This window comes from Peromyscus maniculatus, chromosome 1 (assembly GCF_049852395.1).
Source record: "Peromyscus maniculatus bairdii isolate BWxNUB_F1_BW_parent chromosome 1, HU_Pman_BW_mat_3.1, whole genome shotgun sequence".
Lineage (NCBI taxonomy): Eukaryota > Metazoa > Chordata > Mammalia > Rodentia > Cricetidae > Peromyscus > Peromyscus maniculatus.
In genome coordinates this window covers 152113859-152181010 of record NC_134852.1, presented here as the reverse complement: position 1 = coordinate 152181010, position 67152 = coordinate 152113859, and the positions used below count along the sequence as shown (strand labels likewise).

General features: G+C 49.4%; 1 protein-coding gene across 1 annotated transcript; it reads right to left on the bottom strand.

The window, feature by feature from the left end:
• Nucleotides 1-35310: 35310 nt before the first annotated feature.
• On the bottom strand, nucleotides 35311-66693 carry Muc5ac (mucin 5AC, oligomeric mucus/gel-forming). Its single transcript, XM_076555264.1, has 49 exons — nucleotides 66621-66693; nucleotides 65861-65935; nucleotides 64987-65046; nucleotides 64398-64659; nucleotides 63983-64097; nucleotides 63513-63603; nucleotides 62540-62649; nucleotides 62207-62420; nucleotides 61984-62109; nucleotides 61676-61793; nucleotides 61346-61484; nucleotides 60086-60196; nucleotides 59544-59613; nucleotides 59323-59460; nucleotides 59078-59242; nucleotides 57468-57562; nucleotides 56793-56919; nucleotides 56265-56520; nucleotides 56063-56115; nucleotides 55532-55632; nucleotides 55064-55215; nucleotides 54698-54836; nucleotides 54492-54605; nucleotides 54204-54383; nucleotides 52557-52796; nucleotides 52066-52222; nucleotides 51546-51674; nucleotides 51097-51268; nucleotides 50370-50413; nucleotides 50089-50274; nucleotides 43422-49361; nucleotides 42999-43198; nucleotides 42499-42673; nucleotides 41927-42177; nucleotides 41644-41827; nucleotides 41179-41377; nucleotides 40487-40665; nucleotides 40027-40117; nucleotides 39799-39899; nucleotides 39627-39658; nucleotides 38977-39139; nucleotides 38510-38614; nucleotides 38248-38285; nucleotides 37588-37713; nucleotides 37410-37508; nucleotides 36805-36924; nucleotides 36551-36608; nucleotides 36334-36442; nucleotides 35311-35964 (listed from the first exon to the last, which is right to left on the bottom strand). Exons 1-49 carry the CDS (start codon nucleotides 66691-66693, stop codon nucleotides 35727-35729), a joined length of 12420 nt encoding a protein of 4139 aa, XP_076411379.1. The 3' UTR covers nucleotides 35311-35726.
• Between the last annotated feature and the right edge of the window lie 459 nt (nucleotides 66694-67152).

Sequence of the window (67152 nt, the reverse complement as noted above, 5' to 3'; positions counted from 1 at the left end):
GGGTCAAAGGGGCAGAAACCTTGGCTTGTGTTTATCCAGGAAGCTGACCCCAGATGCTCAACACTGAGTCCCAAAAGAATGGTCAAGGATTGAAGGTGGGCCCACTCCTCAAGGGTCATCCCTCAGCCTGGAAAATAGGGGCCAATCAAGGGATTCTGATTGTGCTCCATATGGCCATGGATCTGGTAGGGTCCCTGTTCTATGTAGCTTATGGGGGTCCAGAGAGGAGGGGACTCCTCACAGACTCTGAGAAAGGATGCATCTCTGGGCTCCTGTCTGCTACAGAGCTCAAGCCCATGGTGAGAATGAGGCCCAGTGCTGGTTTTAGCCAACGTAGGCCACAGACTTCCCTGTTGGACTCTGCCTCTTCCTGGGGCCAGCTTATTAACCCTAGGCCTTGACAAAGGAGATGGCCAAGGGTCCCAAAGGCCTTGGACCTACCTGGGGCCTCAGCTCATGGAACTGGTGAACCCCATACCAGGGGCACAGTGGGGCGTGGGAATAACTGGGAGTTTCCTGACCCTACTGCCCATCCTGAATGGGAATTCCAGAGGCTCAGCTCTCTCAGTTGTGTTGGTTGGGTCTCCTGAGGGTTGTGGGGAGCCATTTCCTTGACCATGAACAAACCCACCAATGCCATTTCTAGGCTGCTGCAGAGAGCAGGATGTTCATGTCTTAGCACTGCTTTCCTGTTAGATGCACACAGAATTTGTTCACATCCCTTCTTTTATAGCCTTGTAGCCACCAGCAACACACACCAGATCTCAGCAGCCTGAGAAAGTTCTGGGGGGCGGGGGATGAGCCAGGTTGGGGAAGCACAGTGTTCGAGTGACCTCAGTATCCTGGAAGTCCCTCCCTGACTGCCCCTGCACTTACCTTTCTGAGGGTAAATTCCTAGAGATGAAATGTTGGGAAAGGGAAAGGTCCATATGACAAGCCTTTGAACTATCTCACCACCAAGAGGTCAGCTGCCATTGAACAACAGAACACGGGTAGTGCTAGTAGGGATGTGGGGAGGCAGGAACCCCGATTAGTCAGTGGACAGCCAAGTGGGGCCATCCTGACACTTAAGTTAGTACTATATGGCCTAGCAGCTCTACTCTTAGGTACATTCCCTAGAAAGAGAGATAACAGTGACTAATACTGCCACCTCTGATCTAGTGACCTTATCCATGGCTGCTAGAACAGAGGTACCCCAGGCATCTGACAATGGCTGAGTGAGTGATGGTGCATTCCTACAGTGGAATAGTATACAGATTTTTAAAAAGAGGGCCTTCTGATACCCTCCACAACCTGAGTGGACCTTGAGGATCCTGGTCTCTAAAGAGACTCCTGCAGGATCCCGCTTCTGGAAGGACCCCAGAGTTGTCCGAGGCAGAGACAGAAAGTAAGATGGGATGCCAGAGGCTGAAGAGTGTGTCTTTAGTGGGGACAGGGTGTCCACAGGGAAGATGGAAAGTTCTAGAGGTGGATGTGGGTGGCTGTGCATGCTGCTGAGCTACAGCCTTGGATGTAGTCAGTGTGGATAAAACCGTGTGGACTTTATCTCAATAATGATGTCAAGAGTCTGCTCACATTTGCTCCTGGCATGGCAGATGCCTTCAGGTTCCTGGGTAGGCTCAGGCTGGCTTCCAGGCTGACCCCTGTTTTTCACCTTTGCAGTTTTTTTAGTGCCCACTGTGTGTGTGTATATAGCATGTGCAGCCTATGACTGCTCCTTAGAGACCTGGTGCTGGGTCTGGTATTGCACATCAGACCTTTGCTCTGTATGCTGCCCACCAGGGTCTTCCGATCTGCCATGTCCTCTTTCACGTCCCGTTCCACTTTCCACTGCTAAACGGTGCTGCTCAAGGACCCCCAGAGATGGTCTGGAGAGTAGGCTATGTCCCCTTCCTAGATGGTCCCTGTCAACAGCATGGCTTGAGTAGGCCTCAACTGCAACCTGCCCTCCTTGGCCTGCCTACCTGCTCACAGGCTGGGCAACAGCTGGTGTTCAATTGCACTTAATTCACTGATAAGCTGGTCTCAACAGGAGAATCCTGCAGACTCCCACCTCTGGAGCACCCACTGCCTGGGCAGCTGGCTGCCTTACCAGTTTCTCTCCCCTGCACAGGACCTGGCACCCTGTGTTCACTGAGCTGGGCCCAACGGGCCTCATCCACCCCCAGCTCAGGTGATGTTGCCAACTCTTGTCTATCCTTACTCAGAAAAAAAAAATCGCACTGTAGCCTTTGTGCCCACAGGCCGCACACAGTAGGCACTCCATAGATGCACATACTGCGCTGGGGAAGCTGTAGCTCCCACCCAAGTCCTTTCCTTGTTCTGGCACTGAGCACATCTCTGGGGACGGAGGGTGACAGCTTGTTGGGGTCGCAGCTGTTGAGACATCCCGGATGTGGTGGCCACCCGGCCTGTTTGCACAGCCTTTGGAGTTTACCTCTTCACAGTTGAAGGAGTTGGAAGCTGTGAACAGGGAGGAGAGGGACAGAAGGGACATGGTTGTTCCTGCTTGGCAGGGCTGGGGGGAGCAAGTGGCTGGCCAGCCGCCTCCTGGAGTGCAGAGTGTGTGTGTGGGTGCCTCGGCTATGCCAGGAACCAGCCCTGTGGTTTTGACCACAGAGCCTGGGGCGGGACCCTGTCCTTCATCCTGGCCTCTGAGCCCAGGGCCAGCCAGGACAAAGGGAACTGCACTGAGCCACACAGAGCTCAGGGGTGAACATGGTCCCTATGGACAAAGGTTCCCCAGGGCCACAGAGAGTCTATGTTGACCCGTCCTAGGAACATTGCTTCTTGGTTTGGGCTCATGTCCCCAATACATTCAGAGGTTCCTAGCAAGACCAGTCTTCAAGAGGAAAGAGATGGAAAGTACATGGCTTTCATGGATTCCACACTCCAGCCTGTCACCACACATGCTGCATAGTGACACTAGAGAAGCTATTGGGGTTGGACAGGTCACCCTAACTCTAACAACCTGGTCGTCTGAGTTGTCATCACATGAAATAGGCTCAGTATGCACCTCCAACCCTGTACCCAGGCTTCAAGAGTATTCCTGGCTAACTCTGCCTCCTCCAAGGACCTTAAGCTCCCTGGCTTCCACCGTGGACCTCATGCAGATGCTTCCTGGTCTATTTGTCTTTCCCTCTGTACCCTTTTCCTAACTGGTGCTGACCTAGGCAGAGGTATAAAAAGATCCATGCGGTCACTTCAAATCCTAAAACAAGCCTGGGCTCTTAGAGACAGCAACACAGTTATCCAGGAGCCAAGAGAAGGTCACCCTGTTGTATGAGGACTGGTGGGTGATGGGCAGCCTCCTGAAGATTAGAGAATGGTGACACCAGAGATTATGAATAAGGGCAAAATCCCTAGGGCAGGGATTAGCTGGTTCAGGAAGTCTTTAAAAATATGTCTAGGACTGGAGCACAGAGAGAAGAAGCAAGACAAATGGGCAGGTCAGGTAAGGGAGCATTTCAGGGTTCTTCTCTACTTGGAGGAATTGAGGATGTTAACAGGAACACTTAAGCAGACTACATGATACTTGAGTGTGGTAAAATGGATCTAACTTAAATTCCCCATGGTCCCCACATCTAAGCATACAGCCCAGGAGCTTGAAGCATGTTTACAGTGCCATGAAGGCATCCTTACCATCATCTACCTCCAGAACTTCCCATCTTTCCAAACTAGAACACTGTCTGATTGAACATGAACTTTTCATCTCACTTCCTCCAGCTGTGACAACTCTTCTGTAATAGTTGGAACATAATTGACCCCCATAATTTCATGGGGAGTGGCACTATTAGGAGGTGTAGCTTTCTTGGAGTGAGTATGGCCTTGTTGGAGGAAGTGTGTCACTATTGGGGGGGGGTTTGGGGTTTCCTATGCTCAGGATACCACCTAGTGTGTTAGTTGACTCCTGTTGCCTACAAGATGTTGCACTCTCAGCCCCAGCACCATGACTGTCTGCAAGCTGCCATGCTCCCTGTCAGGATGGTAATGGACTGAACTTCTGAAACTATAAGAGTTGCCATGGCCATGGTGTCTCTTCACAGCAATAGAAAACCCTAACCAAGACAGAAGTTGGTACCAGGAGTAGGGTATTGCTGTGACAGGCCTCACTGTTTTTTGTTTAGAGTAAAATGGATTTGGGGACTGTGGATTAGAAAAGCAGTTGAATGTTTTAAGTGCTGCTTCATGGGCCGTAGGAGGATGGCAGACAGTGGTGCTGAGTGTGATATGATGAACTGTGGGGGTGCTCACTCAAGAGGTTGCCAAGGAGAAGAGATTTTGTATGTGAGTTTTAGTAGTAGAGATCATTCTTGTGATATTTTGGTGAAGAAAGTGGCTGCCTTTTGCCCTTGTCTGAAGAGTCTGCCTGAGGCTAAAGTGATGAATTTTGGATTAATTCCATTGACAGAGGAACTCTCAAAACGGCCTAGTATAGATTCTGTTGTAAGGTTACTAGTGGTAACTCTAATGAAGATGTATAATGAAAAGGAGTGATCTGGGCAGGATAAATTACAAAATGAAAATTTTGAGGAAAAAAAAGAGCACCAGGAAATAGAATAGAGCTAAATCCTGTGTTCAAAGAGAAAAACACATTAAGAAATGGAATAAAGGTAGTGGTGACCTCGGGGCAATATCCCACCAGCTAAGTTTCCAATTTGTGAAAAGGAACTAAAGAAAAGCTTGGAGTCGGATGTGGTGGGGCACACTTTTAATCCCAGCACTGAGAAGACAGAGGCTGGCAGATCTCTGAGCCTGAGGCCTGGTCTACAGAGCAAGTTTTAGGATAGCCAAGCTTAGGCAGTGAAGGACAGAAAGTTGGTGAAGATGTAATTGAACTAGGGGGCCATATTCCAGCTCCAGTAAATAGCAGAACTTGGCAGCTCCAGCTAAGTAGTTCTAGCTTTAGAGTTAAAGACAGAAGAAATGGGTTATGGAATTTGCCTCTGTGACTAAAGAGGCTGCTGAATCCAGGCATGTGCCAGGAGTGTTCCTAAACAGAGGCTTAATAGAGAGGCCATTTCATGAAGCTGTATTGAAGCCTGGATTGCCTTAGCGAACCCAAGATGTTAGAGATGCCAGAGTTGTGGGATCCTACCAAGGAGAGCTGCTAACAGGGAGTGGAACCAGCCTAAGAGAAAGAAGTGTGCTGCAGTCAACAAAGCTGAAAGGAATTGGAGATCTGAAGAGCATTTTGATATCAGACATGGAGATGCAGAGTTTGGAGTTTGCCCAACTAGTTTTCAGTCTTGCTTTGGTCCAGTATCTCCTGACTAGGCTCCCTGCCCTATGTTTTGGAATAGTGATATATATCCTGTGCCATTATATGTTGGAAGTATGTGATCTGCTTTTTAATTTTTATTTTTACAGGGAATTACAGTTAAGAAATTGCATGAATCTCAAACAAGACTTTGAAATTTGGACTTTTAAACATTGTTGAGACTGTGATAGACTACAGGGAGTTTTGAAGTTGGACTAAATGCATTTTGCATTATAATATTGTTATAAGCTTATGGAGGCCAGGGAGTGGATTGTGGTAGTTTGAATGAAATTGGCCCCCATAATCTCATAGGGAGCGGCACTATTAGGAGGTGTGGCTTTGTTGGAATGCATATGGCCTTGTTGGAAGAAGTGTGTCACTCTAGAGGTGGGCTTTGAGGATTACTATTATCAGGATACCACCCAGGATGTTAGTTGACTTCTTATTGCCTGAAAGATGCAGCACTCTCAGCTCCAGCACCACATCTACCTACCTGCATGCCTCCATGTTCCCCATCATGGTGATAATGGACTGAACCTCTGAACTGTAAGCCAGCACCCCAATTAAGTGTTTCCTTTATAAGAGTTGCCATGGTCATGGTGTCTTTTCACAGCAATAGAAAACCCCAACTAAGACATCATCCTTCATCTCCTGATGCTCTGGAGGCCTCATAAGAAGATACTTGAGCATGTGTCCTCTTGTGACTGGTTCAATTATCTTACTATGTTGTCCTGAACATTCAGCCATGCCATGGTATGTGATAGAATCTATTCCCTCTTTAATAGTCCATTGTGTGGTTGGTCCACACCTGCCTGTCCATTCATCTGTGATGGACATGCTTGACTTGCTCTAGCCTTTGACTGTTTTGAGTAACAACACTACCACGGATACTGACGTCCAAGTATCTGAATCAGTACTTTCTAATGGTTTGGATAAAGACTAGGAGGGAAGCTGCCAGGCTGTAGGATGATTTTGCATAGTCTCTCTGATGAACTTTCTGAGGACCCTACTGACTTTTTCTCTGCAGTTGTACCATCTTAGAATCCCACCAGGCATGTGTGAGGCTCCCACTTATCTGTAACTTTTCTAACCCTGTACTCCTAATCCCCACCCCCCTCCGTAACAGCCACTTTGTTGGTGTGAGGTCATGTCTCAGTGTGGCTCAGTTTATATTTCCTTGTCTGTGGCTGACAGTGAGAGCCTTTCATGTACTCACTGGACCATCATACACTTTCTTTGAAAATATCTATTTGCATCCTTTGTCCATTACTAACCTGAGATTCTTGGTTTTGTTTCTCCCCACTGTCTATTGTTGTTGGTTTTGTTACTCAATATTTTATATATTCTAGAAATTGATCCTTTATGTAGCATGCAGTTGACCATTTTCCTATTCTGTGTTTGTCTTTTCACACTCGAAGAAAGAGGATTTATTTTTATTTTATGTGTACGAATGTTTGCCTGGACATACATCTGCGCATGTGAGCATGCAGTGTACTTGTAAGCTGAAAAAGGTCACCAGATCCCCTGGGTCTGGAGTTACATATAGTTGTGAACTGCCATGTGTGTGCTGGGAATCAAATCTGAGTCCTCTGCAAGAGCAGGTAGTGCTCTTCCCCACTGACGTTAGGCTAGGGCTCTGCTTCAGGTGATAGAATGCTTGCCCAGCATGCAAAAGGCCCTGGGTTCCATCCCCAGCACTGCATCAAGTAGATATGGCAGTGCAACACTTGGGAATTGGAGACAGGAGGATCAGAAGTTCAAGGCCAGCCTCAGTGCCTTAGAGAGTTTGAGGTCAGCTTGGCTACATGAGGCAGTATCACTGAAAAAAGCAACAGGTTTTAATTTTGATGAAATTTTACTTTTCTGTTTTCTTTCATTACCTGAGCTTTGGCTCCTGAAATCTTTGCACCTGTGTGACATGTGACATTGGCTATATAAAATCGGTACAAATCAAATAATTACTGATGATAAACCATAAGGAAAGTTATTTAAAAACAATTCCTGGATGTAAATGTAATTTTATCAGGTATTAAAGATAAAAAGCAAATTTATATACTAATGAGATGGATTGCTTAGGCTTTTACTAAATATTTAATTTTATTTTAATTGTGTATTTGTGTATTTAATTTGTGTATTTAATTATGTATGTGTGTTGTGTTCAAAGGCCCAAATAGGGTGTCCAGTCCTCTGAAGCTGGAGTTACAATGTAGTTATGAGTCTCCTGGTTTAGGTAGTAGAAAATGAACTCTGGTCCTCTAGAAGAACAACAAGTATTCCTAACTACTGAGCTGTCCTGCTAGCCCCAATATGCTTGTTTATTTTTGCATAAAGAATTGCATCTTGGGGGTTGGGGATTTAGCTCAGTGGTAGAGCACTTGCCTAGCAAGTGCAAGGCCCTGGGTTCAGTCCTCAGCTCTGAAAAAAAAAAAAAAAGAATTGCATCTTGGCTGAATATTTCATACTACAAGACATAGAACATATTTGATGCTTTTTAGAGCTTTGATTTTAAAATAGTCAAAACTTAGAACATTGCTTTACATAAAATATGACATACAATCTGGGTATGGTGGTGAATTTTTTTTAATGGCAGAGATAAGTAGATCTCTATGAGTTCGAGGCCAGCCTGATCTATATAGAAAGTTCCAGGTCAGCCATGACTAGGTAGAGAGACCCTGTTTCAAAAAAAAACTCTGGGGGTAAATCATTATCAAACTCAATTGTTTGAAGGTTCTTCTGTTTTCTCCTAAGCACTTCATAATATTGGCTCATTAGCTCTAATATTTATGCCCTTGGTCAACTTGGAGATCGTTGTGCTGCTGATAAGAGGTAAGGGTCCAACTTCACTCTATGGCTTCTGTCTATTTCTATCTACCCAGTTTTTCCAGCACCAACTGTCAAAAAGACCCAGTGTTCTTGACACACATGTCAACCATCAATAGGCAACAAGAGCCTGTGGTGATATATTGTGTACCCTAATAAAGTTTGCCTGAAGATCAGAGGACAGAACAAACCACTAGATTAAACATAGAAGCCAGGCAGTGATGGCACACATCTTTAATCCTAGCACTTGGGAGGCAGAGATCCGTCTGGATCTCTGTGAGTTCAAAGCCACCCTGGACTACATGAGATTGACTCAGTCTAGGAGAGAAAAAGAGGCAGGCAGTGGTGCCATACACCTTTAATCCCAATACTTGGGAGTCACACGCCTTTAATCACAGCACTAGGAAAGTTGAGACAGGAAATGATATGGGTGGGCAGAGAAAGGTATATAAGGCATGAGGAGACAGGAACTAAATAAAGCCTTTCAGCTAGAAGGCTTTTCGGGCTGAGGAGTCCTAGAGGTAAGAGGTGTCTTGTTCCTTTGTCTTTGTGATCTTCAGGCAAATTTATTAGGGTACATAATATATCACCACAAGAGCCTGCCTCTGGGTGCTCAGTTCCAGCCCTTGGCTATATGTCTGTCCCCCATGATGGCACAATGCTGTTTTGGTTGTGAATATTATTCATTTTCTATTACATATGTATATATTATACATACTATTTTGACATATCTAGAACTATCTTGGGGTCTCCTGATATAAAATATTAATTTAGGGTAGCTTTTCAACTTGTCAAAGAAGATACTGTTGTGTGTTGTGCACGTATGTGTACATGTGTTTGCAAGTATGTGGGTGCACATGGGTATGGAGACCAGAAGTTGGTGCCAAGTATCTTCCTTAATGGCTCTCCATTTACATCTTGAGCCATGGTCTCTCACTGAACCCAGAACTTCCCACAGCTAGTCTAGTTGGCCAGCTTGCACCAGACATCACTCCTGCCCAACACTTATGTGGGGACAGGGATTCAAATGTGCTCCTTACACTTGCAGAACAAGTATTTTAACCCTTGAACCATTTCTCCAGTCCCCACCACTGGAACACTGATAGGGATGGTGTGGAATTACAGGTCCTTCTGAGTAGTGTTACAACAACATTGTCTTGAAATCTGCAAATGTGAGTGTTTTCCACTTTGGTTACTTTAGCTGTGTTCTTAGTATTGCCTCTTTGATTAAATGTATTCCTGAATATTTTATTCTTCTTGATGCTGTGCAAATGAAATTGTTTTCTTTTTAAACTTTCTTAAATTTTTTGTTGTATGTGTATGGGTGTCTGCATGCATGCGGTGGCACGGAGGCCAGAAGCAGGTGTGTTATTCCCCGGATCCTGAGTTAGACAATTGTGAGTCATCGCGTCTGTGCTGGAAATTGGTCCTTTGCAAGAACAACCTGTGGTTCTTAAACCACAAAGCAATCTCTCCAACGTCAAAACTTGTTTTCTCAACTTCCTTCTCTACTGTTCTTTGATAGCACCCAGCGTCTCTTTGTCAGCTTGAATAGTTCTGTGGTGGAACTTCAGGGGTTCTGCCTGTAAATTGATGTTTCTGTCAACTGAGTAATTTCACTTCTTCTTTTCCAATTTGGTGGCTTTTAATTCCTTTTCTTGCCTTTCTCTGTCCAGGAATTCAAACACAACACTACACAAAAGCAAATGTTGGGAGAGGTTTTCGTTGTCCTGAGTGTGAGGCCAAGTGCAGAGATCTCACAGATGAGCTCTATTGTGTCTGAACTCTTCCCTCCAGCTCCTGCTCTGTTGAGTGTGTTATTACATTTTGTAAGTTTTTGTCTGTATCGGTTGAGGTGACCATAGTTACTATTCTTCATCCTATGAATGTGGCACATCTCTCTGATGGATTTTTCATATCCAGAACTATCTTTGCATCCTGTGAATGAAGCCCTTGATCGTGTTGTATAATCCTTTTCTTTTAAATTTTTTTAGCTTATTCTTTGATACTCTCATATGTGTATACAATGTAATTTGATCATATCGGCATCTCATCTCCCACTCCAACTCCTCGGGGGGGATCCCCCACCTCCTCTTTCCAACTTTGTCAAACTCCTGTTCTCATGTCTTCTCTGTCATGATGGAGTGCATCTTCAAATCAGGAGCCAAAATAAACCCTTTGTTTCTGAAGTGGTTTCTTGTCAGGTGTTTGACCCCAGTAATTACTGCCCAAATGTCCATTGGTGTGAAGCTACCACTGTGCGGTTGTTTTAAGGACTGCCAGATTCACTTGGCTAGTATTTTGGCAGGGACACTTTTCACATCAAAATTCATGATGGGATCCTCGGGGCCTCAGCAGTTATGAGTGAGCACAACTCTTGCAGAGGACTGTAATTCAGTTCCCAGCACCCACATAGGTGGACTCACAGCTACCCATAAGTCCTGGTTTGGGGGACTTAACACCACTTTCTGGCCTCTGGGAAGAACTTCACCTCTCTCTCTCTCTCTCTCTCTCTCTCTCTCTCTCTCTCTCTCTCTCTCTCTCTCTCTCTCTCTCTCTCACACACACACACACACACACACAATAACTAAATAAACAAATAATCTTTTTTAAAGTACTCATCGGTGTGGTGGGCTGGAGAGATGGCTCAGGGGTTAAGAGTACTTGGTGCTCTTGTAGAGGAACCGGGTTCTGTTCTCAGCACCCACATGACAGCTCACAACTTCAGATTCAAAGGATTGGATGCTTCTTCTGATCTCTGTAGGCACTTCAAGCACATGGTGCACACATATACATTGAGGCGTATGCTCATAGATGTACAAAAATTTTGAAATCTTTTTAAAAATTCATAATTAGATTTCCTGTACTGTGGTACCTTCCTCTGGCTTAGATGTCAGGGTAGTCCTGTCTTCATAGAGTAATCCAAGAAGTGTTCCTTCCTTTTCAGTAACTTAGAAGAGTTTGAGGAGAATTGCTATTAATTCTTCCTTAGCAATTTGATAGATGTGCTGGCTAGGGTTATGGCAATTTGATACACACTAAAGTCACTTCAGAGAAGGGAACCTCGACTGAGAAAATACCTCCACCAGATTGGCCTGTGGCAAAAGGCTATGGAGCATTTTCTTAATTAATGGTTGATGTGGAGATGACCAGCCCACTGTGGATGTGTCACCTCTAGCCAGGTGGTCCTGAATGATACAAGAAAGAAGGCTGAGCAAGCCAGTAAGCAGTGCTCTTCCATGGTCTCTACTTCAGTTTCTGCCTCAAGGTTCCTGCTTAGAGTTCCTGCCCTGACTGCCTTCAGTGATAGACTGTGATGCAGAAACGTAAGTAAAATCAGGCCTCTCCTCCCCCAAGTTGCTTTTGGTTATTTGTGGTTTGTAGTTGGTTTTATTTTTTTTTTTACTCTTTGCTCTTTGGGGGTCCACTGCCCACTCCCAAATAAATACAGAGAGACTTGTTCTAACTTATGAATGCCGACTTTAGCTTGGCTTGTTTCTAGCCAGCTTTTCTTAACTTAAATTATTCCATCAACCTTTTGCCTCTGGACTTTTTTTGTTTTGTTTTGTTTTTTGTTTTTTGTTTTTTGTTTTTCGAGACAGGGTTTTCTCTGTGTAGCTTTGCGCCTTTCCTGGGACTCACTTGGTAGCCCAGGCTGGCCTCGAACTCACAGAGATCCGAGTGCCTCTGCCTCCCGAGTGCTGGGATTAAAGGCGTGTGCCACCACCACCTGGCCGCCTCTGGACTTTTACCTTTCTCTATTCTATACCTTTCTTTACTTCTTACTCCATACCTGGCTGTGTGGCTGGGTGGCTTTTTTTCCTCTTTTTCTCCTTCTATTTATTCTTTCTGCCTGGCAGCCCCGCCTATCCTTTCTCCTGCTTTGCTATTGGCCATTCAGCTCTTTATTAGACCAATCAGGTGTTTTAGGCAGGCAAAGTAACACAGCTTCACAGAGTTAAACAAATGCAACATAAAAGAATGCAACACATTTTTGAATCATTAAATAAATATTCCATGGCATAAACAAATGTAGCACATCTTAAAATAATATTCCACAACACTGTTTTATCACAGGAAGAGAAGGTAAACAAGGAATGGTTAATTTACCAGTAAAGCCATCAGGTCCCAGTGAGCTTGCTTTCTTCAGAAGGTTTGGATTCCTCACAAGATCTGTACCAGGTATGTCCATTCACCTACCACCTCTTTCATAGGCCAGCTGTATATGTCTAGAAATTTGTCCATTTATTCTAGATTATCAGATGTGTTGGCATACATTGTTCATAGTGTTCTCTTTATCATTTTTATTTCTGTAAAGTTGATAGCAAAATCTTTTTTTCTAATTTTTGTAGCTTTACTGCTCTCCCATCTCCATAGCCAATCTAACCCAAGATTTGCTGTTCTTCTCAAAGCGTCAGCCACCTTTGCTTCTTGTGGGTTTTCATAGTGATTGTCCTCTGCTGGTCACTGCTCAACTTCCAGTGACACTTCTTTTTGCTAGTTTTCAGCTGCCTTTCCTCTTCTTTCCTTGGCTCCTTAAAATCCAGGGTTGGGTTATGAGGTGAGACTACTCTTTCTGATGCAGGCACTCTGTTGAGGAATAATAGTGAATATTTCTCAGGGGCCCCTAAAGATGCCTTTGCCCACAGACAACAGGAAACAGTCTAGAGAATATGATGCCCACATTCCCAAGAGGTGGGGTGGGTAGTTTTTGGTTATTTGGTAGGTTATGGACGTTCGTTATCATTTAGGGGAATATAGGAATATAGGATGAAAAAACAACTCTCTTTTTCTTTTTTTCTTTTCTTTTTTCTTTTCTTTTTTTTTTGTTTTTGTTTTTTGTTTTTCAAGACAGGGCTTCTCTGTGTAGCTTTGCACCTTTCCTGGAACACACTCTGTAGCCCAGACTGGCCTCAAACTCATAGAGATCTGCCTGCCTCTGCCTCCCGAGTGCTGGGATTAAAGGTGTGCACCACCACCACCTAACTTGAAAAGAACACTTAATCTCAGATATTTTGCATTGGCATGGATTTTGGTATGTCGATACAAATTTAAAATTATTTTTGTTATACTGTATATGTGTTTCTACTCTTGTGTGAGATATTGTGCTTATGCAGCTCATTTAAAATGCAATGTACAACTAAGAAATGAGGTTAGTACTTAATCTATAATGATCAAACTTGTAGTCACTTTAAGTATGTTTTCAAGGTTAAACAGGTATATTTTAGACAGATGATTTTCAATCACTTTATAGACCTACAGATTATGACATTTAAGATGTTTAATAACCTAAGGTTTTTCATGACAATGAGACACATCTGCTCCTGGCAGTACCAATTTACTTCATAAAAGAATAACAAGCATTGAAGAAACTCCATATGGAGTTTGCTTTCAATGTGACAAGGTTAGCCATCTGGGCAAGAAACTACCCTTGCTTCAACTGCTGACAGTATGCTGTACAGACTGGACAAGTGGGACACAAGAAAAAGACTGTTGAACTTTACCAAGACAAGGCAGGAGAGTCCTTCAAGATTACTGCTTCACAGAAGAGTCTACCAGATATTCTGTAGGACACAAAGAAAAATGACTGACAAACTTTGCCAATAAGAGGTAGGACATCCTTCAAATTTCCTGCTTCAAAGAAAAGTCTGCCAGATATTTTCGGCCTGTAGGCTAAAGATAGATGCTCCAATGTTGCAGAGGAACTTTGGGTGACTGTCCAGGCAGTCAGATGTCTCTGTTGTTAGGTAATATTACATCCTTCTGGGGTCTTTGATGAAGTTAAAGACTAAATAACTGGAGTTTCAGTTTTCCTTAGTTGTGATAGAAAGTAAATTAGGTATGAAACTTTGGAGTCACAAAGATGAGATGGATGGTGGAGTGTTTTCTCTGAATTTGCTAAACACAAATGAACTGAATATTGTAAATGTAATTCTTACCTAATTACTGTTTTTATTCTATATAGTTTCATTATGTTAAAGTTAAAACTTTTCATTTTATTTAGATAAAAAGGGGGAAATGTTGTGGAACATTATTTTAAGATGTGTTACATTTGTTTATGCTATGGAATATTTACTTAGTGATGCAAAGTTGTGTTGCATTCTTTTATGATGCATTTGTTTAACTCTGTAAAGCTGTGTTACTTTGCCTGTCTAAAACACCTGAATGGTCTAATAAAGAGTTAAATGGCCAATGGCTAGTTAGGAGAGGGAAACAGGTGGGACTAGTGTGCAGACAGAATAAGTAGGAAGAGAAATCTAGAGAAGAAGAATAACAAAGATAGAGGATCAAGAAAAGGAGGATAGGAAGATGCCAGAGGCAGCCACACAGCCACACAGCCAGCCCTTGGAATAAGAAGGAAAGAAAGATAAATGAAACAAAGAAAGGTAAAAAGCCCATAGGCAAAAAAAAAACCATAAATAAAGAGAAACGGGATAATTTAAGTTAGACAAGCTGACTAGAAACAAGCCAAGCTAAGGCCAGGCATTCATAAGTAAGAGTAAGTCTTTGTGTATTTATTTGGGATCTGGGTGGTGGGTCCCCAAAAAGTAAAAAAAACAAAAAACAAAAAACTACAGCACTCAGGGCTCTGTTTCCTTTTTATTCTTTTTAAAGGATGACTTACAGGAATTTGCTGGAGACCTGCTTCGGCAGGGTAGTTCAGGTCCTAAAGAGGATGTATGGAGTTGGCAGAATGGAGGGGGTAAGGGAATGTGGGGGTGAACATAGACATGATCTGAGGGCAAATCAGGATGGCTGCCAGCAGCTTTTAATTGAAAAGAGGCTAAACTTTTTATACTCTATAGTTTCACATAGGGTTAAGTGGGAGACAAGGGGCATGTGAGCTAGGGCATGGCTTGAGATCAGTGGTTGAGGAAGCTAGCATTGACCTTGACAATAGGTACCAGTCATATAATAATGGAAGGGCCATAAGTTCCTCTGGCTAGAGATAAGGATGTCTCCCTTTTTAGTGAGCAGGAACTTTCCTCACCCCCTGAGGGAATGGAGACCCTCATCCAAATGCCTGACCTTGGGAAAAGGACTTCTGGGGAGCAGACACTATACTACAATTTCTTGGTCTTACTATATGGGCCTGTTCCCTTCACAAGGCTCCCAAAAGGGAAGGTCTTGATGTCTTACTCTTTTCCCACTATACAGTACCATTCTGATTTCTCTACATTTATTAACTGAACTCTTGCCCTTAATGGCCTCAGGTTCTGGGTCTGAATTGTAGGTGTTTTATCCTTGGGATCAGGTATGTCTAGTAAATCTCTAACTTTCTTGTTCTTGGTGCAATTAGGAGGGCATAATGGAATTCCTGGTCCCATGGTGGCGAGGATTGTTTCCAAAGAATTATTTTGTTTAGAGAGGCTACCATTGTACACATTTTTATCCTTTACCAAAGCCCACACAGAATTTCCCAAAGGGAAAGGCATTAATATTGAGAAACATTAAAATGAAAGTAAAAAAAGGTGCTGGATATGTGTGGTCTGCAATGTTGAACCATGCTGGAACTTTGTCAAGCAGTAGTCGCCATGTGGTCCACACCAGGAACTGGCTCTCCTTTTCCACCCTGTGGGTCCCAGGGATTGAACTCGGGTCCTCAGGCTGGGTGGCAAGCACATTTACACACTGCTGACTTGCTGAGTCTCCTCCTTGCTCTTGCTTCTGTCTAATGTCAAGTTTAGGTGCGCTGTGGGTTTGTTTGTTTGTTTGTTTGTTTGTTTGTTTGTTTGTTTGTTTAGCTCAGTATTGTCTGATTTCCTTTGGGATTGATCTTTGGCCTACCAGATATGTAAGAGTGTTGTTTTTAATTTCCACATTCTTGTGAATTCGGGTTTTTCTCCTGTTATTGGTTTCTAGTTTTATTCCTTTATTGTTGGAACACATACTTAGTGTGATTTCTATCTATTTTGAAGATTTATTTTATATTATTTAAAAAATGATGTATATGTAAACATGAATGCAGGCAAATGTGGAGGCCAAAAGAGGGCATCAGATCCCCGAGAAGTGAAGTTACAGGCAGTTGTACTGGGAACCAAACTCAGGTCCTCCGCAAGAGCAGTGTGGCTCTTTGTCAGTAAGCAATATCTCCAGGCCCTGATTTCTATTTCTTAATGTTTATTAACTTTTTTGTATCCTAACATCCAAAGTAATATCCAAATTGGGGCATCTCCAGTGTGATATGCAATCTTATCAACATGATGGGATTTAGATTGCCACAAAAACAAATCCCTGGGCATGTCGGCAATGGAGTTTTTAGATGAGATTAACTGAGACAGGAAGACCCATCTGGGGCAGCGCTGGGGTCCTGGGCTGAATAAGAAGAAAATAACAAGCTCAGCACCAGCATTCATCTCTCTGCTTTCTGACTGTGGGACCATGTGACCAGCTGCCTCCTGTTGCCATGACACTCCAACTGTAAGCCAAAATATACCCTTCCTTTCTCCCTTCCTCCCTTCCTCCCTTCCTCCCTTCCTCCCTTCCTCCCTTCCTCCCTTCCTCCCTTCCTCCCTTCTTTTCTTCCTTCAAGTTGTTTCTTGTTAGGTATTTGACCCAGCAATGAGAAAGGTAATGGATACATTCAGGGTAGTCTGTGGAGAATGCTCCAGGGTAAAATGTGGCACCTGCAGTGTCCTGTGTGTGCATGTTGGGTCCAGGATCACAGTCTTGTTTGAGTCTTTCTGGATCTTCTCTGTCCTTGATCTACCTATTGTTTTAAAATGTGATATTGACATCTTCTGACATCATTCCCATCTCTCCCTAAATTCTGCCAGTTTGCTTCATGTATTTTTAGATTCTGTTGTTTGGTGCACGTATGTTCATAGCTGTTCTATCTTCTGTTGAGTCATTGATTTTATCAACACATAATGCCTTTATTTGTCTCATATGAACTTTTGTTAGCTTTAGTTATCAACTTGGCACAGCCTAGTCATCTGAGAAGGATTGCCCAAATCAGATTAACCTGTGGTCTGCATGTCTGTTGGGGATAGTCTTGATTGTTAATTGATGTAGGAGGGCCCAGGACACTGTGAGTGGCACCATTTCCTGAGAAAGCTGTTTGAGTTCCTCCCCTGATTTCTCTCAATGATGGACTGTGACCTGAAAGTTTAAGCTAAATAAACTCTGCCTTCCCCCAAGTTGCATTTGGTCAGAGTGTTCTATCACAGCCTAAGGGAAACTAGAACATTTTGTGTAAATTGTCTTGTATGACTGTGTGACCCCCTCAGTGCCCCCTTGGTTATGATTTGCAAAAACTCTCTCTTCCTTCACACCACTTGAAGCATGCTTGTATCTTTAGTACTACTATAAAGGAAGGTCCTACAGATGCCCTTCAAGTCTGGTGAGATCAGCAGTTTGTCATCAATTCTGCCTATCTCTGCCTGCCTAGGGGGAGTTTAAGTGCATTCACATTTAAGGTAATTATTAATGAGGATATCTTTCTGGCCTCCCAAGCTTCTGATGATCATCCTTTACTGATTTTCCTGAGAATCCCTTGAACATGATAAATAATTCCTCCCTTGCTGCCCTTGAAGAGATCCCAGGTTCCTTTCCAAGCACCCACATGATGGCTTAGCAACTGTGTGCAACTCCAGCTCCAGGGGCTCTGATACCATCCTCTGGCCTCTGTGGGCACTCTCATATGGCACACACACACACACACACACACACACAGAGAGAGAGAGAGAGAGAGAGAGAGAGAGAGAGAGAGAGAGAGAGAGAGAGAGAGAGAGAGAGAAATTGGGATCACCTCTGCCATATTTGCTGTCTTCTGGTCTCTCTGGTCTTTGGTGTTTAGTTGGACTTCTGAAGTGGCACTCTATGATACCCTTCTTATCTCCTTTTGCATGTTTTCTATAGATGAGTGCTTGCTTCCTTAATCATGTATAACACCCTAAAGAAGTAATCATCTCAAATCAATGCCAAATAAACTTGAGTTGCATGAAACTCCATCCATTGTCTCCTAAGTTACTGGTGTCATAATTTTATCTTTATAACCTTGTGTACTCAATAATTTATAATTATTTTATGCATTTGTCTTCTAAAGTCTGCTGAAAATACAAATGGAGTGATGGAGTTACAAACCAAAATTATAACAATACTGGCTTTTGTATTTGTCCACATATTTAGTTTCATAGGAGATATTCATTTCTTGGCCCAGCTTTGAACTGGTGTCTAATGGACTTTTATTTCAACCTGGGGACCTCTGTAGCATTTCTTGCAGGGTGGATCTAGTGGCAGCAGATCCTTCAGCATTTGCTGATCTGAGAATGTCCTGACTTCTCCCTATTTTCTGAAGTGCAGTTTTGCTAGAGTCTTGTCTACTAGCCCAGCATCTGAACCTAACCAAAGCTCCTGACAGCTTACACTTTGTTTCAATTTCCTTGTTTCTTTATAAGCCTTATGATTCTTGTGTAATATTTTTGTTAATTTTTTGAGGATCTCATACATGCATACAATGTATTTTGATAATATTCACTCCCCACCCTTCCCTCAAACTCCTCTCAGATCCATGCCCTATCACTCCATTCCCAACTTCATGATCCCTCTCTCTTTTTTTAACCTATGGAATCCAGCTTGTACTTCCCAAATACTCTTGGATGTGAGGCCATCAATGGAGCATATTTGACCTACCAGGAGCCACATCTTGTAATCAGTTTTCACTAAACTTTGTGGGTTTTCTGTTGAAAGCCAGGATTTCACTGTCAGAATGTCGTGACTCTAGAAATCTGAAATCCGGTTCTGCCTTCCAGTGTTTGCTGTTCTTTTTCTTCTCCTTCTTTAACATTGTTGGAGATTATCATGGTTTGTGAGGTTTTTTTTAATTAATTAATCAATTAATTAATTTTCCCAAGCTGATCAGTTTCCCCTCCCTCCCTCCTTCCCTCCCTCCTCTCCTCCTAGTCCCTCCCCACAACCTCCTCTTCTACTTCCCATCCACTCCCTCTCCCTTCCCTTCAGAAAAGTGCAGACCTTCCATGTATATCAGTCAGCTATGGGATATCAAGTTGCAGTGAGACTAGATACTTCCTCTCCCAGTAAGGCTGGATGAGGCAACTCAGTAGGAGGAAAGGGTCCCCAGAGCAGGAAACAGAGTCAGAGATAGCCCCCACTTCCTCTGCCAGGAGTCCCACAAGAAACCCAAACCACACAGCTGCTACACATGTGCAGAGGGCCCAGGTCAGTCCCGTGCAAATTCTCTGTTTGGTAGTTCAGTCTCCATGAGTCCCCATGAGCCCAGGTCAGTTGACTGTTTTCCCATGGTGCCCTTGACCCCTCTGGCTCCCATAATCCTTCCTTCCCTTCTTCCACAAAATTCCCTGAGGTCCACCTAATGTTTGGTTGTGGGTCTCTGTTTTTATCAGTTGCTGGGTAAAGCCTCTGTGATAACAATTAGGCTAGGCACCGATCTATGAGTATAGCAGAATATCATTATGAATCATTTCATTGGCTTTTTTTCCCAATCATGTTTGGGTCTATCCTAGGTTTCTGAACTGTCCAGACTCTGGGTCCTGACCCTCCAGGCATTGTCAGGGGTGGGCTCCCTCTCATAGTATGGGTCTCAAGCTGGGCGAGTCATTGGTTAGCCATTCCCATAATTTCTGCTCCACCTTTGTCCCAGCATATCTTGTAGGCAGGGCAAATTGCAGGTCAGAGGTTATGCACCTGGGTTGGGAGGTCCCAATCCCTCCACTGGAAGTCTTCCCTGGTTACAGGAGATGACCAGTTCAAGCTCTATATCTCCCATTGCTAGGAGTCTTAGCTGGGGTCACCTTCATCAATTCCTGGGAGTTTTCATTGCACTAGGTTTCAAGCTCATCCTAGAGATGCCCTTGATTCCAATTGTCTTTCCCAGTACTTTCTTCCTCCATCTTCCCCCAACCTGATCCATCCCGTTCCCACGCCCACCCACTGAGACTTCTCCCCCATCCACCTGTGATGTCTATTCTATTTCCCCTTCACAATGAGATTCATGCATCCCCCTTGAGCCTTCCTAGTTACTTAGCTCCTTTGAGTCTGTGGATTGTACCATCGTTATCCTTTACTTCACAGCTAATATCTACCCGTAAGTGAGTACATACCATGTTTGTCTTTCTTGGTCTGGGTTACCTCACTCAGGGTGATCTTTTTTTTTGGGGGGGGGGGTTTAAGACGGGATTTCTCTACCTGTCCTGGATCTCTCTCTGTAGACCAGACTGGCCTCAAACTCACAGAGATCCACCTCGCTCTGTCTCCTAAGTGCTAGGATTAAAGGCGTGCACCAACACCCAGCAGGATGATCTTTTCTAGCTTCATCCATTTGCTAGAAAATTTCATGATGTCGTTGTTTTTAGCAGATGAGTAATACTCCATTGTGTAAATGTAACACATTTTCTTAATTCTTTGGTTGATAGACATCTAGGTTGTTCCCAGTTTCTGGCTATTACAAATAAAACTGTTATGAACATAGTTAAGCAAGTATCCTTTTGGTATGGTAGAACATCCTTTGGATGTATGCCCAGGAGTGGTACAGCTGGGTCTTGAGGTAAGTCGATTCCCAATTTTCTGAGAAACCACCATACTGAATTCCAAAGTGGCTGTACAAGTTTGTACTCCCACCAGCAATGGAGGAGTGTTCCCCTTGCTCCACATTCTTGTCAACATGAGCTGTCACTTGTGTTTTTGACAGGTGTAAGATGGAATCTCAGAGTTGTTTTGATTTGCATTTCCCTGATGGCTAAGGATGCTGAGCATTTCTTTAGATGTTTCTTGGCCATTTGATATTCCTCTGTTGTCTCTATTTAGATCTATATCCCCTTTTTAGTTGGATTAATTTTTGTTTGTTGATGTCTAGTTTCTTGAGTTCTTTAGATATTTTGGAAATCAGCCCTCTGTCAGATGGTGAAGATCTTCTCCTATTCTGTAGGCTACCATTTCATCCTTTTAACAGTGTCCTTTGCCTTACAGAATCTTTTCAGTTTCATGAGGTCCCATTTATTAATTGTTCATCTTACTGCCTGCCCAACTGATGTTTTGTTCAGGAAGTTGTCTCCTGTGCCAATGCATTCAAGGCTATTCTCCACTTTCTGTATCAGGTTCAGTGTATCTGGATTTATGTTGAGGTCTTTGATCCACATGAACTTGAATTTTGTGCAGGGTGATAGATATGGATCTATTTGCATTCTTCTACATGCTGACATTCACTTAGACCAACATCATTTGTTGAAGATGCTTTCTTTTTTCCATTGTATATTTCTGGTTTCTTTACCAAAAATTAGGTGTCCATAGGTGTGTGTATTTATGTCTGGGTCTTTGATTTGGTTCCATTAATCAACCTGTCTATTTTAATACCAATACCATGTAGTTTTTGTTACAACTCTAGTACAGCTTGAAATCAGGTGTGATGATACCTCCAGAAGTTCTTTTATTGTACAGATGTTTTAGCTATACTGGGTTTTTTGTTTTTTCATATGAGGTTGAATATTGTTCTATCAAGTTCTGTAAAGAATGGTGTTGGAATTTTGATGGGAATTGCAATGAATCTGTAGATTGCTTTTGGAAGATGCCTATTTTTACTATGTTAATCCTACCAATCCATGAGCATGGGAGATCTTTTCATTTACTGATATCTTTTTCAATTTCTTTCTTCAAAGACTTGAAGTTCTTGCCATACAGGTGTTTCACTTGCTTGGTTAGAGTTACCCCAAGATATTTTATATTATTTGTGGTTAGTATGAAGGGTGTTGTTTCCATAATTTCTTTCTCAGCCCATTTATTGTTTGTGTATAGGAGGGCTGCTGTTGTTTTTGTTTTGTTTTGTTTTGTTTTGTTTATTTTGTATCCAGCTACTTCACTGAAGGTGTTTAAGAGTTCCCTGGTAGAATTTTGGGGGTCACTTATGTATACTATCATATCATCTGCAAATAGTGATTCTTTGACTTCTTCCTTTCCAATTTGTATCCCCCTAGATCGCCTTTAGATGTCTTACTGCTCTAGTTAAAACTTAAAGTGTTTTATTGAATAGATAATGGAGAGAGTAGACAGCCTTGTCTTGTTCCTGATTTTAGTGGAATTGCTTTAAGTTTTTCTTTATTTAATTCGATGTGGGCTGTTGGCTTGCGGTATATTGCCTTTCTTGTGTTTAGGTATGTTCCTTGTATCTCTGATCTCTCCAAGACTTTATCATAAAGGAGTATTGGACTTTGTCAAAGGCTTTTTCTGAGTCTAACGAGATGATCATGTGGGTTTTTTTTCCTTTCAGTTTGTTTATATGGTGGATTACATTGACAGATTTTTTTTTTTTTTTTTTTGGTTTTTCAAGACAGGGTTTCTCTGTATAGCTTTGCGCCTTTCCTGGAACTCGCTCTGTAGCCCAGGCTGGCCTCGAACTCACAGAGATCCGCCTGGCTCTGCCTCCCGAGTGCTGGGATTAAAGGCGTGCGCCGCCGCCACCACCACCCGGCCGACAGATTTTTATATATGGAACCATCCCTAAATCTCTGGGATGAAGCCTACTTAATCATGGTGGGTGATCTTTTTGATGTGTTCTTGGATTTGGTTTGTGAGTATTTTATAGAGGTTTTTGCATCAATGTTCATGAGGGAAATGGGTCTGTAATTCTCTTTCTTTGTTCAGTCTTTGTGTGGTTTGGGTATCAGGGTGACTGTGGCCTCATAAAATGAACTTGGCAATGTTCCTTCTGTTTCTATTTTGTGAAATAATTTGAGAAGTATAGATATTAGCTCTTTTTCGAAAGTTTGGTAGAATTCTGAACTAAACCGTCTGGCCCTGAGTTTTTTTGTTGTTGTTGGGAAACTTTTAATGGCTACTTCCATTTCCTTAGGGTTTCTTTTGTTGCAACAAAATACCATGACAAAAAGCAAGTTGGAAGGGAAAGGGTTTATTTGGCTTACACTTCAACATTGCTGTTCATCACTGAAGGAAATCAGGTAGGAACTGAAACAGGGCAGGATCCTGGAGGCAGGAGCTGATACAGAGGCCATGGAGGGGAGTTGCTTACTGGCTTACTTCTCATGGCTTGCTCAGCCCACCTTCTTATAGAACCCATGACCAGCAGCCCAAGAATGGCACCACCCACCATGGGCTGGGTGCTCCCCCATTGATTACTAAAAGAGAAAATGCCTTACAACTGGATCTCATGGAGGCATTTCCTTAGCTGAGGGCTCCTTCCTCTGATGACTCTATCTTGTGTCAAGTTGACACACAAGACCAACCAGTACAAGGTCTTTTTAAGTTGTTTATCTGGTCTTGATTTAACTTTGGTAAATTGTAGTTATTGAGAAAATTGTCCATTTCTTTTAGATTTTCCAATTTTGTGGAGTACAGATTTTTTAAATATGACCTAATGATTCTTTGGATTTCCTTAGTATCTGTTGTTATATCCCCCTTTTCATTTCTGATTTTGTTAATTTGAATATCCTCTCTCTGCCATCTAGTTAGTTTGAATAAGGGTTTGTCTATCTTGTTGATTTTCTCAAAGAACCAACTCTTTGTTTCATTGATTCTTTGTATTGTTCTCTTTGTTTCTACTTTATTGATTTCAACCCTCAGTTTGATTATTTTCTGCCTTTTATTCCTCTTAGGCGAGATTGCTTCTTTTGGTTCTAGAGCTTTCAGGTGTGCTGTTAAGTCACTAGTATGAGATCGCTCTAGTTCTTATGAAGGCACTTAGTGCTATGAACTTTCCTCTTAGCACTGCTTTCATAGTGTACCATAACTCTGAGTATGTTGTGCATTCATTTTCATTGAATTCTAGGGAGTCTCTAATTTCTTTATTTGTCCCTTGACTCAGTATTGATTTAGTAGTAAGTTTTTCAGTTTTCATGAGTTTATAGGCTTTCTGTTTTTTCTGTTGTTGAAATCTAACTTTAATCCATGGTGGTCTGATAAGGAACAGGGAGTGATTTCAATTTTCTTGTATCTGTTGAGACTTGTTTTGTGCTCAAGTATATGGTCAATTTTGGAGACTGTTGTGTGAGGTACTGAGAAGAAGGTATATTCTTTTGTGTTTAGGTAAAATGTTCTGTAGATATCTGTTGGATCCATTTGAGTCATAACGTCTATTAGCTCCATTATTTCTGTTTAGTTTTTGTCTGGATGACATGTCCATTAACGAGAGTGGGATATTAAAGTCTCCTATAATTAATGTGTGAGGTTTGATGTATGATTTAAGCTTTAGTAATGTTTCTTTTACAAATGTGGGTGCCCTTGCACTTGGGATATAGACATTAAGAATTGCAATGTCCTCTTGGTGGATTTTTTTTCCTTTGAGTATGAAATGTCCTTCTCCATCTCTTTTGATTAATTTTGGTTTGAAGTCTATTTTGTTATATTTTAGAATAGCTATACCAGCTTGCTTCTTAGGTTCATCTGCTTGGAAAAAAAATTTCCAACCCTTTACTCTGAGCTAATGCCTATCATTGGTGGTGAGGTGTGTTTCTTGTATGCAGCACAATGATGGATCGTGTTTTCATATCCATTCTATTAGCCTGTGTCTTTTTATTGGGAAATTTAGTCCATTGATGTTGAGAGCTATTAATGACCAATGATTGTTAAATTCCTGTTATTTTGTTGTTTGTGGTGGTGATGGTAGGATGTGTGTGTGTGTGTGTGTGTGTGTGTGTGTGTGTATGAGTGCAAACATGTGTGTATGTGTGTGTTTCCCTTTGGGTTTTGCTGGTATGAGGTTATTGCTTGTGTTTTTGTGGGTGTAATTAACCTCCTTGGGCTGGAGTTTTCCTTCTAGTACCTTCTGTATGACTGGGTTTGTGGTTAGGTACTGTTTAAATTTGACTTTGTCATGAAATATCTCGTTTTCTCCATCTATGGTGATTGAAAGTTTTGCTGGGTACAGTAGTCTGGGCTGGCATCCGTGGTCTCTTAGGGTCTGCAAGACATCTGTTAGGCCCTTTTGACTTGTAGAGTCTCCATTGACAAGTCAGGTGTAATTCTAAATTCTAATAGGTCTGCCTTTATATGTTACTTGGCCCTTTTCCTTTGCAGCTTTTATTATTTATTCTTTCTTCATTCTGTATGTTTAGTGTTTTATTATGTGGTGGGGGAACTTCTTTTCTGGTCTAGTCTATTTGGTGTTCTGTAAGTTTTTTCTACATTTGTAGGTATGTCCTTCTTTAAGTTAGGAAAATTTCCTTCTATGAATTTGTTGAATATATTTTTGGGGCTTTGAGCTGGGTTTCTTTTCCTTCTTCTATTCCTATTATTGTTAGGCTTGGTCTTTTCAAAGTGTTCCAGATTTCCTGGATGTTTCATGTTAGGAAATTTTTAGATTTAACATTTTCTTTGACCCAGTGAATCTATTTCTTCTGTTGTATCTTCAATGCTTGAGATTCTCTCTTCCATCTCTTGTATTCTGTTGGTGATGCTTGTGTGTAGTTCCTGTTCACTTACTCAGATTTTCCATTTCCAGAATTCCCTCAATTTGTGTTTTCTTTATTGCCTCTATTTCCATTTTCAGGTCTTGAACAGTTTCCTTCACCTGTTTGTTTTTTCTTGGCTTTTTTTTCCGCATTCTTTAAGGGATTTAGTGATTCTCTCCAACTTTTTGTTTGTCTTTACCTCAATTTCTTTAAGAGATTTTTTTTTTCATTTCCTCTTTAAGGGCCTCTTTGTAAAGTTGGTTTTAAGGTCATTTTCTTGTGCTTCAGCTGCATTAAATTGTTCAGGTCTTGCTGTAGTAGGATAGCTGGGCTCTGGTGGTGCCTTATTGCCCTGGCTGTTGCTGATTGTGTTCTTACACTGGTGCTTAAGCATCTGGTTTGGGGATGATTACAGGTCTAGGTATTGATTCCTAAGTTTGTCTTTGTTAGATGAGTGTTTTGTTCCTTGGTTTCTGTTTTCTCTCTGGTCTTCCAGCCTATGTGTCCAGAGGTTCTAGTCCAGTAGGGTGTTTCTGGGGGTGGGGGGTTGTGGCCTGCAAGACTTCTAGAGTTTGATTTTGCCTCTATGGTCCCAAACCTCTGAGGTTTTTGGTACCTGCTTGGTCTCTGGGGTTCCTAGTGCAGTACAGCTTCCTGTACAGCAGAAGTTCTGCCAAGGTTGTGGGCTGGAATATGGAGCTCGGGGAGGGGTATAGTTGGAGACTGTTGGGCAGCTTTAGGGAGTGTTAGCTGGCTGTGGGCAGTGTTTTACCTTGGGTCCCTAGTATTGGCCTGGCCTCAGGTAAAGCAGAAGTCTTCTGCTGATGTTATGAGGCCAGAATATGGAGCCCAGAGAAGGGTGTGCTGTCTGGGGCTGTTGGGCAGGCTTTAAGGAGTGTTAGCAGGTGGTGGGTGGTGTCTTATCTGGAGTCCCTGTGAACCAGCTGGCCTCCAGTAAAGGAGCCGGAGGTGTGGGACTAGATATGGAGTCCAAAAGAGGCCATGCTCAGCTCCTGTTTTTGTTTGTTTGTTTGTTTGTTTGTTTGAGATGTTTTCAAATTAGTTTTGCAAAATCTAGTCTTTGTCTTGTGTGGTCACTGAAGGCTCTATGCATTTATGATACAAGTGCATGGATGTGTATGTGCACACATGTCCATGTTTATTTGTGTGAGTGCAGGTAAGAAGACAACCTCAAGCATTAGTCCTCACCTTCCATCTTATTTGATGCAGGTCTCTTTTGTTGGTTGCCACTGCATACCCTAGGTTAGCCGGCCCGTGAGCTTCCAGAGAGTGTCCTGTATCCATCCCATCTCACCGCAGGACACTGAAGCTGCAGATGTGTGCTACCATGCCCTGCTTTACATAGGTTCTAGAAATTCCATATCAGTCCCACACTTCCTCAGCAAGTTCTACACCCCCTGAGCCATCTGCCCAGCCTCCAGCTCTGGTTTCTTTAACTCATGTCTCCACTAGTATTTTGACAAGTATTTCCTTGAATTCCAGGGGCTTCTCCTAGATCTGCACCTTGGCTCTGTGTTGAGGCCTCCTACAACAGAGTCAAGTCCAAGGTGGGACGGACCCTGGTGGTGAATTTCTAGTACATAGATGCTTGTAGATGCTCTCCTCTCTCAAAGACACCTCCTCCAGCTCACCTGGGTCGAAGGTGGTTTCCAGGAGGTTTCCACCTGTGTTCTCTGCCCCAGGAATCTGTGTGTCTGTGATCTCTAGAAGCATTTATAAGCTGTGCAAGCTGCTCTTCCTGCTCTAGTTCCAAGTCAAGCAGAACAGAAGCAGCAACTATGCCACCCCAGTAGATGCTGGCAGGTCAGAACACAAGCACACAGTACCCTTTGAGTACCATCTGCTTGCTCTTCCTGGGTATGGGGAGTTGGAGGAGGCAGGGTCCTGGCGTTCAATGCCAGAGCTGCCAATGGACAAGCAAGGACCTGTGACAATGTTTTGGAGATAATTTCTTCTTGGTTCTTTGCTTCATTTCTGGAAAATGGACAATCTCCTAGAGCCCTGACCAAGTCAGTTTAGGCAGTGTCTTGTTTTTGCTCTGACCCTGGCATTTGTGTAGAATAAAAAGTGCAAAGTTTTCCTGTATGCCGTTTTTGCTGACTAGTTAATTCCTTTTTAAATATTATGAAAATAAAAGTTTTTGAATCTGGGTAAATAAATGAATAGGGCCCAAATGTCTGGTGTCACCCATCTCCTGATGCTACAGGCCTGGGCTCCTGAGAAATTTAGTCAGAGAGAAGCTTGTTGTCTTAGTTAAGGTCTTTATTGCGGTGAATGAAAACATTTAATTGGAGTTGTTCACTCACAGTTTCAGAGGTTCAGTCTATTATCATTATGGTGGGGAGCATGGCAGCATGCAGAAGATGGTAGCTGAGAGTCCTACATCTTGCAGGCAACAGGAAACTGACTGAGACACTGGGCTGTATCCTGAGCATAGGAAACCTGAGAGGCCACCCCCACAGTGACACACTTCCTCCAACAAGGCCACACCCACTCCAACAAAGCCACACCTCCTAATAGTGTCACTCTCTATGAGCTTATGGGGGCCAACTACATTCAAACTACCACTTTTGTTTTTATAGCAGACAGCAGTCAACCAGGAGATGCATCACCCATCACAGTGCTGAGGACCAGAGACTGAGTGCTCATCCCTGAACAGGACATCTATACCACCACCCACTACTAAGGCTCAGGGAAGGGTGCAGGAGAGGAGAGGGGGAAATGTTAGAGTCAAAGGAATGGAGGGAGGGCCATGAAAGGGACGGCTGTGAAATGCTGCCTTTTGGACACAGTATGGCTACCACACGCATGAACTCACAGTGGCTATGGTTATCTGCACAAGATCAAGCCAGCCAAAATTCTGGCATAGAAGGGGGAGGTGCTGTCTTGGCCTTACCCTTTACTGAAGGGCTATGGGCCTGAGCACCTAAGTGAGGGAGAATCATTCTTCTTTAAGGGTGTGTCTACTGGTTAGCTTCCCAAGATCCAGTGGATGCCCCACACCCATGCAGGTATGAACACTATTACCTGGACTTAGAGGGTAATAAAAAAAAAAAGACATGAAGTTGTGGGGAGGCTGTGATAAGGGGATTGGGGGGGATCGGGAATAGATATGATTATATTTCATTGTTTTTGTGTATGAAATTCTTAAAAAAAATAAATGGGACAAAAGAGAAAATTTTTTCCTATAGAAGAAAGCCAATAAGAAAAGGGAAGGGATCAGAAAATCCTGGTGGGTACTACTCAGGCCAGAAAGGACATTGATGGTACCCACATATCCCCACAAGGCACTTACAAATCCCAGGGGAGCAACTTTTCAGTAAGGAAACCCTGAGTCAAGTGCCATAAGCCAAATATCCCAGTGTCAGTCCAGCTGTGGGGGGAGGGCACCCCTGAACATGACGGGGAGGGAAGACCAGGCTGAACTCATGTCCCCTGACATGGAGAGCCAGATCTTGGGGTGCTATGCAAAAACATGCACCCCTGAAAAGATCAAGGTCAAGAAACACAGAAGCAGAGCTGGAGAGGTGGCTCAGTGGTTAGAATCACGTACTGCTCCTGCTGAAGACCTGAGTTCAGTTTCACCCAGGTAGAGCAGTCACAGCCTACAGTCCCAGTTGTGGGGAATCGATGCCTCCGGCCTTGAACAAAAAGAAAGGAGACACAAAGCAGCTCTGAGGACAGATCCCAGATGGAAGGAACTACACACACACTTCTGTGACTCTGGTCATGAGTCAATAGCTGTGACAAATGAAGCCACAATGGCTGGGGGGGGTGGTCAAAGCTTTGTAGTGGCTCTCAGTGGGGTGGGGGGAGATAGCCTGGCCCTAGCATGAATGAGCAGGTTGGGGTGTAGGGTACAGAGGACAAGATGAGAGGCTCAGTATGGGAGTGAACAGCTATGATGGCAACCGGAGCCACAGGGTAGAAGTCAAACAGGTGAATGGTGACACTGTGGCCAACTGAACTCCTCTGGTATGATCCCCACCCTGGTTCCAGGAAGACACACCCATATCTACCCGGTGAAGGGGCACACGTCTTAAACTCTGGTGGTTCAAAAAGAAGGAATATGTACATACAGAGTGCGTATGTAAGCACAAGGTGACGCACACAGCAAAGCACACATTGGTGAATCCAGGGAGGGAGCACGTGGGAGCTCTTGGTTCTATTTTTTCGCAGCATACCTGGAAATTCAAAACCCTATCAAGATAAAAAAAAAAAGTCCCTCAGGATGCCTTGTGTTGCCTGTGCTTTGGAGAACAGGTGGATAGAAGGGTAGAGAGGGGCAGCCACAAGCCTCACCTGGACATGGATGCCCAGGTGAGGTCTAGACAAGGGCCAGGGAGAAAGTAAGGTCTCCGAAGAGGAGGAGGATTATGTCTCCAGGCTGAAATCCAGGAGTGGGTGGCACAGGAGGCTGAGACAGCTAGTGGATGGGGCAGGTGTTCAGGTGTCCCAGCCATGGCCTAGTGCCCCTTCCCATTTCCAACATGCCTACCCAGGGCCAAGGCCTTGCGATGGCTCTCCAAAGTTGGGCAGTCCAGCCCTGGCACCGATGGGCAGGTTGGGACAAGTGAGGGGTTGGTGTAGAGGAAAAGGTGAGAAGCAGCCCCCTGCCACCGGGTTTGCTCAGGATTAGGCAGATTGAGGGAGAAGCAAACAAGAGCAGGGCCTCGGTGTCCTGTTCCTGAACAGAGATGCCAAGTGGACAAACAGGCCCTTCCCTCCCCTCCAGGAACCCTGTTGTTGACTTGCTACCCTCGAGGTTTGCTGAGAGGCCGGTGACCCCCTCCCTCCATGGCCCTGTGCTGAGAGAGATGTCTGATACAAAAGCCAGCTAGACTCCCACACCCAGGCTGCACTGGCCTCTCCCCAACAAGCTCATACAACCTAGTCTCAGGGCCCCCGTGGTGACTGGGCTATGGAAGCCCCAACCCAGCCAAAGGACACACCCCATGCAGATCTGGGCACTGGGAAAGGGAAGGCATAGACTGCCTGCACAACTGGTCTCTTGTCAGAGACGTGAGCCCAGAAAAGTCCTCCACTATCACGTTCAGGTGTTTCCTGTCCCAGGGTCCTCTCATGTGAACCCCCACAGGAGGGACATGGACAGTGTTTGGAAAGGAGCAAGGAAGGGGCCCATTAGCCATGTGTCCATGCTCCTGGGACACAGGATCAGACTGCCTGAGGCCAGCATGTTCTGAGTTGTTCCCAGCATCATCATGAGAAAGCCCAAAGGATACAGTAGATACCTAAAGGGATGACTTAGTCACGGGGTCTCTTGCCCATTCAGCTCAGACTCCTATGTCTGGAGAGGGGCTGCCAGCTGAGGTCCAGAGATGGTCAGCTTAGAGCTACTGTCACGCCCCTCCTTAAGAAGAGGAGTAAATATGTTACTGCCTAAGGAATGAACGAAGTCCCTTCCTGAAGAGCCAAGACTGTCCAGGTGAGCCTAAGCATCCACATCCATATATCAGCCTGGGACCTACAGGTATGACTGGACACACCCCCACCTGCAAACAAGTGAGCTATGACACTGAGCTCTCTAAAAGCAGAATTTGCAAACCAGCCCAATCGTCACTGCACAGATAGTTTGGAGGTGTGGATACAATCTCAGAACAGCTGTTTAGTATCCCAGGTCTCAAAGAGCTGCCAAGGGTTTCCTAAGCTAACACAGGCTGTGGTCCTGGCAGGTACCTTAGCAGGGTACCAGGAACAAGGGCCCAGGGCACATTCTAAGTACATGATTTCTATACTGGGGGCCTTCTTCCCACTTCCCCCAGGGCTCACAGCAGGAAAGGGAGTCTCAGGGGTGCTTATCTTTTGTAGAACCTTGAGGCTCAGGAGTTACCTGCTAAAGACGGGCACAGCGTCAATCAGACTGTGGGAGCTTGTCTGGCAGTAGGCCACTAGGAACTGATCTACTCACAGAGGAAACCCCAGACCTTGCTTCATGCTGAGCCAGACTGTGTGGGGAGGAAGCTGCCCCTATCCTGATGGAACTGGTTGGGGTGCAGGAAGAAATCCGATTCCAGAAATGACAGAAACATCTGACCCCCTGGGCTGTGTTTCAGTATGTGAGATAAGGTGTCTGTCTTCCCTGGGACAAGACAGAGGTGTGGGCTTCTCGGGGGCTTACCCAGCTCTGAAGCACAGCCGAGGTGCTGTCTGGGCCCTGTGAGGGCTCCTCTGGGTGGAGGGACTGGAAAGGAGCCGGGGTGTGAGTGCAGTGAGGCTGTCCTAGCAGGTGCCCTTAGACACCTCTGTGCCCCTCAGTGTCCCGTGCTCAGACTAGGACCTCTGGAGTTTGCACCTCTAAGGCTGGAACCTTTTGTACTCTTACATGGGGCCATGGGCTGAGACACTACACAAGGATACTGCCAGGTAGACTGAGCTGGGCACAGGCCTGGGGACCTGTTGCTGGTAAAGTGGGCTTGGGCACTGCTTGCTGGCTGCTGGCCTGGAGTGTCACAGAACCCCAAGCTGTTTGCCTTGAAGGAAGATAGGTTTACACTTGGCTGTGTCAACTGTGATCTGTCTTGAGGACAATTGCGTGCCTATACTCTACCTGACATTCCCGCCCAGGCCCAGAAATCCGGCACTCAGCAATGGGGCCTCAGGGGCAGACCAGAGTATGGCCTATAGGGTGGGCTTAGGGATCTGAACAGCCTCAGAAGTGGAGATGGGGTAACTATGGCCGCCACTATGGTGGCTGAGCATGTCTGCACATGCCTGCTCTAGGGTCCACTTCTGGTCATCTTACCTTGTGACTTGAGGACAGAAGCACTTTTTGCTTGCCTGTAGAAGCACCGAGGGGGTCTCTCCCTACTTCTGGACATAAGCACAGCGTCAAGTACCAACCCATCATTATCTTAACCTTTGGAAGACCGCAGGTCAACTGGAGTTAGGCAATGGGACCTGAGGAGGCCTCTGACCTCTGACCTCGGTGGACCACCCTCCCCTCCCAGCTTTGTATAGCTCCCTCTTGCCCATAGACCTCTAGACAGGGCTTCCCTTTCCACCCCACCTTCCCAGGACAGGAACTGCACCTTGGCTCTGGCCTCAGACTAAGCAGGCTTCCCATTGTGGGTGAAAGCAAGGTGCTGGCTGGGTGAGGGGTCAGCCAGGAGCCTGCCCTGCCCTCTGCCTATCCAGTTCTCAACTTGAAAGCTCTCAAAACATGGAGGGTGGAATTCAATGTGGTGCCTCCTACACAGCCCCTAAAGTTAGTCCTTCTCAAGACCTCATGCCCTCCAGAGCAGCTGGGGCCAGCCCAGGTCAATGGGGCCCCTCATTCAGATATTTTAGCAGTAAAAGGTTTTCTTGCCCCATTCCACGTAAAGTCTGGGGTGTGGAGTCAAGGGGTTACCCTTGTAGTCAGGGTGAAGACTACCACCAAGGGGTGTGTGGGCCCCTGTCCCGCTCTTCAGCTCTTTCCAGAAACAATGCATTGCACAATTCGGCTGAGGCTGCGGTGAGCAGGGGTGTGCGGGTAAGGAAGGTAACCACTCCCACCCAGGGCCATGCGATCTGGTTGCTTCCTGCCAGCACACCTGCCATGGTTCTAGGCAGAAGTGACGCCGAGGGAGGACCGCAGCCTACGGGTACTCCAAGAGTTAGGGGATTAGTCACCACCGTACTACCCCACTCTGAGAGGAAGAGGCGGCTCTCTGGGATACCTGATCCTCTCCAGGGGCAATGACGCTGATTAGGGACTGGCAGCCACTAAGAGGTCAGTGGGGTGAGCCAGAGCAGACCTGCAGAGCCAGCCTCAGGGTTCACAGGATATGCTTCCTGCCTGCACCAAAGGTCACAGGGTCTTAGCCAGGGAGGGCCCCTCTCAGCACTGGTCATGGATAGGAATCAAGCCTTGGGGCAGCTCACACCTCTGGAAGTAAATAGCCCAAGCAAGCAGGGCAGCTGTAGGACTCACCTAGGGGAAGTCTGGAACCCCTAATATTGTGCAAGCGGGCACTTGTCTGCCTGAAACCCAATGCCAGGAAATATTGAGGGGACTGCCATTAGGACAAAACCCTTTGTGACCTGGGGACCTGATGGACACTGGATGTATCTCTTGTGACCCTGATTCCCTAAGCTTGAAGACTATATTCAGGCAGAATGGACCTGGAGGTTGCCTTAGGGACCAGCCCAAGCCTTGACCAGCAGGGCAGACAGACCGTTCTCTGGCTGAATCCAAAGCTTGCTGTCCAGTGGGAATGCTCGAAAAGAACTGAAGGGCTGTCCTTACACTCTCTCTCTCAGACCCTGCAGCCCTGAGACCCTGGGAAATTCCTGTCCCCTCTTGGACTTCAGTTCTGCTTTGGGCTGTCCTCAAGGGACAGTCCACCCAAGAACAAAAGCCCAAAGGTGCAGAACTAGGTGTGCACCACCTTCTGGTGGCTTTGAGGAACACAACTGAACTCCCAAAAGCTGGTTTCCCATCAGGTCGTGAAGGGTTGCAGGTCACTGGGCCCCAGACCAGACCCAGCTGAGCCTGGCTCTTATATCTGAGGCAGCATAAAATAGAAGCAATGGACATTGAATTCCTGGAGACTGGGCTTGGATACGTGAGTCCGGATTCCCATGTATACTATGCTGGCCACCAGCATGCTGCCTTGCTGGGTGAGACAAAGACCTGGACATGAAAACTGTGTTCCTCCCCTCATACCACACCAGAGATAGTTAGATAGTCTGACCACACCCCACTCCATTCACTCTACACCTGCCCAGCGACCACAGGTCTGAGGACCCTAGCCTGAGCCCCAGGATGCCTCCAGGCATCAAAAGAGGTCTAGCTGTTTATCTCCTGTCCTGTCAAGATAGAGCTCCAGCCTCCTAGCAAATGTCTGGGTCCCAAAGCCTGACATCTCACCCACCTAGTGTCTGCTCTGGGGACACTCGCCCCGCTGCCTTCCACGGGCCTGCTCTTGATGAGGTCCGGAGCTCCTGAGCACTGGAGCGTGGTATGCGCATGATCCTGGACCTGCCCATGGGCTATTCAGCCCCACTTCAGGCCTCTCTCTCTCGACAGTGGGCTACCCAGACTTGCTTGGCTCAGCCTGGTCACCACCAGGTCCCTTTCAATCATTCATAAATTCATGCACTTACTCATTCATTCAACCACTTGGCCATCCATGCCTTCATCCGCTCACACACTAATCCATTGATTAACACACATTAATCCATTGATTCATTCATTGGCTCACTCCCTCATTCATCTGTCCATCCATTTGCTCACTTATACATTAATTCGTTCACTCATTTATTCAATCATTCATCCACTTACTCCCTAGTTCACTTACCTAGCCACTCAATCGCTTGTACACTCATTCACTCCCTCCATCATTCAAGCACTTCATTATTCATGTACTCACTCACTAATTCTATCAGTCACTCACTTATCCACTCATTCACTAATCTCCTCAGTCACTAGTTCATTCACTCACTCATTCATCCATTCACACATTCACTCACTAATTTACTTACTCCATCACTCACTTCCTTATTTACTCACTCATTCACTTACTCACTCACTAATTCACTCTCTCATTCACTAATTCACTCACTCATTCATTCTCTTCCTCATCATCCTCTCCCAGGATGCTCTGACTGTGAGCATCACCCAGGCCCTAGTTAGCCTCTGTGTACTAATTGTCACCTTTAGGATATATCCTCCCAGCAAATAGAGGCAGAGAACTCCCTAGTGGCCCTCACCAGGCTGCCAAGCCCCTAGTGAACAGCCTGAAGTATAAGGCCCCCTGAAGTCCAGGCCTGTCTTTGTTCAGTTCCTATATCTATGGACATGTTTTAAAAATAGCACACACACACACAGAGAGAATCCACAAATGCTCTGAGTGTATTTATAAAACAAATTGGCCATTTTCTGAAAGGGGGCACAGGTGCAGGGCTGAGGTGGGAGTGAAGCCAAGCAGATAGATGATACTGCATTCAGGTGATTCATTCATGGGATCCTTTGATGATACTGAAGTTCTTTCCAAAGGAGTCCAGTGGTCCTCATGCTCCTAATCGGTGGATAGGACCTCTCCCACCTCCAAGGACAGCTGAGGTTGATGTCCCTCTTGAAGAGAAAGTGCTGGGTAGGTAGAAGGTCTGGAATTCAAGCCACTTGAACAAGCAGCATGTGTCCTGCTGGCCTCAGGAGGACTTTGGGGCGGAGTGTTGGGACAGCAGTGCTGCTCAGTTTACTGGGAAGGCCCATGCACCTCCTCGCTGGCCCTGAATGCCGACTACTGGCCATGTTCCTTACTTCCCTTGGACTTGGACTCTGATTCTGGGGACTCTGGGTGGCTTGTGTCACCTAGAGCATGGCACCGCTGGCCCAGGCAGCCACACTTCTCAACCTGGGTGTAGCTGAAGGTGCGGCTGGAGCCGTCATCACAGCGCAGCGTCACACTCCTCTGCGAGGTTTGCAGCTCCTGGCAGCACTCACACTTGTGTTCCACTGTGTTGGCCTCCAGGGAGTACCTGTGGGTAGATCTGCTCAGCACCCGGCCCTGCCGGGAGCTGCCTGCACCTGCCACGGGCTCCGTGTCCAGTGAGCACAGTGCCAAGCTCCCGAGGTCTTTGTCACCCTGTGTACAAAACCCTACCCCTCTCACTTGCCAATGGCCCTGGGGCAAACGTTTCAGCCACAGCTGCCCTTGGCCACCAGGCGTCCTAAGTCTGCATCCAGAAGCTCAGCAGGTCATTGCCGCCTCTTTCTCACCCTCCTGGTTCTGGCCCTCTCTGCCCTGCTTCTGGAGCTGAGTGCACCCCACCCCCCACCCCACCCCCACCGCCCGTTGCATCTCTGAACACCATCCCCTGAGGCTCCCCGGGGCTCGGGGTGCATACATGGAGGTGCTGTCCCCGCAGTTGCCCTGGCAGTAGGTGAGGCTCACTGGTCCCTCAGAGCTGCAGTTTTGCTGACGGATGATCTGCTGTCTTTGGTGTACAGTGCATTCTGGGAGGACAGGAAGTGAGGCAGAGGGTCAGTGTCTGCTCAGTCATTTCCTGGGTGCTCCAGGCTGGGATCAACCCTTTCCTTGTCAGAGCCCCCGCCCCCACTTACTCTGCTGGGGTAGGAGACAGTCATAGCAGCAACCATCTTCTCTCAGCTGAGCGTGGCCCTGTGCCAACAACGGACCATTGTGAATGCCAGGGGCAACGAGGCGTCCGGAAATGGAGGAACGGCTCATGGGGCCAAATGTGAAGAGTAGTGGGGATGGCCCTCCTCGGAGGGGACAAGCCTGATGGCCATGCTGGCCTCCCCCTCATCTCCAGGTGAGCTGCCTCCTCGGCTGGAGTGGGGAAGCCCAAACTTACCGGTGGACAGTCGATCTTGGGGCACTCCTTCTTCATCGTCACAACCGTGAATACATCTTGAAGCTGCTCACACTTATGAGTCACACAGGGGTCCTCAGGTTCCGGCCAGGACTCACCAGGCTGAAAGGAGGCCCCGTCTGCATAGTGAGTGCTCATCCTCTGACTCCCCCCAGCCTATCGTCTTCTAGGGAGACACTGGCATAGGCCAGGCCTATGTTTGCCAGAGATAGCGTCCCAAGTGCCCCCAAGATTCAGGACTCTGCCTATTCAGCCTGGAGACCCCAAGACCCTGCCTGATCATCCCTGAGCCTCCAGGATTTAGGCCACTCAGGGTCCAGTGCCCCGGCCTTTCCAACCCGTCCAAGAGACATACCGGCCAGTAGTGTGTGGGGGGGGACCTAGGGGGGGGGCAGGGGAGGCAGGGGGCAGTTCAAATGCTGTCTGTTTTGTGCTCTCTGTACCTGGGCCTGGGACTTTTCGTAGTTCCTTGGAGCGTGTGGTGGCTTTGTCCCAGCCTGTGTGGAGCCTTTGCAGAGCCTGTGGTCTGCTGTTCCTACCATCTATTCCCCTTTCTGAGGTCACCTAGCACAGTCCCAGGTACTCACGAGGTAGAAGTAGGTGGAGCTGTTGCTGTTTTTAACGAGGCAGCCCTTCTGTATACACTGGCCACAGCACTGCCCTGGCTTGACCTGGTACTCAAAGCCCTGAAGGAAGAATGGTATGCCACCTGAATTCAGGCCATTGGCACAGGGTGGAGAGAGCAGGACTGGGGCCAGGACTCACCTGAGGGCACTGGATGTTGCTGCAGAGCTTATTCTCACAGCGGACCACAAAGACATCTGAATGGAAATTGCTGGGGGCCTCACACAAGCATGCTTCACACAGGCTGGAGGAGATCACAGCACCAGGCTGGGGAGAGTCAGGGCTGGGCATTAGTGGACTCAAGCTGGGAAGAGACCTGCCCTATACTCTGACTGGCCGGTTGCCCCAGCTGCCCACCAAGCTGACCCATTCTCTCGGAGATGATCCTTAACGTTACCTCATGGTGAAGAGATCCTAACTCGGGTGCTGTCCCAGGGCGGAGCTTGTAACTGTGTCTCTATGTCAGGGGACCCAAGATACTACATACTTGGAGAATTGGTGTGGGGGAAGTGAGGTGCTGCCATACCCAGGGTGATTTCAGGGGACCAAGAGCTGCTAGAGTCCCGATGGGCCCGGACACCAGGTACTGGCAGCTTCAAGGATCCTGGGGCCAACCTTAACTGCACTGCTCTGAGCTACATCCACAGAGGTTTGTGTCGTTGGTCTGTGCAGGAGCTCTGTGCCAGGGTCTACAGCGGCTTAAGAACTCCTCAGCTTCTCAGATCACGGGGCTCAAGGAGCACCCCAAATGGGAAGCTCAACCGCTGTAGGCTGCCAGGCCTGAGCACCAGTGGTTCCTACCTGGTAGAGAGTCCCGTTGACTTCACAGCCCTTCCGACCTGTCCAAGAGACATCCTGGCTGTAGCCTGGGCCTTGCAAGGGCACAGCCTGACGCCTACATCAACTGCTGCTAGTTACTGCAACACCTCGGGCTACCTTCCCACCAAGGGCTCCACGCCAAGCAACACCAACCCATCTCCAACCACCAGTGGCTTCATCGGGCTGGTCCCCTGGGAAATTCCAGGCCCCGGTGTGACTTGGTGCAAGGGTCGGGGACACTCACTGCTGCAGGTTTGGCTTGGGCAGCAAACTCCCTCCTCGTATGTGACCACCAGGCTGGAATTCTCCGGGCAGTGCAGAGGAGGAGGGCAGTGGCTGAAGTTGCAGGCTGTGATAGAGAAAGCTGCTGTCAGGGGCTGGGCTTGCCCTGTACCTGCTTCTTTTCTGTCCCAAGGGCCTACCCCACCACAGGATGTCATGACAGTCCCCAGGACCCCAGGAGCAGGCTCTGGTCAGGCTGGACAGAGGAGTCTCCACCACACACACCTAAAGAGCACCTGCTAGGACATTGCCAGGTCAGGACCCAGCAGGCTCCCTGTACTCAAGCAATGTACAAAGCCTGGGGAGGGATGGTGTCTACTCCCTTCCTCCTGGGACCATGTCCGCAGAGCTGGCTGCTGACCCAGTGTGCCTATGGCTCCTCAGGAGATAGTCCTACCTACGGGTGTGGAGACAGTAGCAAAGGCTCACCACAGCTGAACTGGGGACAACACTGGCCAGCCTCCAGGCCTTCAAGCACCGGCACAAAGCCAGGCTCTGGACAGGTGGTCTGGGGACAGGGCTTCCTTTGGCAGGTCAGTGTGGCTTCCCTGCAGGTGCAGTCCTCGCAGCCGATGCTGATGGTGTGGCCCGGCTATGGGAGAAGGACACGGGCCTGGCCTGTGAGTGAGCTGCTCAGCCCAAGGGCAGCTACACCCAAGCCTCGTATTCAGGTCTCACATGCGCTGAGGGGCTGTGCAGCAAGTCTGGGGGAGAGGGCTTTAGGAGTGCAAGGCCTGAGGCCCTGAAGTCCAGGCACAGAGGCCAGGAGCAGAGGGGAGAGAAGGGCTTTGTCTGGTGGGCAGCCCTTCCCCTCCACCTCATCACACATCTCTTCAGGAAAGAAGGAGTCCCAGGGAAGGACAGGACTGACCAGTCCTCATGAGACACCCAGCAGCTCCAAAGCACAGGCATGGCAGAGAAGGCCTTTCTGGATCCTGTTGGGACCCTGGCACTCTCCCTGCCTTCATCTGGCCTTTGGCACACGAAGAAAGCCCCACCACAGCCTTGCATGGCCTTTGTTTCCAGAACCTCCCGCCGCAGGCTCTGGCCCCCCAAGAACCACCACCATTTGTACCTACCTCCACAGGTTCTCCATGAGGCCCCAGACACCCTGTAGAGAGAGGTCCTGTCATTTTGGGTGGCCAGAGGGATGGGGCAGGAACAGGACCCATGTTGGGTACCATAGTGGGATCTGGGGTCAAGCCACATCCTGGCCCTCCAAACCCCCCATTACATGCCGTGGGGACATACATTGGCAGGAAGGCACGCAGATTGAATCATTAGTACTGAAAGGTGTCATGTTGTCTGGGCAGAAGCAGCCCTCTGTGAAGGGGCCAGCTTCTTGAAGGGTCCTGCAAGAAACAGAGAATTGGTGGGCCCTTCACCCCCAAGTAAGAAAGAACCCAGCCTAAGAAAGCCAAGTGACAGAAGTAGATTCCCAGGGCTTATCAGCCCTGTGAACAGAGGGCTAGCACTTACAAGCTGGTGCTGATGTCATCATTCCTATAGCAGTATTGAGGGTTGGTTGGGCCACATGGCTGGTATACTTTGTTATCAGGGCAGGTGAATGCTGCGTGGAGAGAAAGCCACCCCTGAGAAGCCATTTCAAGGCCCCATTTCTGGGATCCTCCAAGCTCCAGCCACTGCTGAGTGTTGACACCCACTCAGAAGCCTTCAATAGCCATTACAACCTGCCCCACGCCCCCAGGTCCTTCGCTCTATAGCTTGTCCAAGACAGCCAGCACCCCAGGCCCTAAGTCCACAGATACTTCCATTTGGATAATCCCCCTTTCCTGAAAACAAACCCAAAGCCCGGGGCTTTTCCCTTCAGGGAAGAATGGCCATAAGGCTTCGTGTCCTCCTCCTCTCCCAGGCTTCTGCCTAGAGCCTCTAAATTCTCACAACAGAGGACAGGAAGGCGGCCTGGCTGGGCACTCACGACAGGTATTGTTGGTCTGGCTTCTCCAGGGGATGCACCGGCCTTGGGCTGCACAGAGTGATGCGTAGAGCTCGAGGGCTGAGCACACCACCTCCAAGGTCAACCCATGGCAGGAGTCGAATAAGCAGCCTTCGTAGAATGCCAGCGGAGGGATGATGTCATGGCAGGACTGGAAGAGACTGTGGGTGGGCGAAGACAGACACAGGTGGTGTGTAGCATCCATTATACTTGGGTTACCACTCACAGTGGGGGCTTCCAGATCTGTGGCATCTCCTTGGAGGTGAGGTTCTGGACAATGACTTAGCACCTGTGAGTCTGTCTTCCAAACCAAGGGACATCCCACTTCTGTGTGCGTGCCAGGAAAGGTATCAGCCAGAGCGCCGCTTCCTGCAAATGTCTCTCCCCTCAGCCTCCCTTATTCTGGAACGCTGCGCGATGCCCAGGTGCAGGCAGTGACTGAGCTTGTATCAGTGAGAGGAACTGATAGAGCACTCCAGAGATGAGCCAACCTAGCCACCGCCAGGTGTGCAGCAGCAGCATGCCAGCAGCGATGACTATCTGACAAGATCCCTAGAGACAGTGCCCAGACCCTAGAACAAGGCTGACCTCACTTTTCTTAGGAGCCATTTGAGGACTGGGTAGCTTTTGGCAGATGGAACCAGCAAGGTTACCCCCACTTTCTGGAATCTTACTTGCTTAGGAGGAGCTCACAGATTGGTGATGGTGGGCATGGAGCCTGCGAAGGACTGGGTACCACTGAAGTTGATGTTGGAGGAGGTCCTTGGCAGGAAGGCTGGTTGGGGACCTTCCAGTGGGGGGCCATCTTAGAACAAGAGGTTAGTGCCCCTCCCGGCAGGCGGCACTCATCCTTTTGGTCATTGGTACACGTGCCTGCGGGTGAGACAAGGGTCAGCCAGCCCGCGGGGCAGCAGAGCTGTGCCTGGTGTGCTCTTGCTGAGGGTCAAGGTGCTTGGCACCCTGTCTCATATCCTCTCCTGTGTGCCTGACTCTCCCATAAGCCAATTTGGTTCCCAGTGTACAGGGAAGTCACCGTGGAACAAAGTAGATGTGAACCACATGTGTGCACATTCAGAAACCCCTCCAGGCCCATGGAGAAGCTGCTCCTAATACCCAAACAATACCCAGAGTGAGCTTACCACATTGGCCCTCTGTGTTGTTGGCGAACATGTTGAAGGGCACCTCAACTGAGAAGATGAGGCCTGAGAACATGACCTGGACACCAATCTCCTGGATGGTCACATACATCTTGATACCCACGCGGGAGACGATAATGCCATTCTGCTGGAAGCCAGGATTGACTACCTTGTTGTTGAAGATGATCTGGATACAGATAGTAGAAGGAAGTTTAGAGTTAGGGTCCTCAACCTAGACCAAGCCTGCTACAACCCCCTCCAAACACACACAGGAGGGCATGTCCACCTGGTTAGTCATGATCCCATCAACCGGCCTGCGGGTCAGCACCACGCGGTCCTGGTGGTACTCCACGATGATGGACTGCGGGCAAGAAACACTGTCTCCGGGGTCACAGAAGTAGTTGTCGATGAGCACACGGAAGTGTCCAAACACAGGCACGATCTGCTGCACCAGCACATATGTGCAGTTATCCAGAAAAGTGTAGTAAGTGCCATCAAACGTGATGTAGTGGGGATCACCCCAGCCGCTGCAAACACCTGGTGGGGGGAGGTAGCTTACCTTATAAACTGGCTCTCATCCAGCGGGTCCAACCCCTCCCCCACTGCCTCCAAATCGGGAACTCTTGAGACTGCTGTACCCTTGTGACACATATGCATAGTCCCTTTAGACTTGACTGACAGGTCCTTCATAAGCTGCTGGGATTCTGAGACGCAGAGAACCCTCCTCTTCTCCCACTGGGCTCTATGGCTCTGGGACTCAGTTATCTCCACTTGACATGCCCATCCCTGACCTGATAATGGAAACTCTTTCCTGGTGTCCACCTCATTCTCTCCTCCTCTGTCACTATCCCCACTCACACTGGCACTGGAAGTGCTGGCAGCAACCATCCTGGTCATCCACCTTCACAGGTGGGTAGCCGTTGGCACAAGATGGTGCTTTCACTTCTGGGCACTGGCGTGGGCTCAGGGAGACGACATTGTTGCCCTCACAGGTGGCTTGGGAGCAATTAGGCATGTGCCAGATGTCCCCTTTCTGCAGAAACAAAGCCAGCTGTGGGTCTGAGTCCTGGGCCATGGGATCCCCCTTCAGTTCTCAGGGGTATACCATCACCTCTGCCACCTTTCCCCTCATTGAGGGGGAATTTTAACCTCCAGCCTCAACACCCAACTATCAATGCAACACTGATGAACCAGACATACCAGACATGCAAAGCCATAAAAAGACCCAGCCCAAAGCTCACCCTGTGTCAACGGTGGCTGCTGTTCTTCCTGAGAACTTACGTTGAGTTATAATTGCAAATTCACCAAGGTCTCCATAGTGGCCATCAGTCTCCAGGAAGGATAGCAGATAGACTTACCATTCTTGGAGGGACCACATTGCACCGCTCCCGATGAATGACGGGTGTAGTGGTAGATGTAGATGTGAATAGAGCTGGTGTAGGGGACGGCGTGGTGGAGGGGCAGTCCTGACTAACACTTCTAACCACCTGGCAGTCCTGGCTACACATGGCATAGTAACAGTGGCCATCAAGATCTGTCTTGTTGTAGATGATGGATCCTGCAAGATCAAGAGGTATGTAGAGGTTGGGGAGGCTCTGGAGAAGACTGCTCCCCAGATAGTGGGTTGCCAACCTCAAGACTTCCCAGTCAATTAAAAAGAAGGATAAGACTAGAAATGTTGAAAGGCCATTGCGGCACCATCTGCCAAACCCAAAGACATTAATGGAAGACAATAAAGGTAAGGAGTACCTCGGGAAACTGCATAAAGATGTCTCACTTACCAATAGGATACAAATGGCCTGCCACGCTGCAGGAACAAGGGGTGGTAGAGTGGACTCTAGGGCTGGTCAATGAGGACGGGGACACAGATGAGGGTGACACAACTGGAAATGAGGGCTTGTGGGATGATGTCACAGTGGGAGTCGCAGAGGTCCCAGGGCAGCCTTCAGGAATGCGGCAGCACAGCACTCGCACCTCATAGTTGAGGCACATCCCAGAGATGTCCTTCTGGTCCCGGTTCCTGCACACCAGGCCCACAGTGGGGTCACACTGCACCACCTGACCCAGATCCTCCACCCTCATCTCAGGGTGGTTCTCAGCCCTGCATTCCAGCTGTGTGATCTCCTCTGGCCGGTGGCAGATCCTCTCTCCCCTCCTCAGGATGTTGCTGTAGGTTTCCAGGTCCCCTCCATGTGGACCAGGCACTGGGAAGTCAGTGTCGAACCACTTGGTCCAGTTGCACTGTGGCTGGCAGTGGGTGGTCCCTGGGAAAGAAGTCACCACAGAAGGAGACCCAGGGCCTGTGGTGCTGGCAGGAGCAGAGGTGGCTCTGGTTCCAGGAACAGAGATGGTACTGATTTTTCCCATGAATGTGGTGCTGGCTGTCTGCACAGAGGTGGTGCTGGTGCTCCTGGTGAACGTGGTGCTGGCTGTGTGCCCAGATGTGGTGCTGGATTTTCCTATAGGTATTGTTCTGGTTTGGGGTTTGGAGGTGGTGCTGACTGGCTGCCCAGATGTTGGTCTGGGTTTAGGCATGGATGTGGTGCTGGCTGTCTGCACAGAGGGGGACATGGTGCTGGCTGCATGTCCAGATGTAGTGATGGATTTTCCGATAGGTGTTGTTCTGGTTTGGGGTATGGAAGTAGTGCTGGATTGCTGCCCAGAGGTTGGTTTGGATTCAGGAATAGATGTGGTGCTGGCTGTCTGCACAGAGGTGGTGCTGGTGTCCCTGGTGGACATGGTGCTGGCTGGCTGCTCAGATGTGGTACTGGATTTTTCTGCAGAGGTTGAGCTGGTCTGGGTTTTGAGGGTGGTCCTCAATTTTCCTCTAGAGGGTGAGCTTGTTTGGGGTATGTAGGTGGTGCTGGCTGTCTGCCCAGATGTGGTGCGGGTGCTCCTGGTGAACATGGTGCTGGCTGGCTGCCCAGATGTGGTGCTGGATTTTCCTATAGGTGTTGTTCTGGTTTGGGGTTTGGAGGTGGTGCTAACTGGCTGCCCAGAAGTTGGTCTGTGTTTAGGCATGGATGTGGTGCTGGCTGTCTGCACAGAGATGGTGCTGGTGCCCCTGGTGGACACTGTGCTGCCTGTCTGAACAGAGGCTGAGCTGGTTTGGGGTGTGGAGGTGGTACTGGTTGTCTGCACAATGGTTGTCCTGGTTCGGGGCGTGGATGTACTGATTGCTGCATGCACAGAAGTGGTGACAGGAGCTGAGCTGGTGACAGTCTCACCTGAGGTGCTGGAAAGAGTGGCAGGTGAGGTCCCAGGGCAGCCTTCAGGAATGCGGCAGCACAGCACTCGCACCTCATAGTTGAGGCACATCCCAGAGATGTCCTTCTGGTCCCGGTTCCTGCACACCAGGCCCACAGTGGGATCACACTGGACCACCTGACCCAGATCCTCCACCCTCATCTCAGGGTGGTTCTCAGCCCTGCATTCCAGCTGTGTGATCTCCTCTGGCCGGTGGCAGATCCTCTCTCCCCTCCTCAGGATGTTGCTGTAGGTTTCCAGGTCCCCTCCATGTGGACCAGGCACTGGGAAGTCAGTGTCGAACCACTTGGTCCAGTTGCACTGTGGCTGGCAGTGGGTGGTCCCTGGGAAAGAAGTCACCACAGAAGGAGACCCAGGGCCTGTGGTGCTGGCAGGAGCAGAGGTGGCTCTGGTTCCAGGAACAGAGAAGGTACTGGTTTTTCCTATGAATGTTGTGCTGGCTGTCTGCACAGAGGTAGTGCTGGTGCTCCTGGTGAACATGGTGCTGGCTGGATGTCCAGATGTGGTGCTGGATTTTCCTATAGGTGTTGCTCTGGTTTGGGACAAGGAGGTGGTGCTGGATGGCTGGCCAGAGGTTGGTTTGGATTCAGGAATGGATGTGGTGCTGGCTGTCTGCGCAGAGGTGGTTCTAGTGTCCCTGGTGAACATGGTGCTGGCTGCCTGTCCAGATGTGGTGATGGATTTTCCTATAGGTGTTGTTCTAGTTTGGGGTGTGGAGGTAGTGCTGGATTGATGCCAAGAGGTTGGTTTAGATTCAGGAATGGATGTGGTGCTGGCTGTCTGCACAGAGGTTGAGCTTGTGTCCCTGGTCGACATGGTGCTGGCTGGATGTCCAGAGGTGGTGCTGGTGTCCCTGGTGGACATGGTGCTAGCTGGCTGCTCAGATGTGGTACTGGATTTTTCTATAGAGGTTGAGCTGGTCTGGGTTTTGAGGGTGGTCCTCAATTTTTCTCTAGAGGGTGAGCTTGTTTGGGGTATGTAGGTGGTGCTGTCTGTCTGTCCAGATGTGGTGCTGGCTGTCTGCCCAAATGTGGTGCTGGATTTTCCTATAGGTGTTGTTCTGGTTTGGGGTTTGGAGGTGGTGCTAACTGGCTGCCCAGAGGTTGGTCTGTGTTTAGGCATGGATGTGGTGCTGGCTGTCTGCACAGAGATGGTGCTGGTGCCCCTGGTAGACACTGTGCTGGCTGTCTGCACAAAGATGGTGCTGGTGCCCCTGGTGGACACTGTGCTGCCTGTCTGAACAGAGGCTGAGCTGGTTTGGGGTGTGGAGGTGGTACTGGTTGTCTGCACAATGGTTGTCCTGGTTCGGGGCATGGTCGTACTGATGGCTGCATGCACAGAAGTGGTGACAGGAGCTGAGCTGGTGACAGTCTCACCTGAGGTGCTGGAAAGAGTGGCAGGTGAGGTCCCAGGGCAGCCTTCAGGAATGCGGCAGCACAGCACTCGCACCTCATAGTTGAGGCACATCCCAGAGAAGTCCTTCTGGTCCCGGTTCCTGCACACTAGGCCCACAGTGGGGTCACACTGGACCACCTGACCCAGATCCTCCACCCTCATCTCAGGGTGGTTCTCAGCCCTGCATTCCAGCTGTGTGATCTCCTCTGGCCGGTGGCAGATCCTCTCTCCCCTCCTCAGGATGTTGCTGTAGGTTTCCAGGTCCCCTCCATGTGGACCAGGCACCGGGAAGTCAGTGTCGAACCACTTGGTCCAGTTGCACTGTGGCTGGCAGTGGGTAGTCCCTGGGAAAGAAGTCACCACAGAAGGAGACCCAGGGCCTGTGGTGCTGGTAGGAACAGAGGTGGCTCTGGTTCCAGGAACAGAGATGGTACTGGTTTTTCCTATGAATGTCGTGCTGGCTATAGGCTCAGAGGTGGTGCTGGTGCTCCTGGTGAACATGGTGCTGGCTGGATGTCCAGATGTGGTGCTGGATTTTCCAATAGGTGTTGTTCTAGTTTGGGACGTAGAGGTAGTGCTAGATGGCTGCCCAGATGTGGTGCTGGATTTTCCTATAGGTGTTGTTCTGGTTTGGGGCATGGATGTGGTGCTGACTGGCTGCCCAGAGGTTGGTTTGGATTCAGGCATGGATGTTGTGCTGGCTGTCTGCACAGAGGTGGTTCTGGTGTCCCTGGTGGACATGGTGCTGGCTGGCTGTCCAGATGTGGTGATGGATTTTCCTATAGGTGTTGTTCTGGTTTGGGGTGTGGAGGTAGTGCTGGATTGCTGCCCAGAGGTTGGTTTAGATTCAGGAATGGATGTGGTGCTGGCTGTCTGCACAGAGGTTGAGCTTGTGTCCCTGGTGAACATGGTGCTGGCTGGATGTCCAGAGGTGGTGCTGGTGTCCCTGGTGGACATGGTGCTGGCTGGCTGCTCAGATGTGGTGCTGGATTTTTCTATAGAGGTTGAGCTGGTCCGGGTTTTGAGGGTGGTCCTCAATTTTCCTCTAGAGGGTGAGCTTGTTTGGGGTATGTAGGTGGTGCTGGCTGGCTGTCCAGATGTGGTGCTGGTGCCCCTGGTGGACACTGTGCTGGCTGTCTGCACAGAGGTTGAGCTTGTGTCCCTGGTGGACATGGTGCTGGCTGGATGTCCAGAGGTGGTTCTGGTATCCCTGGTGGACACTGTGCTGCCTGTCTGCACAGAGATGGTGCTGGTCCCCCTGGTGGACACTGTGCTGGCTGTCTGAACAGAGGCTGAGCTGGTTTGGGATGTGGAGGTGGTGCTGGTTGTCTGCACAATGGTTGTCCTGGTTGGGGGCGTGGATGTACTGATTGCTGCATGCACAGAAGTGGTGACAGGAGCTGAGCTGGGGACAGTCTCACCTGAGGTGCTGGAAAGAGTGGCAGGTGAGGTCCCAGGGCAGCCTTCAGGAATGCGGCAGCACAGCACTCGCACCTCATAGTTGAGGCACATCCCAGAGATGTCCTTCTGGTCCCGGTTCCTGCACACCAGGCCCACAGTGGGGTCACACTGGACCACCTGACCCAGATCCTCCACCCTCATCTCAGGGTGGTTCTCAGCCCTGCATTCCAGCTGTGTGATCTCCTCTGGCCAGTGGCAGATCCTCTCTCCCCTCCTCAGGATGTTGCTGTAGGTTTCCAGGTCCCCTCCATGTGGACCAGGCACTGGAAAGTCAGTGTCGAACCATTTGGTCCAGTTGCACTGTGGCTGGCAGTGGGTGGTCCCTGGTTGGGTGATTGTGTGTGGACTGTCTGTGGCCCAGGTCTCTGTGTGTATTGTTGCTGAGTGAGTACTGGTGCCCTTGGTGGAAGAGGAATGCAAGCTTGTGGTCCAGTTGGTCTTTGTTTTTGTGCTTATTTCTCGTGAGGTCGGAAGTGTGGTAGCCGAAGCTGTAGAGCACAGGTCCACCACCTTACAGCATTCTATCCGGATCTCATAGTTATAACAAATGGGTGGCAGCTGGTTTTTGTTCAAACAGATCAACCCTTCCTCTCGGTTACAGATTACATCCTGACCCAGCTCCTCCAGTGGAGTGTTGGGAAAGAACTGAGCCCTACACTCCACATTTCGAGGCTTCTCACAGAACTTGTAGCCTTTGGATCTCAGGTTTTTGAAAGTGTCAAAATCACCACTGTTTCTGTCAGGCCTAGGGTAGCTGCCATCTATCCAATCAGTCCAACTGCAAAGCTCCTGTGTGCATTCATGGGTAGTCTCGAAAGAGGCTGTGGTGGCCCCTGTGCTTGGGATGGACACAGACGATGTGGCTGAGGTTGGCTGTGGCATTGGGCTAGCAGTGGACAGATTTACTTTAATGGCGGTAGAACTAACTGGGCCAAGGGTAGTTGGACTTGGAGCTGATGAAAAGGGACGTGAGGAAGAGGGGAAAGGACCTGGAGCATGGGTAGAGCGACCTGAGATAACTGTGCTCTCTGTGTGGGCAGTTGAGGTGACAGGGATTAAGGAGGTCGTGGTCCCCATTGTAGCTGTCCTGGAGGTTATCAAATGGGTGGTCTGGGTAGGACCACTGGAGGTTGGACAGCTGATGGGGGTACAGCACTGAATTCTGATCTGGTAGTTGTCACAGAGCCTTGACACCTGATCCCGGTTGTGACAGGTCAACCCTACAGTTGTACTGCACTCCACCTGCTGCCCCAGCACATGAAGCGGCACCTCAGGGGTGTCCTCAGCACGGCACTCCACTGCCCTTGGTGCTTGGCAGATCTGGTAGCCATGGGCACGGAGGTTCTCCAGAGTCTCAAAGTCACCACTGTCAATGCCACGTCCAGGATGGCTGACATCCATCCAGGGAGACCAGTGGCACTCCTGGCAGCCTGGTGTGGTTGAGGTGGAGGCCATAGTAGATGCAGTCGAGGCAGTGGCAGGGGTCTTCACTGACGACATGCTGCTGGTTGTCAACACAGCCCTGCTTGGGGACCCTGTGTATACTACACTCAGGGTAGGGCTGGGATGTGTGCTGGAGGGTGGCATTGAGGTCATGACTGTGGACAAAGGTAACAGGAGTGGACATTAGGGCCTTGGTGCTGTCTGTCTGGTCCCTGGTCACACCCTCCCTCCTCATACATCAGCTGCCTTGGGTCTCACCACCATGGTCATACTAACTTTGAAAACTGAATATCAGAGCCACATCACTTAGCCTGTCTTCTCAGAACCTACCTCTTGGTGGACAGAAGTAGAGTATATTGGGCCCACAAACAGACAAATTAATCTCCTCTAAAGGCCATGCCCTGAGCAGAATCTATATACCTATACCTCTCAAAACTAGCTTGGGGTGGGGGAACTCTGACAAACCCCAAACAGGGATATATAGTGATCCATGTAATCTAAGGCAAACAGGCAGCTATGAATTCTGGGAAAATCTTATGTTCATCCAAATACTGGCCTGGGGCCACTTGTGCTTAGGGCCTGTAAGCTAAGGCACACACTCCCTTGAGATCGGGTCCAGTAGCTACAGAAAGTGGTGCCATAGACACCAGGCCTTCCAGAGTGGGTCAGGGAGATTGATCCCTTCCTGCTGTGAGATAAAAGCAGGGTACCCATGGTCCAGATACCCAACTCCTGGGCCCTTTCTTGAGCCTCGGGGCCTGACACCAATACCCAGAGCTAGTCATTACCTAACATTCTGCAAGAGAAGCGGTACCAGTCAGCAGGAAGAGAGACACCCCAACTAAGCCTAACGTTTTCTGCCACCAGTCACGTCTGCCTTACCAACTGGTGTGGAGAAGGAGAAAGTAGTCGGGGGTGTGGGGGTGGTGGAGCTGCAATCTTCAATGGTCCTTTCGATGGTGCCGTTGGCCCTGCAGTGTGCAGAGATACAGCCTCCCGTGCCATCTGTCGTGTGGTAGATGATTTCCCCAGGATGGAAGTGTTGCCCATTGTAGGTACAGACACAGGCTGTGGGAAATAGACGTTTAGCCAGTCAGGGGGGGTGCTAAGACAATGACTTCCCCCGCCCTGTCTCCAGATCAGAGAAAGCTGCAGGTGCTCACCACCAGCATCATGGGCACAGCTCACACCGTTCTCCGTGCAGATGCTGTCAAGAGAAGGAAGAAGTGGGACTGAGTGTGTGGGAATGGGAACTGCCTGCACCCAGTGTGCTTAGCGTTGGTGATGAAACAGCTCCATTACAGCCCAAGCTGCACGCTGCGGTCCCCACCTGGTCCTAACCTTCAGCCTTTCAGGATCTGCTCCACTAAGGTCACACTCTCTCCAACATCTCCCCTCCCCACCTCATCAATAACCAATGGAGACAGGTGGACTTTGATGGACATCGTCCCCTCGTCCCTGGGAGGATATCTTGGCTGAGGACACCATCCCATCCACACACAGCTGGATTTTAGGTCAAGGAAGTCCTCCCTTTCACATGAGCCTTAGGCCAAAGGCATCCTTCCTCTCAGCTGAGTCTCGGGCTGAGGTTTGTCCTCTCCTCATCTGAACCCCAGGCCAAGGGCACCCTCCCGCCAAGCTCAGCCACAAGCCAAGGGTGCTGTCCTTCCTCTCAATGGAGCCTAAGAAGAGTGTTGTCCCTCCTAGCTGAAGTTCAGGCCACTGGGGTTCTGGCAGGTGTGTATGCAAGGGACCCCCTAGGGCTGGAGCTGTCCCTTGTTCCCCTCGGCTCCACCTTGGGCTGAGGGTGCTTCTAGACCCCAGATTGATGTTGTGCTTAGATTCACCATGGTGTTCCAGGTTCTACATCACTCTGGCTGAATGACTTACCAGGAATAGCAGTTCTTGTCTGAAGGCACTGTCGCACCTGGTCGGTACAACTTTCCGTTGACGCGGCAGGGACGAGGTGGTAGAGGCGAAGGGGTGACTGTACAGTTGCGTACACACTGCATCATGCCCTCATCAAAGATGGGGGCTGTTGGTGGGCACTTGGGATAGCAGCCTGTGGACCAAGAGACCTGTGTTCCAGAGAGTCTCCCCCTGCCCCCCACCACCCCGAGCCCTCTCACACCAGAGCCCTGGTCAGTCCCCAATGCCTAGCCTCATCCACACTAGTGTTTGAGGTTGAAGCTATACAGACTCCTGATGGAATCAGGAAGAATTCGTCCCAACCAAGTATCCCATAAGAAGACCCCAGGGCTTGGATTCCAGGATAGACCCCAGTCAAGATCCTAGGAACCCAACAGACCCTGCCCCTCTAAGTTCAGCCTTCAGCCTACCTTCAAGGCCGGGAAGATCATGTAGGCAGTGTCCATTAGGGTTCTGGCAGGTGCGCATGCAGGGAGCCCCACATGGCTGGTAGTGCCACTCACACTGACCCTCTGGGTTGTAGTAGTCACAGAATAGCGCTGGAAAGCAGGGAGATTTGCTGACACCTAGGGTCTTCTAAACCATTTCCCCACCCCACCCTAAGAGAAAGTGGCTCAGATAAGGGTTTCGGGCTGATCAGGGTGCCAGAGAGGCGAGCATCAAATGGGACTCTCCAGCTACAGCAGCTGCCCCCAGCCACAGGCCTCCCTGGAGGCTTCACATAGACTGTGCCTAAGAAGGCGGACTGATGCCTCCAGTGTAGAACATTTTCTGAGGCCAGGCTTCCTCCTACAGATGCTCACCCTCATTTCTGTTTTCCTTAGGAAACTATCGGCCCTTCAATGCTTCCTGATGGACATGCAGAGGGGAGGCTATCACCCACCCATCCCCAGTTCCACCCTTCAGCAACATAGACAAAGCCCCACTCACGGCAGATGTCTGGTGTCCTCCAAGACACACACACTCCCACTTCATGGCAGGCCTGGGCATAGGCAGCCACGGCAGTGCAGAAACACTCGCAGTCACCCCCTGAGTCACAGGCACACGCGTCACTCACACAGGCTTCATAGTACTTGGCGGGCTCCACCTGAAAGAGACCAAGGCTTCAGGCTCTGGGGACTCCTGTCCCCCTCCACTCTTAGTGCATACACTGGTCTAATAATTTGGGCTAGTTTCTACTGGTGTTCATAGTGACAAATGTATGACCATGAACGTCCCACCAGTATATCATGGTGTCCATAGGCTGGCTCTGATCATGGAGCTGCCTGAAGCTTCCTCAGCCCATGTTCAGAATTAACAGCCTCCAAACCATAGCCCATTCTGGAGTACACATGTGAGTTCCTGACCCCGAGACACCCACGCCCTTGGCTGATGGTTTCTCTATCCTAAAGTTCAGAGACCACACAGTCCCAATGTCGTACATGGGCATGGCAGGCAGTGAAGGTCTCACTGTTGATGATGCTGCATTGCTTTTGGGCCCAGGACTTGCGATAAGGGTTGGCAGTGCAGGGGTCCTTGGACACCACGGCATCTGGGCAGGATGGCGAGAACTTCCAGCTGTTTCCAAACTCCAGCATGTCGCTGACCACAGACTGGCTGCGCGTGGTGAAGTCATTGATGGCATTGTCGTCAAAATTCCCACACAGGCCACAGACCCTGCCCTATAGAAGCACAGAGATTAGAGATACGAACCTGAGCCCCCTTCCTGAACCCTGATATCTGCTCTGCTCTATTACCATGCAACTTCCTGAAGGATGCACCCAGGAAGAACAGCAAGTGTGAGTTTAGAAGGCCCTTTGTTGTCCAGTGGTGGTGCAAGGCACTTGTGCCCATCTGTGTCTGTCCCCAGGCACAACCTCTGCCCATGACATCCCAGGAGGTCTGTGAGTTCCCCAGCCGGGCAGCCCACGAAACCTCATTCTCCATTCTTCCCATAAGGCTGTTTTGTCTCTCTTCCCTCCACTCCTACCCCTGGGCCAGTTCTCAGTCCTTTTGCAGGATGAGCATGGAGCCATGACATTCAGCTTAGAGTCTGCCTTGAATAGCAGTCCAAAATAGCAGCTCACTGCAGTGAGCTGGACAGTGGCCCCACACTTGTCATTTTCTAACCCTGGGGCTTGTGAATGGGGCCTTCTTAGAAATAGAATCTTTAAAGGTATAGTCAAGTGAGATGAGGTCTCACTAAGGCAAGAGTGAGTCCTGTCTCCTGTCTAGTCCTGTCTCCTTACTAAAGAGAAGAATACAGACAGAGCTACACAGTCAACCAGGTGACAACAGAGATAGAGACCAGGATGATGAAGCCACAATCCGGGGATACCTGGAGCCCCAGAGACTAAAGAGGCCAGAAAGACCCTCCTAAGCCTCCAGAGAGGTTACAGCCCTGCTAACACATCATCTGGGCTCCCAGGGTCCAGATACAAAAGAGAACTGGCCACCCAGTTTGTGTTAGAAAACTCCAAGACACACACAGCAAGGGACCTCCTCACTGCTCTTCTAAAGGTCCTTCCCATCCATCCCCTCCCCATCTCAACAAATTATTATATTAATTTACTCTATGTGTGTATATGAGGGGTGCACATGCCACAGAGCTCTTGTGAAAGTCCAAGGACAACTTGTGGTAGTCAGCTCTGCTACCATGTGGGCCCTGGGGACTGAACCTCAAGTCTGAGGTCATAAGGCTTGTCAACAACTGAGCCATCTCCCTGGCTCCTCTTTCTCTGTCTCTCTTTGTCTCTGTGTGTGTGTCTTGGTCTCTTCACTTTTCCTGTCCATCTCTGACTATCTCTGTCTCTCTGTATCTCTGTCTCTGTCTGTCTCTCTGTCTCTGTCTGTCTCTCTATCTGTCTGTCTCTCTTTCTTCTCTGTCTCTCTGTCTCTCTCTGTCTCTCTCTCTGTCTCTCTGTCTCTGTCTGTCTCTGTCTCTGTCTCTGTCTCTCTCTCTCTCTCTCTCTCTCTCTCTCTCACTCACTCACTCACTCTCGCTCTGTGTGTGTTTCTGTCTCTCTCTGTTCATGCCCCCAGCCCCTGAGAGGGGTAGTAACAGCAATGCTTCCCTGTCTCAATCTCACCTTGAACTCAGGGCTGAGTCTGAGAAAGATGCTGGTCTTCCTGTCCCACAGAAGCACCAGGCCAACGTCAGTTTCCACCACCAGATAGATGCCCATCTGGTGGACATAGTAGGGGGGCTCCTGCCCCACGCCCTTCTGGACCACCTCCACCTTGCCGTCACTCAGCTTCAGTTCATAGTTCTGTGCGACAAAGCATCCTCAGGGCCTAGCCAGGACCACACCCCCGCCTGTGTGCTCCTGCACCACTGTGGAGCCCCCGGGCTGTTCTTCCAGCTCCATTCCACTCACCCCCAGGAAGATCTTGATGTCCTTGGAGCAGGTGGTCCCTGTGGTACCACAGGGGATGTTCTCAGTAACAACACGAAAGGCATCCTGGGAGCTGCCATTCCCACCACAGTGGTCCTAGAGGAACAGAAGGCCGTTAGGGGACAGGGAAGGGATGTGAGTACCTGGGGCTGTGGGTGGCCACAGGTGAGGCTGGCAGCCAGGCACACCTGCAGCAGTGTGTACTCGCAGTTCCCACTGAAGCTGTAGCGCTGCCCATCGAAAGTGAGGTAGTGGCCATCCCCATACACAGCACAGGTGGCCAGGCAGGGCTTGTCGGTACACCGCCACATCCTGTTCTCACAGGTGCTGCATAGAAGAAGGTGGAGGTCAGCTGAGGACTCCCGCAGGAATGAGAACCTTCCCAGAGGCTCTGTGGGAACCCCTTATAAGAAACGGAAACACAGAGCCCAGATGCCTTGATAGTCTGGGGTGTGCACGTCCATCAGAGGCCATGCTGGAGCTTAGTCCATGCCTAATAAGGACCTCTGTGCCTAGTGACAGCTTGGATACCCACCTCCCCTGCCCTCACATACCAGTTGTTGCAGCCCACTCGGATGGTCTCCCCAGGCCTGTAAGTAGCCTCGTTGTGCACGCAAGGACAGTCCTCAGCAACAACACAGCCTCCATTACCATCTGCCACCAACCCATGTGGGCACACACAGCCAGGCACACATTCGGAGCTGTACTGTAGGACATATGGACAAGGTAAGTGAGACTGGATGTAGATGGATGTCTGGGGCTGGCATGGCTACTTGGTCTGCAGGACTCCAGGTGGCATGGGAGCAGGAAGCCCAGCAGCAGGTAAGCAGGGATGCTCTGGGAACACAGCCCAGCCAGGCTGCCCTGAAGGCCCTCAGCATTGGAGAGCCCTGCTGCTCTGCACCAAGAGCCGCCATGAAGAAGCCTGATGGTCTCCACAGACACCATAGCAGGACAGGTCAAGGAAGTAAGGGGGTCATCAAGAAGGTCCTAGGGAGGGTTCTTCAGGAGTGGTCACTTACACAAGTCATGTCCAAGGTGTGACAGCTCTTCTGACAGCCAGCTCCAGTGTCCCCAGGTGTGGCATTGCGGCAGTCAAAATAGATCATGGGTGCATCACACACTGGAGAAGGAAGGGGGCCAGTGAGGTGATGCCATCCACCCCTGCCAAGCCTTCTCAGAGAGAGGCCAGTGCTGTAACATCCTCAGCCTTCTGTTTCCAGACAGCCAAGCATGTGGCTGCCCTGTGGCGGGGGCAGGGTACACATCTGTGTTATGCGTGCTGGAGTGTATGTGAGTTTGTGTGTGTGTGTGTGTGTGTGTGTGTGTGTGTGTGTGTGTGTATGTGTGTGTGTTGAGAGTGCACTGAGTGCTTTCACGATTATGTGTGTCCACACCCTCATCTCCCCTGTTCCAAAGCCCAAGGCACAGACTACACCAGACACAATGAAACTGATCATTAACTCCAGCTCTGTTCACTTGGGATGGGCATCAACCCCGACATGTCTTTGGAAGTATTCTTCCAGAGTTGACGGACTCCCTCACAGGCTCACCTGGAGTCGGAGCAGGACCTCCGATGCAGGTCAAGGTTCCTTGGGTGCAGGTGCTGTGAAGAGAGGGCTGTTAGCACATCACCCACTCTGGGCCCCGTGAGTCCCTGCCATGTCCTCCTTGTCTGCATAACTACAGGGTGCATGGGAGCAGGGTGACCAGGGGTCCTCTGCGAAGACAGTCTGCCAGACCTAAGGGTCTTACCAGATGGCCCCACTGTCATGGACTGACTCGCCATTGGGAACCGTGGATCCCCTGTGGTAGCAGGGACAGCTGGTGGCCTGCACACATTTGCCTGAGTCATCCAAGAAGGTGCCTGCAGGGCAGGTGCAGCCATCTACAGGGATGAAGTTGACGTGGCAGGTGACATCTTCCTCATTCAGAGAACGACAGGTGGGCTGGCAGGTGCTGATGTGGTAGTGGTAGGTCATCGACTTGGGGCAGGTCATTGTAGGCTTTGCTGTGGGGGAGCAGAAGGAGGGGGGACACTGAGGACACTGGTGGACACACAGCCCGGCAATCAACAACAGAGGACCTAGCAGTTCAAGGCCTTTCCAGCTCCCCCAGACACTGTCTCCTGACTAGGGCTCTTAGTTGCAATGGCATGGGTCTCCCTTAGTTTCAGAGACTGGTGTGGTGATAGGACCCTTGGAGCATCCAATCAGCTGCTAGACAATAGGTGGGGCCCTGATCTGTAGAGAAAGAGAGCCCAGCTGCCCACAGAACACTCACTGCAGACGCCGTCCCTCCAGCCACTGAGCAGCACGCCTTTGGCGGCACAGGCACGCACGTAGGAGGACAGGGCCGCGCACATGCAGTCCTCGCTCTTCTCACAGTTGCACGTGTCAAACATGCAGTTCTGGGGGTGGGGACATCAGAGCATCAGGGACCCAGCCTCACGTCGGGGAGCCTGGCATCTGACTGAGTGCCCCTGCCATCCCAACATATTCCCACCTTCCTTGCCTTCCTCAGGACACTTCCCCATCCCCCATCCCTCTGTAGTTCATTTGAATGTTGATGTCTCACATGTAGCCAACCTTCCCTCTAGGACATGGATTCTGGAAAGACTTTGTCCCTTTATCTCTGTGGCCCACCAGATCCAGCCCTGCAACACTGTGTCTTTATCACTCTCGTATTACTCATATTTCTCAAAAGCTTCATGTTTAGCCCTGTTTCTAGTGTAGACCAGAGGCATGATGATCTAAACTCAATGAACAAACATTAAGTGAATAAGTGAAGGAATATGGATATCAGGAATGGAACCAGAGATGCAGACTGGGAGAATATTCCTGCCACCTGCTCCACCTGCTATCTGTCAGTTGCCTCCCTCCAGTGTCCTCTGATCCTTCCAAGAGGGGGCACACAATGCAGTGTCGGAGTCCTAGCTAGCCAAAGAGTGGGCATTACCGAGAAGTAGGTGCTGGGGTTCACGGTGGTGTGGCACTGGGAAAATGGGCCACTGGCATCCGTCAGCTGAGAACACCAGTGCTGAGCATACTTCTCTGTGGATAGAAGAGGCCCATCAGCTGCTTATTCACCCAGGCCCCCGAGCTCCCCCACTTGGGGTTTGTAACACCTTGCATCTCTGTGCAAACAGATATCATGGGCACTTAGCCATACTGCACACGGATGTCATTGCAGGATACATGAGGCATGGGAGAGCTACAGTCATTGTTGCTCTTCTTTCCTATGTCCCCAGAGTCCTCACCCCCAGCACTGTGAGTGGCCATCACCAGTCAAGACTTCTGGACCAAAATACAGAGGGAAAAGGGGCAGTACCAGCTGATACTGAACCCCTCTTCCTCAACCCTGCTTGGGGGGGATGGACAATGTCACTACTACGTTAGAGTCTGCGTCCTTTCTTTTACCCTGAAGCAGGGTCCCTAATATCCAACACCCTGTGTACACAGTGCAGCAGATGAAGTCCTTAACCATCTGTGACTCTGCCCTGGAGATCCCTCATGTCCTCCCTGTCAGGTGGCACGCATGGATGCTGGTCACCACTCTTCCCTGGAGTACCCACACTTGTTTCACTTGTAATACTACATGGTATAAACTTCAGCAATATATTTTTCTAAAATACTGCTTGCCTTCAAGAAGACCGAACTTTTGCCAGATGTTGTAGCCAAGTTAATAAATAATAAGCCTTGTGGCCATTTAAGACAGTGTACTCAATCTGCTGTCCTACTGTGTTCTTGGCCTGTTCGAGTTTAACCTGACTTTAAGAGAACAGTATAACTGACCTTAATATGCCTTGGATTTCCTCTGTAATTAGCTTTACAACCTAAGCTAAATGTATAGTTTTAATCTTGAATTGTGTACTTCTCCATGCCCCTTACCCAGAATAATAGAAGTGTGTTATGATCATCATTTGCTGAAAGCAGCCAACAGGTAGGAAGCAGCATTAAGAAAAACAAATATCCCATAAATGTTGGCAGCAACATGCAGATACAGACTGATAAAGCCTGTGTGCAGTTTTGAGTGCTATCCTGGGTCAGCTGGAATCAGTAAAATAACTTTTTCCTTTGTAAAACTCTACTGAAAATTTCTATGAAAAAGAATTCCTCACTCATTCCCCATACCATATTTTCCATGCTGTTCAGTAAACATGGGGCAAAACCCTTTGTTATAGACAGGCAGCAAGGACAGGTCAAATACAATAGACAGGCCACTGACTACAAACTACAGACAGATGGAAAACACTACCAGAGGAATGCAGGATTCCAATTCGGGCTCACTTTCAGTCAAACTATTCCAAGAGGAAGCTTCCTTCTTTCATCCCTCAATATGACATCAATGCCTTTTGGTACCCTCCCTGGGGTGTCTTCAGTGTGTGACTGACACAATGCACTATACACTAGTCTTCCTATTCACCACTTCAGGGCAGACAGCTGGACCCCAGGCCAGGTCAGAGTTTGCTGAGAAAACGCTTCTTGGAAAGTAACCAGCTCAGCAATGGAAGCAGGTAAACCAACCCCGACGCATTCAACAGGACACAGACCAACAGCTAGGCTCACCGTTCTCCACGCTGAGCGAGCAGGGGTCCTCAAAGTTATTCCTGACGTTAGGACAAGCCGCCTGCGTCTTGAAGGTATTGAAGAAGGCAGCTGCTGTGCCCTCCACAACCCCACTCATGGTCTGGAAGTCATCGGCCTGGATACTGTTGAAATTCCCACAGAGCCCTGGGGACAGGAGGGCAGGGTGAGGCCCCCTGTGGGCTCTAGAATGGAATGGGCTGAGGCCCAGAGTCAGCGCCCCTTACCGCAGGTTAGACCCCTGAGCTCAGGTGCCAGCCGCACAAACACTTGCATGATGGGCACCAGCTGGATCTCCAGCTGCAGACCCAGGTTGGTCTGGGCAATGATGAAGAAGGTTGAAGGCCGGAAGAGGGTAACATTGGCTGTGGGCAGAAGATGAGGGTTTCAGGGTGGGGACGCCCCATGGGATGGAAATACACAGTTTAGATTCACAAGCAGCCCTCACCTGTAGACACCGGCAACTGGGTATAAATCTGGTTCACAAAGACCTCGCCAGTGGCTTTCACCATGACCACCTAGAAGAAATTCCAGAGTCAACTGGGGCCAGTATGGCACTGAGGCAGTGTCTCCTCAACTGTCCCCTGGTAACCCACACAGGCTGTGAAGTATGCTTGCTAGGTCTGGGAGACCCTGGGCTGCAAAGCTGTAGTCCCCATGTGGTCAACTTATGTCCTAAGATCTGTCCACATACTTTCCCTGATTTTCTAAACTTTCTAAAGGATCATAGTCTAAGTAATATTAAAAACAGAAATTAATGTATACAGAATAATGTCAATTGAGTTGTACTGGATAGAGATGCTTGAATCCTCTTTCCAACTGGTACAATCACAAGAGCCCCAGAGCCAAACTCCTGCAATCTTCTGAAGAGTCCCCAGAAGGAGCCCCAAATAGTGGATGCACTCACTGTTCAGCATGTAGACATACTCTTTCCACCGCCTCCCAGAAACCCCCCTGCCCAAGCTCTCCTCAGCTCCCCTGTGGACTCACCGTCTTGCCCCCACCCAGGCTCAGTGTCACACTCTTCAGACAAGTCTCGCTGTCCGTCAGTCCGCACTTTCGAAGCTCAGCCAGCACACTGAAGATGTTGCTGTCACAGGGCTGCAGGGAGAGACGCCGGTCCTCGCACTCTGCCCAAACCCCTGTCCACCCCATCTTCCCTCTCCTCCAGTCCCTGCTGCCTCCCCTTGTGGGAAATTCCTGGTCCACCATTGTCAAAGACTCTAAGAAGCAACCGTTGGATTTTAGGAGGAAGGCTCCCCATTCCCTAACAAGGGGGCTTAATACACCTACTGAGTGCAATAATTCTAAAAGGGAAGTTGAGAGGGAGATGTAGCGGGGGAGACTGAGGGGAGTTGGGAGGGGGAGAGGAGGTAGATGATCAAAATACATTGTATACATATATGAAATTTTCAAAAAGTAAAAGTTGTTTCGTTTTGTTTTTAAGATCAGTGGTTTCCCAAGTGGGGAGGGAGATGCTCAGGTGGAGTCTAGAGTGGCCAGCATGGTGAACTGCTGGGTGACACTAGCTAGTAATGCAGAGTACACACAGGACATTTCACACCAGTCAAATCCTGGGGCATGCTCGCGAGTGACCCTATTGGACGCTGCCGTGGATGGTAATGGCTGGCTGGTTTCCACTATCAGTCATCACCAATATGTTACACTAAAGCAAACTGTCGGTACAGGGAGACTGCTGGGCATGGTGAGGCTTGGGAACTCGCTGGACTTTCTAGTTAATTTATTGGTGGACATAAAACTCATCCAAAAATAAAATAAGACAGGGACTGGAAAGATGGGTCGATGATGAAGTGTGTACTGTTCTTGCAAAGGGCCCAAATTCAGTGCCCAGCACCCATAGCAGGTTGCTCCCAGCCACCTGTATGTAACTCCAGCCCTAGGGAACCTGGTGCCTCTTCTGGCCTCCATGGGTACTGTGCATAGATACCCACAGAGAGACACATGCATACACATGAATAAAAATATATAAATAAAATAATACGTCTCTTTAAAAGGACAAGGTTAGAAAGGCCAAAGCAGTGAGCAGGGGTCATTCAGCACCAGAGGCTCAGTCAACAGCTGAATGACTCCATGGAGCCCTGAGCCAACTGGCAGAAGTAGTTCCTCACAGTTTCACCGCGAAGTCCCCAAGGTCTCCCTGGTGCAGTAGTGACGGAGGCCTAGGCTGGTGATACCTGGGGAGGCCCACCCACCCCCCAAACCAAAGGCCCAGGACAGCAAAGGCCTCACCTTGCTCAGCACGTAGCTGCAGTCCCCATGCACTGTGTATTGCCTTTCGTCAAATGTGGAGAAGTGGGCACCCCCCAGCACTGAGCAGGTGCCAGGGCAGGGGACCTCCTGGCAGTTCCACTGACCTCCAGAGCACGTGCTATGAGTGGAAAGAAGGATTTATTGTGTACTGGTCCCAGAAACAACAGTCCTGATATTTTTGCCACCTAGACTGAAGGCTCCTGCCCATGGGGCATTGGCCACAACAGCCTGGGACCTCACCAGTCCACACACCCTGAGGAAGTAACCCTGGCGTATGTCAGGCTCTTGGGTGGGAAGCCCAAGACCTACCATTTGGTGCAGTCAGTAGAGTAATTGGTACCGGGTGCATATGTGGTCCCATTGTAGAGGCAGGCACACTGGGACACAGGGACACAGCCAGTATGGTTGATGTCGTCAAGCACCGTCCCTGAAGAAAGCAAATCCGTGTGGCAAGTGTCATCTAGAAACCTCAGTAAATCTCAGCAACACAGAGACGCCTCGGGCCAGGGTCAGAGGGATCTTTCACCGAGGCTGAACAATGGTAGCACGATCACCCATGCAACTGTGTGCTTTGGAAGTCCTGTGTTTGGATTGGTGGGGAAGAGACTCCATCTTACCCTCAGGACAGAAGCAGCCGGCAACACAGTGGTCCTCACAGACCTGGGAGCGCTGGAAGTTGGAGCAAGTGTCCACACAGGGTGAGCCACATTCCTGGTGTTGCATGTTGAGGGGGCATGTTGGAGCTGCAGGGAGACCAGAAAGACAGATCGTATCAGGCCAGTTCCTACTTACCTGTTGGATGATGCTATGATGGTGGGGAAGGGGGATGAGGGCACTCACAGCAGAGGTCGGGACCCCGCCAGTCCTGGGGCTGTCCTCCAGCATGGGCACACTGCCGGGAGTACTCAGCCAGGGTATGGCAGACACAGCTGGACAGGTCAGGGCTCTCACAGAGACAGAGGTCCTGCCGGCAAGCCTCCAGGTAGCTGCTGGTGTCCACCAGGGCCGAGCAGTCCGAGAACAGATGACCTTTCAGGATCTCCTCACAGATGCCCTGGACAAGGGCAAGACCCATGCTGAGTTCAGACCCCTGGCTTCCCAGAAGCACCTGGGTCATCCCAGAGCCCAAAGCCCTCCTCCCCACCCTGCCCGCCCATTCCTCTCAAGGCTCACAAATCTGGTGGAGCAGTTCTTCTGGGGCACAGGGAGGGGGTCCTGGCACTGTTCTGTGGGGCCATCCATCTTCTGGAGGTTTCCAAACTCAAGAGGTGTCAATCTAACATCTGCAGGAAGTCCAGAGCAGCTCTGTCTACAGGTCCCAGGCCCCCAGCCCATCATCCCAACAGCCAAGTCCAAAGGGCTCCCCACTGAGAAAGTCCATGTGGTCCTGTGATCCCTGCCTGCCTTCCCCCGCCTCGCTGCCTGGGATGCTGATATCTGGAACCTATGAGAGGAGCCCAGAAAGAGCTTGGAGTTCCTAGGGCAACAGGAAGAGTGGGTAGAGGCCTTGACAGATGCATAGCCATCAGACGCAGCCCAGAGGACTGTAGAGTGCACCTGACACCCCATCAGCCCTCAGACTCTGGCTGACTCTGCCCACAGCCTGGCCTGACAGGGGCAGCCATATGCACAGTCAGGGTCTGTTACCCACACCTATATGGGACTTTGGGGGACTGACAGAGGAGGGCTGATGCAGCCACATTTGTGATGTCACTGCTTGGAGGTAAAGAAATGTGACCCTCCCAAGGTGAAGAAAGCAGGGATGATTCCGTGTGAGGGTTTGTGTCCTCAGAATAGGGGTACCAAGAACCAGAGGCTTCCCCACCTGCACCCGTGGGGTGTGTCAGTGTCAAGAGTGTACATGCACCTGAGTGTCGGTATGTGCAGATATGTCTGTGTGCACTGTAATGAGCTGTAATTGTGGAGAGGGAAGCCTCTGTGTGTATGTGTGCCCATGGGAACTGCGGGCATGGGTGTGTGTGTGTGTGTGTGTGTGTGTGTGTGTGTGTGTGTGTGTGTCAGATACAGAGACAGACAGATAGACAGACAGACAGAGAGCATTTGTTTGTATACACATAGAGATACATGGTTTGGGACACTGGGAAACTAAACCTCCTGGGGCCCTGGGGCATCGCCTGGGACTTACTGTGAGAGAGGAACTCGCTGGACTCTGGGCTGCCATTGAAGTCTCCACAGAGACCACAAGTCTTGTTGAAATACTTGGTGTCCAACTCCAGCTGAAATTGGAGGAAACATCAGACACCTGACCCCACTGTAGACAATCAGGATGTGAAGTATAGACTCCCAAAAAAGGGGGTGAGGGCTCCCAGAGGAGACACAATCCGAAAGACTTTCCCCCTAAGTCAGATGAAGTCATGACTCAGAGCAGGGCTGAAGCAAACACCCCACGTACACAGGACCTACATCTGGGGGTGAAGACCCCGAGGCTCTGTTGATGCCCGGATGCCCACCTTCCCCAGCTGTGTGGCCTATGCCCCCTCTCCTAACCCACCGCCTGGTCTCACTAGGAGATTCCACCCATTGCCCCCATTTAACCAGAAGGCTCTGCCCACCCACACCCATTCTGCACCACCAAGAGACTCGACTCCCTCTCACCAGGAGACTGTCATCATCGTTCCACATGAAGACCAGGCCCAGCCGGGCCACCACCTTCAGGTAGCCACTGCTGAGCTCAATGAGGACCCCAGACTGGCTGAAGGGCAGCTGAACCCTGTAGAAGAGAGTAGGAATAAGGTACGGGATGGGGGCAGAGGGGGGGATCAGGGAAACAAGAGAGACCCCAGGTGAGAAGACCCCTGCAGCCATGTGTGTGACAGAGATGTGGGACCTGGAATGTCAGTATTAAGGAGGCGCTGAAGGGGCAGCATGGGGTGAGGGAGTGTCTGCTCAGGTTCTCTCCAGAGAGTGGAGTCTTGCTAACAACCCCAGAGTCTTCCCACAGCCCTGACATTCTAATTTCCCCTCACCACACAGCACCTCCATCACCCACCCAATACTGCCCCGCACTCACGGGTGGTTGTTGACTAATACGGAGCTCTTGGTCAGATCAACAACCAGGCCATCAAGCTTCATAGTGACCCTGCTCAGAGTGGTGGCGTTAGACTCCCGGCCACGGCGTAGCTGGATGTTGAAGTCCTCATAGGCAGCCCCACAGTGTGCAGAGAACACATAGTTGCAGAGGCCAGGGAAGCGGAAGACCTGGCCATCAAAGGTCTTGTAGTGGAAGTCGCCCCAGGTGCTGCACACCCGCCCGGTGTGTGCTGGGTTGAGAGCTGTGGACCAAAGCAATGGCAGGCTTTAGGGGCACTGTTCTGGTCCCTGATAGGCCCTCCATGCTCTGCCTTCCACACTGGGTATCTGTTTTCCATGTGCCACTGGGAATCAGACAGGCCGCTGCCTGCAGTGAGCATCTAAGGTCTCATCTGATTTAGGAAGTCCTGGGATCAGCTCACAGCAGTTTTAATGCCCCCCCCAACCTTTCCTATGCTATTGTCAGCCAGGAATCAGGGACCCCTTTCTAGACTAGCTCTTTAGGTCTGAGGGTGAGTACCCCAGCTAAGCAGGGCCACTTTCCCAGAGAGGCTTTGGGGTTCACTCACCTCGTACCACAGGGATGGTCCTCAGAGGTGGGATGATGGTCACCCCATGGAGTGGGGCAGCTGTGGAGACAGGGGCTTGGATCATGGGATGTACACAGCCTTGAGTGAGGTTGTGGAGTCACTGTGGCCCAGAGAAGAGGGCCCTGGGTCAGCAGAAGCAGACTCCTAGGTCTCCAGTCCAGCTTGGGTCCTACTGTCTATTGAGGTCCAGGTAGGGCATGGCCCAGCCTGAAGCCTACATACAGCATTCTCTTTTCTCACTGTCCCCTGGAGAGCCCTGGAGCCATCAGCCTTTAATGGTCACAGAGCCCAGAAACTTCTGTTTGCACCCGGGAGCGGGGGTGGCTTGTGACTTGATCCTCGCAAATGTCTGAATCTAGATCAGCAGCTCAACCTCCTTTTTAACCAGTTTGGGAAAATGCAAACTGCTATGCGCTGGCCAGTGCCCCACAAGACCCCTTGCTTGGGCGCATATGGCCAATCCCCCAGCTCCTAGGTCAAGTCTCAGACGGTGAATGTGATGCTGATATAGGTAAATCAAACCAAGAGAGATGGAGGTAGGCTCTACATGGGTGAAACATGGGCCCATGCCACAGGGGACATTGCCCACCCAGGCAGCTTGATAGACTCTCTGCATCTGCCTGAGAGCCTGAGCATAGATGCCTGTGATGTCTCCACGGGCTGGATCAGTCAGGGACAGGAGGTAGCTGACCACAGCCATGTATACCAGGTATACCTCAGCTCCAAGTTCTCACTCAGTGTGCTAGCTGAGGAGCCATTAAGGCAAGAAGTCCTGGGGGACCCTAAGTCACGTGAAGGTAGAGTTGGGGGCAGTATATGGCAGGCAGAGTGGGGACAAAAGGCTAGGACTCACCATCATGCCCTTGAAGCAGAGAGAAGTCAGAGTGATGTTCATGGTCGGATTTCAGAGTATCTTGCCGGGCCTGGCCTACGGAAGAAGAGATGGGCCTGAGCTGAGAACAGCACAGGTGCCTCAGGTCGCCTGGGCTGCTGGCCACCCGTGTGCAGATGGAGGGAGGGACATAATACATCACTGACTAATGGCCTGATGCACAGAGTCGCCATGATGGCGGGTGAATGGCCCACCCCCATACCTACACAAGAGGGTTTGAGCCAAGTTGTGACTGGCCTTCACCCTGAATCTAGTTTCCTGGTGCCTGCATCTGTTATTAGGCCAGGCTAGGAGAAACCACATCCCCAGAATACCCTCCTGTGCTACAACACCTACACCCCATGGTTTCTTGTGGGGTTATGACAGTCCAGAGAGGGTTGTGAGCTGGTAAAATTGGCACAATGGGGCACATGAGAGGGCTGAGAGCCTGCCATGACCAGTTTTGGGGGTTCTGAGACACAGCTTTCTGCTCCCCCACACGCTGGATGCCAAACCTCAATATCCCTTGCACATAGAATTACCTCCCTGCCTCTTAAGTCAGAGACCATTTGAAGTTGCCAGGCTGGGCTGCATGGCAGGACCCTCTCACAGACACTTTTAGCTTGCCAGGACCCAGACAGAGAAAACTCTGAACTTCACTCCTCACCTGAGTCCAGAGCATGGGGGGCAATGAAAATGTCTCCCCAACTGGCCTGGGAAAGCTGGACACTTTGAATCTTACCTGTGTGTTGACCGCAAGCCAGGGCCAGGGCTAGGACCCAGAATGGGACCAACTTCCTCCGGCCGACACCCATGCTGTGGAGCGTGGGGAAATGTCCCCACTGGCAGCCTCTGAGGAGGGACTCAAGTCACCAGCTGCCTTTTGTAGTCTGAGAGCTGGCTCCAGCTCCAGCGGCTTCACCTGAGTGGGTGGGGCAGGCCTATCGTTCCCCTCACCCAGGTAAACAGTGGGCACTCAGTCACTTTAGGCTGGTCAACGGCAGCAGTCAGAGGTGGGTGTGTCTGCAGGTGGAGCCTGGTTTCCCTGAGGCTCCCCAGGACCTACTTGTGTAGTCCTCCCCAAGCAGCCCCCAAGTCCTCCCCAAGCAGCCCCCAAGTCCTCCCCAAGCAGCCCCCAAGTCCTCCCCAAGCAGCCCCCCCCAGACTTTCTTCTAACCAAGCCACCTCCTAACCCATGAGTTTCTGGTACCTCAATAGACACACCTTCCAGGCTGACCAAATGCTGCCTTTGACACTTCCCCGGGGCTTGTCCT

What these genes read in the sequence shown, in the direction of transcription:
- Muc5ac (XM_076555264.1), bottom strand. Translation starts at nt 66,693, where the DNA reads ATGGGTGTCGGCCGGAGGAAGTTGGTCCCATTCTGGGTCCTAGCCCTG. An exon ending in CTCCTTCTCCACACCAGTTG is followed by an intron (nt 49,362 to 50,088) that starts GTAAGGCAGACG and finishes CTTTGTCCACAG; the next exon opens with TCATGACCTCAATGCCACCC. An exon ending in CCCAAGCCAAACCTGCAGCA is followed by an intron (nt 38,286 to 38,509) that starts GTGAGTGTCCCC and finishes TCTCTTGGACAG; the next exon opens with GTCGGAAGGGCTGTGAAGTC.